General features: G+C 33.8%; 2 protein-coding genes and 2 long non-coding RNA genes across 6 annotated transcripts; all 4 read right to left on the bottom strand.

Moving 5' to 3' along the window:
* Positions 1-237: 237 nt before the first annotated feature.
* LOC141675174 (uncharacterized) lies at positions 238-5,424 on the bottom strand. 3 transcript variants are annotated; one of them, XR_012555928.1, is made up of 5 exons: positions 5,250-5,424; positions 4,776-5,106; positions 4,036-4,663; positions 3,308-3,449; positions 238-421 (listed from the first exon to the last, which is right to left on the bottom strand). It is a non-coding gene; the product is annotated as an uncharacterized LOC141675174 (long non-coding RNA). The 3 variants fall into 3 exon arrangements; XR_012555926.1 differs by having other exon boundaries at positions 4,036-4,676; XR_012555927.1 differs by having other exon boundaries at positions 4,036-4,676; positions 5,238-5,424.
* Positions 5,425-38,537: 33,113 nt separating this feature from the next.
* LOC141673379 (uncharacterized) lies at positions 38,538-39,901 on the bottom strand. Its single transcript, XM_074480125.1, has 3 exons — positions 39,172-39,901; positions 38,715-39,084; positions 38,538-38,574 (listed from the first exon to the last, which is right to left on the bottom strand). Exons 1-3 carry the CDS (start codon positions 39,899-39,901, stop codon positions 38,538-38,540), a joined length of 1,137 nt encoding a protein of 378 aa, XP_074336226.1.
* Positions 39,902-55,994: 16,093 nt separating this feature from the next.
* Positions 55,995-57,676, bottom strand: LOC141670490 (uncharacterized). The gene is made up of 3 exons (XR_012554570.1): positions 57,173-57,676; positions 56,699-57,029; positions 55,995-56,599 (listed from the first exon to the last, which is right to left on the bottom strand). It is a non-coding gene; the product is annotated as an uncharacterized LOC141670490 (long non-coding RNA).
* A 2,052-nt stretch (positions 57,677-59,728) lies between these two features.
* Positions 59,729-60,391, bottom strand: LOC141673380 (secreted RxLR effector protein 161-like). The gene has a single exon (XM_074480126.1). It carries the CDS (start codon positions 60,389-60,391, stop codon positions 59,729-59,731), a length of 663 nt encoding a protein of 220 aa, XP_074336227.1.
* Positions 60,392-70,975: the final 10,584 nt, after the last annotated feature.

Raw genomic sequence — 70,975 nt, forward strand, 5'->3', positions numbered from 1 at the left:
ACCATGTCTTGTATACTTAGACCGCATACAAACAATTATTTAAAACAAAACAAATAGAAAATAAATAATTATGTTAGATTATTAATCCAACAAATGATGTGTAGTGTTTGGTTGTATTATTGTTAGGAATGTTGCTCCAGGTCAAAGCAGAAGCAGTGGTTAGTACAGTGTCAGTGAATATCTGTTTAATAGGTTCTGAATGTTGAACTGAATCAAATTATCCAGGTTTGTGTAATTTAGTAAATTGCCTAATTCTTGTGTTACTCTTGTTCAAAGAGATCTGCTAAAATTTACCTGCATCCAGGCTTGCAAGTTCCTGGATAAGAACTGGTTCCCCAAGTTTGTTGTTATACTAGCACAAAAGAATCATCATACAAAATTTTCCAGCCAGCATCTCCTGACAATCTTCCCAATCTTCCCCCTGGTAAGATGTTCAATGCAGTTAGACGTTTCAATATGTTTTAGTACAAAAGGTTTGGCATGACATTCTAAATTTTTTTTGTACAGGAACTGTTATTAACAATAGAATCTGTCATTCAGGTAACAATGATTTTTATCTTTGTGCACAAGCAGGAAGTATTTTACTTGTTAAACAAATGTCTGATTGACAGTGTTTTGGGCATAATCTTTGAAACTTTTGGATAATTATGTAAATTATTTTGGTGTTTTTTAAATTATTTGATTTTGGTATTTTTGCTTATATTGTGGATATATTGGTCTAACAGGTTTTTTTTTGCGCAATGGTATGTTAAATTTGACCGAAATTAGTCGCTTTTTATAAATTTGACAGAGTTAAATGGCCTCTTATTTACTAATTTGACTAGATACTAAACCGGTGAAGTTTATAAAAATGACTGAAAATATGTTGGTCAAATTTATAAATTTGACCGTTGACGGTTGTATTTATTTATAAGAAGCGGGAAATTCAAATTTTATAAAAAATTGAAGTCAAGAGTCAAAAATTTTAAATGACCGCTTTCAGTCAAATTTAGTCGGTCAAATTTATTTGGTAAAAAATAAATGGTCAAATTTAGTCGGTCACATTTAACTAAATATGACTGATTTTGCTAATTTTGACCAGTCTAAAAAAGACCGATGTAATTCGGTCATATTTGGCTAAATATGACTGGCTAAATATGACTGCCAGCGGTCATATTTGGCTAAATATGACTGGAATTTTTCGGTCATATTTACCGGTTTTTTTTGTAGTGTTGGTATCAGTAGCACTACTCATTTTTTTATTATAATGATATATGTTGCATTTAACTCCTTTTTAAATAGAATATTTTTTTCAAATATTACTTTTATTCAATATTTTAAATATATTTTATAGTAAAATCTTTATATTTTTCTTAGTTTAGAAATAGAAAATGCCTTATGATTATTGTTATGGTGAACACTCTTATTTTTAAACATGGATCTACTAATATATAGATTGTGATGAAGGTGAGCGTTCAATTCCTCTGGAACTTTTGGAACCGTCTGATTGTGTGTATCTTCTCATCTTAAGAATACGAATGGTGCTGGTAAGCTGACTATCTGTGCTCCAGTTTTGGGAATATTCTTCTTTAGTTGCTTATTATTTACGATAGTGTTATACGTTAATAGATGATACGAACAACGGTTAGGGCTTTGAATGACACCCCTTCAAGCCGTCAAATAGTTGCTGGCTACGTCGAAAGGTTGCTGGTTACATGGAGACCGAGTTCCATGTGCCAAAAACACCCCTTCATGAATTCGAGTTGACTAACAATCTTAGACAGATGAAGAGTTTTGGACCACCGGTTTTAGCCAGACATTCGTCTACATGGTGGAGGATCTCAAGAAAGGCAAGCTTGGTGATGAGGAAATCAGCCACCTCTTCCAGAAATTAAGAGATATAGAAAAGGAACATAGTGAGGATGAATTGAAGAAGGAGAATAGGGAGAAGGCCTTGTCAGCATTACCATCTGAGCAAGCTGCCGTCGCTAAGAAAGATTCGAGGTTGGTTATATGATAAATCTGTTCATGGCCAAATCACAAGATTTAGTATAATAACTATTCTTTTATTAATCATTCAAAGATTTTGTACCTCCCTGACTATCATTTTTTTATATTTATTTTGTATAATAAGGATTCTTTTAAAAATGGCACAGTTATGGTAAATGCAAATGTTCGTATTTTGTATGTGATTTGATATTTTAAGTATTATGTGTTCCCCACTCTTATGTAAAAACCATAATTCACATAAATAAATAATACTAATTATATATTTTATCAAAGTGAACAAGATATCATGTTAGCATTGTTATCCCATTCACCAGAGAAAATAAGGCAAAAAATGACTAGACCACATCGGTCGTTTTTAGTACCGACTAAATATGGTTGGTTTTAATTAAATAAGACCGCAAAAATAGTAGTTTTTCCGAAGTTAATCATTTTAAAAAAATCATCGTATTTAGAAAAATATGACCCGCTAAATATAATGATATAATTATGACAGGATTTAAACGATCACTCTATTTCGATGCCGTCGTATTTAGTATATTTTAAATTTGAAATTTCAGCAAAATAATTAAATTTTTCGCTCAGAAAAATAAACATGACTCTCTTTGGTCATAAATCAAATACCATCGAGTTCTGTTGTAATTTAAATATGACCATTTTTCATTGGTACGTAAATATAATTGATGGTCGTTTGACGTTTAAAAATGACAGATTTCGGTTGAAATATAGTTAAAATATAGTTAAAACAGTTCTTGGTTGTAACTTTCAGTTTTTTTATATAAATATGACTCTATTTCATTAAATATGATGAATGCAGGATTTTTGTTCAATTTAATATGACCCTATTTTGTTGAAAACGAAGGGCACCCGGGTTCTGGTTAATAAAAAAATTACCTAATTTTGTTGGAAAGCAGCGCACTTATTTTTTGTGTAATCTAATTACGGCCAAATTTATTGTTATTTATGGTGCATATTAAAATCGACAGGCTTAGTTGATTGTTTTGAGCTTATTATTTAACTCGATTATGTTATTTTAATATAAGTCGAAATAATAAAAAAATTGATTGCTTCTTGCCATAAAAGTCTCCTAACATTGCAAACAAAATATGCTAAAATAAATGAACTACATTGCATAATAAGTCAGGCAATATATACACCTATCACCGAATAGTTATCCCAAAGTCACAAAAATGGCAAACATGATACTCATAGATAAAATAGTTAAATAGTACCAAAAGATTTCTAAACACGCACAACATTGCCCAAAGTTCACAAAAGAGCATTTAAAATCTTCACAGTACCAAAGCAGTTCATAACTAACCACGATTAAACAACGGGAAGTGGTCTGGACAAGGGTTGATGTCTTCACCTTATTGATCGTTGATGGTGCCGTCCATCATAGTCACAGTCTGATGAGCCTCCTGTAGTAATATCAGGTAGAAGTCGGCTAGAAGAAAGTTCAACTGTCAAAAAGAAAGTGAAGTAATCCTCACATTGATTTACATAACAAGAACAAATCATTACACTGGAGATAGAAAATGGGCAAAAATCTAACAAAAAGTACTTAAATAAAAATAGTACATTCAAGAAAAAACAATAAATAAATAAAGTAGTACATCCACTCTTGAAAGTACAAATACCTTATTTGAAATTTTCTACGTGAAATTAAACTTTAGTTTGTTGATTTCGAAGCTCATAAAATCTTCAATCTTAAACACGTACTAAAAGCAAGAACATTACAAAAATAAATCATGATAACACAAACAAATGTTCCCCAACCTAAATCTAAACTAATCTATCATTATAAACACACCAACATATCAAGGTCGCCTTCTGTTACTAAAAGCATGTACATTGCAAAAACAATTAAACACTAAATTACCAAAATCAGCGAGGAGTGTCACACTTGGACACGTGTCTATCAAAACTTTTGTTATTTGCACTTAACAATTTATCAAATTACTTATTAGTGTCCAAGTGTTCATGTTGAGTGTTTTAGTGTAAATTTATAGATGCATTAAATGATATTAAAATAATAATAAAAATTACCTACAAGATAATCTTGTCATTTTCCTTCATGATAAGGCCAAGCGCAATAGCAGCTGTACGCATATAAAGGCTATCCCTTGAATCCTGACTTAGGTCTGGAAAAGTAGCAGAGGCTAGCTTAAAGATTTCCTCGTCCAGAACAAAACTTATAACTTCGCATGGGGGTAAAAAAGACCATTTGTTGAACTTCTTCCTGGACCTTTGGCATCTTCAAGAAGATCTCACTAGGAACATCTACTAATTCTGTCAAGTCCTTCTCTTTCCTTCTCTTGATCATCTTCTTTGCATCCCCGGATCCCATAAACTCCGCAAAGGTGTCTCGGGGAACAAGTTCAAACTCCCTATCCCTAGATCCCATCATTTCTTCGTTCAAGTTCCATTTGCGTGTATTGGGGGGGGGGTAATACCGGTTACTCAACAGGGGTGTCAACTCATCAACTAAATTGACTAGCGCCTTCGTTGAAGTGTTATTAGTAATAAGACTTTCACTTTCAATAAATTTAAACGTGGGCATTAAAGAAAAACATAATACATACATGCAGCTCTATCACAACAGGTTCACTGGAGTCGTAAATATAACTCGTAAATTCCTCAATAGAAATATGTATCTCGCCCTTTGCCCCTCTTCCTTCAACAATTTTCTGTCAATGCAAAGTAAATAATCAAATATTATCTTCACGTAAAGCTTAGGCCAAAGAGCAGACTTATTAAACAATTTACAAGTTAGTTGTACCTCTCACCTGTTTCATATGGTTTCGCCCCAGTGCGGGGTGTAGACTCAACCTTTTTTCGTGCATTCTGGCAAGAACATGACAGTGTCTTGAATTCTGGACTTCCCCAATGGTCGAAGATCGAAACTCATACCCACGGGTGGAAGTACTGAGGCCTAAATGTATCTCCCTTAATATTAAGCTCTAGTTGTGCATATTGCCATTCCAAGAAATGATGCAATTTCTCTAAAAGTCACTCCCTCTCACCACTAAGATAGTACTTGAAGTTCCGAGAAAGATGCGCTCTCACCACCAAGTCCTGTTATTCTTTAAGAACTCCCTTTGGATACACATAGTACTCCTGCCACAACAAATGCATAGTATTATAACACGTTATTAAAAATTTATCAGTCGGGGCGTGACACCTGTATTTAAAGTTATTCAACTTTCTACCAATACTATATCTTTAAAAATCTATTAAAATTTACTTACAAGTGTACTTACTTTAAAATTATCGATACACTTGTCTTAAAAGACTTTGTGTTCTGCTCCCTTTCGCCACACCATGCGTTCATCCCATTTCATGCGAGCAACATATCCCAAAGTCTTCTTGTGTGTATTTTACATAAAACTCCAAAAAATAATAAGAATATAATTGAAAATGCGTGGACTAACTACTAATTTTAAAATACTTGTGGAATAAAAAAAAATTTACGCTTTTTTATTCTTCAAAAAAATAAGTGTTACCCATGGAAGGTTTCCTCTCAAAATGAATAGTTTTGCTGCTTTCTCATGCCTCATACCCTTTCACGCGACTTTCCTCATCATTCAGTTTATGTGCACCATTTCTTCCACTGGTAATAACTTTCTTCTTCTTACTCTTGGATGAAGGACCAGCCCAACAACCTAAAATTATACATTAAACAATTAATCAGTAATAAGCACACACCTTCTACTTCATGTAAGAATCGAATAACAGTAATCAAGCAGAATGCGATAGGTAAAAGCATATTAACATCAAATAATCTTTCGATTTATGACATTACAAAGACAAAGTTTTTGCGTGTAGTGCTTTTAATTTAGCACCTATTTTCTTATAAGGCCCGGAAAATAGCTTTACAAAAATTACTAAATGTTAATGGTGCAACCTTATAAGAACCCTTCAGAATTATCTAAATACATATCTAGAGATTAAACTTGACATACCAAAATACCTATTAAAAGCATAAACATGGCAAATAGTTTTACTTTTGGATACTTTTGGATAAAAAATAGATATGTCGAGAGCAATGCAGTTTTTTGATGTTTTCTATGAAGTTTACAAGTCCTCCTACATTCATAACATACTACAAAAATTGACTTCTATGTTTCGAAAACAAACCTGCTTAAAATACAACTACAATAAAAAAACATATAAAACAAACACAATTATATAAATATGAATATGATACATAAGGTTTGTTACTAACAAGTGATATATAGTTAAACAATAAGCTTTAATGTAATTGTTAAGAAACAACATTAACAAGTGTTGAAGAGTACCTGAAACGAGTAAAGTCATAATATTTATGAGGAATGTGTAGTTAGACACAAACACACATGACACATACACAAACCTTAATTTCGAACACGGACACACATGATGGTTTTACACACTTTCATCAATTTCCCGCCTCTTAGTTGTTAAAACCGTGTATCATGTTGATCTCGCGTTCGAAATATTTGGTGCATAGTATACTTGATGAGCTTGGCTAACAAACACAAATATGTGTTCGACATTTAGTTTTAATTTCACATCCACAGCAGTTATACGGTGCGTAACAACTTTCACATGTGTCGTGTGATCAAACTAACAACATTTGAATACAATCACATGATGTCCACTATGAAAGAAGAGTTTGAAATTTTTTTTACTCTTCTGTAATAGCTACTATCACTACCCCATAAGTGCTCAAATGCTATGCCTTTTTTGAGTGTTGCAAGAAAAGCGTTATGTTAGGTATGATTTTGCTTAATCTTCTCCAACACTAGTCAAAAAGCATTGCATTAAATATAAATGTACTATTTTAGTAAAATTGTTAGTATTGTGACATGCAACACCACGTTTAAGCGTTGCATTATATTAAATTATTTTTGAGATTATAAAAATAGATATATTATCAAAGAAAATACAATGACTTTAATATTTTAGTAATTTATTTCTTTAAAATATAAAATGTAATATTTTGTTAAATTTAACAGATTTTGACATACATTTTATATAATTTTAAATCGTATTTTGAATTTTTGTAAAATTATAAATTTTGAAAATTAAAAAAATCTAAAAAAAAATTTTTAATCAAAATATAGGTTTTTCGTTTAAGCGTTTCATTATATTAAATTATTTTTGAGATTATAAAAATAAATACAATAACCTTAAAATTTTAATCATTTATTTAAAATATAAAATATAGTATATTGTTTTATTAAACATATTCAGACATATATTTTACATATGTTGAAATCGTATTTTTAATTTTTGTAAAATTACAGATTTTGAAAATAAAATAAAAATCTAAAAAATAATAAAAGGAGGGGAAGAGAAGGGCCTGCTATGCAATGAAGCCCAATAATTTTTGGGTTGGGGGGAGCCTAATTGAAATCCATGACCCATAGAGACATTAAAATATAAATTAGGGCTCCTAAAGTTCACCAATCTTCTACTTCCATTCACCTCTTTCTTCTTCCTCTTTCAAGCACACACACACTCATTTCTATTAAAAGTGAATATGCAGATAACTCAAGAAATCAGCTAACTTGGATATTACTAATGAAGGCTGGCTGATTACACTTAATAGAAAAGAAATACATGAACATTGTTTTAAAAAACTAACAGACTAAGTGCTAGCTAGAAACCAGGAACACTCTCCTGTTTAAACCACACGACTCTCCTATCAATACTCAACAATAAAGACTTATTCTCATTCAACTACATACAGGTGCAGCTGACTTATTCAAATGAACGTACAATAATATGTTAATCCGTGATTTCTGATGATGCATTGAAGAAGTCTACAACAAATCAGATTGTTAGTTAGTTAGATAAGTATTAGAGTTTTGTTTAATATTAATTTAGTTAACTGGATAACCTTTGACTTATCTTTTCAAAACAAACTCTATCTTAGATAAACCTAACATATTTCAAATTCCTTATCTCTCTCAGGTTTATCTCTTTCAAGAAACAATTCTAACGGATTACTTGTTTTACACATTCAAATATTTCAAACCTAATCTTATCTTTTATTATCTTTAAAAGAGTTTGAAATCCATTATATCCGTTACACGTTTTCTATATAAACCGACTTGATGTTTTTCAGAAACACAACTCTCTGCACTTTCCATCTTATATCTTTCTGAGAAAAACATCCTCTTAATTACATTCATTGATTATCCAGTTAATTAAGAGTTTATAGTCGAGTTGTAATCTTTCGCATTATTATCTTTGTATTTGAAAGGAAGGTGTATTGTATCACTTGTCCCGGGTTGTGGGAATATTGATTACAATATCAAGGCCAAGTAGCTGTGTGCTAGGTAGCTGTGTGCTAGGGAAAGGGTTCTTTCATTCAGGGCCAAGATTGTAATCAAGGAAAGTTTGTAAGTACTTTATTTAAGTGGATATAATACTTTCTCTATGCTAGTTGGCATGGGGACTTGGATGTAGGCCATAGACTAGGTATAGGGGCCGAACCAAGTGAAAAGATTTGGTGTTCTTGCATTAACATATTTCCAGCATTGCATGTTTATATTTCTGCAACTTACATTCTGCTGAATATATAGTATCTGTCTCATTTGCTAAGACAAAAGAGACTGTCTCATTTGTGAACAGTTGCACTTTAACTAATTCTGTTGAGCCTTCGAATTTCATTTGGTATCAGAGCAGGTGCATTTAATTCTCTTTTTAGTGTTTATTTTGCTAGCGATCCATGGCTCAACCAGATAGGTATTCAAACAATTATCCACCACTGCTTCATGGTGCTGAAAACTACAATGACTGGAAGTTTCGGATGAAAATCTTTCTCCAGCGTGATGCATTTGAATGGGATGCTGTAGAAAATGGTTTCACAATTCCTATGAAAGAAGGGAAGCCAAAATCTCTTAAGGATCTCTCTCCCGAAGAAGTGAACGCAATGAATTCCAATGCTAAAGCTATGAACTCACTTCTCAATGGCATGGTAGCTACAGAATTAAGAAAAGTTTCAGCATGTACTACTGCCAAACAGATTTGGGATATGATCAAAGTCAGCCACGAAGGCACGTCTAAGGTACGTGAAGTAAAATTAAGTATGCTAATGAGTGACTATGAAGGTTTCAGGTTGGAAAGAGATGAAAGTGTTCGAGATGCTCAAGGGAGGTTTCTGACATTAATGAATTCCATCTCACTTCTGGAAAGGATCATTCCTCAATCTGAGATAAATAGGAAAATCCTCAGAGCAATGCCAAAGAAGTTTGCTCCAAAGGTTACCATTCTGCAGGATTCAACACTGCTTTCAACTATGGATACTCTAATACTTTTCAGTGAATTGGAAGAATTCGAGAACCAACTACGCAGATATGATGAAGAAGATGAAGCTCCTTGCAAGAAAACTCTGGCTCTTAATGCAGATGCAGGTGATTCTTCTGAAGATTCTGATGAAGAGATTGCACTTCTCACTAAGAAGTTCCACAAATTTCTGGCCAAAAAGAATACATCTAAACGACCCATGAAATCTTCATTTCCAAAGAAAGAATTCAGACCTAGTTCAAACAAGGAAGGCAAAAATAATCAAAACAAGGATGCATGCTTTGAGTGTGGAAAGAAAGGTCACTTCAAGAAGGACTGCTACAAGCTCAAAGCCAAAAAGAAAGCTTTACTCACATGGAGTGATGATGATTCTGAAGTGGAAATTGACTCAGACGATGAATTAGCTCAACTATGCTTTGCCGGATTTGAATCTGACTCTAGTGACAATGATGAGGTACATACTGTTCAAGTTAATAGAAATTCATATATATCTCAGGATGTACTAACCTTGCAGGCTCAAAATAAAAAATTAAAAGAAAAGAATGCTTATCTTAAACAAGCATTGAGTGAGGTTCTTAATGAGGTTGATGATTCCATCAAAGATGAATTCTTAGTAGAAGAAAATAAGCTACTATCTGAGAAGGTCTCTAAGCTGAAAGAAGAAGTCAACTACCTCAAAAATGAGATCGAAATGAAAGATGCATGTCTTGATGCATTAAAGAAGGAAACTTTTTCTGCTGAAGCAAATGCATCCTCTGATTCTATAGTTCCTGAACTCAAGCAAAAGGTTGCCCAGCTGGAAACTGATCTAGCCAAATGCTTTCATGGAGAAGGAACCTTGAATGCTTTACTTGCCCAACAGAAATCTTCTCTTGACAAAGAAGGTTTGGGGTATGGATCAGCCAACAAAAAGAAGGTTTTTCAAAGTGGATACAAAAGAACTCCTATGAAATACAAGATGCCTTATGAAAAATGTCAAGACTGTGGCAAATCTGGTCACACCAATTCTGCATCTCGGTTATGTGGTATTAAGGGCCACGATACTAACTCAGCAACTAGATCTAAATCTGTACATAAATCTGTTAATATTGTTCAAATGTGGATTAAGAAATCTGACAGGCATTTGTATAAGATTTATGATACTAACATTCAAGGACCCAAAGTCACATGGGTACCTAAGAGATAAAGGATCTTTTGCAGGTCTGTTTTAAAGTCCATGTTCCTCGAAAGAAGTGGATTATTGATAGCGGTTGCTCTCGTCACATGACTGGAGATAAATCAAAGTTTCTCTCATTAATCGCTAAAGAGGGAGGCTTAGTTACTCTTGGAGATTCCACTACCGTACGTATTGTAGGTAAAGGTACCATAGGTAACGACAAGTTTGCTATTAACAATGTTCGTTTAGTTGATGGTCTTAAATATAATCTTATTAGCGTAAGTCAGTTAACTGATGCTGGTCATAGTGTTAAGTTTGATAAAGATGTTTGCTATATCGGTAATAAAGCTAACGAGTTTGCTTTAGTAGCCAAAAGAAAGGGAAACATCTTTGTGTTAGATTTTGATGAACATCAAGAAGAAATCTGTCTAGCTACCATTCAAGAACAACATAATCTTTGGCATAGGCGTCTTGGTCATGTTCACATGGATCTACTTCGAAAGATATCTTCACATGAGTTAGTTCGAGGTTTACCAAAGCTGAAATTCAAGAAGTTGGAACCATGTTCAGCTTGCCAGCTTGGAAAACAGGTGAAAACTTCCTTTACTGCGAAGAATAAAGTATCAACTTCTGTTCCTCTGCAATTGTTACATCTAGATCTTTTTGGTCCAGAAAGATATGTAAGTTTGGGAGGTAAGAATTATGCTTTTGTTATAGTAGATGATTACTCTCGTTTTACTTGGGTGTTATTCTTGCGTACTAAAGATGAAGCTTTTAGTGAATTCAAAGATCTTATTACTAACCTTGAGACTAAGTATTCCTTAAAGCTCAAGACTATTCGTAGTGACCATGGAGGAGAATTTGAGAAAGATTTCGTGACTTTCTGCAAATCTAGAGGCATTACTCATGAATTCTCTGCCCCACGTACACCTCAACAAAACGGAGTTGTTGAACGCAAGAACAGAACTCTACAGGAAACTGCTCGTACTCTTCTTCATGAAAGTAATCTGCCGCGTAAATTCTGGGCAGAAGCGGTAAACACTTCCTGTTATGTATTAAATAGAGTGCTTATTCGTCCTATTCTGCTTAAAACTCCTTATGAATTGCTTAAGAATAAAACGCCTAACATTAGTTATTTTCGAGTATTTGGTTCCAAGTGTTTTATTTTAGATACTCAAAATAATCGAGGCAAGTTCGATGCGAAATCTACGGAAGGAATCTTCTTGGGATATTCTACTACAAGCAAAGCTTATCGTGTTTATAATTCTGTCAAGAACAAAGTAGAAGAATCCATCAATATAACATTCAATGAATCCTCAAGGAATATATCTCAAATTGATGAAGACACTGCGGATCTATCGTCTCATTCCCAAATGAGACAGTCTCTTTCTGAAAAGAGTCAGTCTCATTCTGACAAATCAAACAGTCAAGACTCTCCAGGTCCATCTCAGTCTTCTGATAATTCTACAGGTTCTACTCAAGCTTCAGATGAATCTTCTGGCTCTCCAAAGACTCCCGATAGTGTTTCAAATGTGAATTCTGTTACTCCTCTGGATAAATCTTCACAAGCGGAAATGAGGCAGTCTCTCTTGAATGAGACAACTCCTATTCATTTCCAGGCAGATAATTCTAATGAGGAAGAAATGAGTAATATTCAACTTCCTAAGTCTTCTAGGACTGTGAAGAATCATCCACCAGATAATCTTCTTACTGATTTAGATCAAGCGATTTCTACTCGAAGCAGGCTTCATAACTTATGTGCATTCTGTGCTTTTGTTGCTGAATTTGAACCGAAAAATGCTCAAGAAGCTGTTGCAAATGAATGTTGGTCGGTTGCCATGCAAGAAGAATTGAACCAGTTTGAACGATGTCAAGTCTGGGAACTTGTCTCTCCTCCTTCTAATGCAAAAGTCATCGGTACTCGTTGGGTTTTCAAGAACAAGAAAGATGAAGATGGTAACATTATTCGGAATAAAGCTCGCTTGGTGGCTCAGGGATACAATCAACAGGAAGGAATTGATTTCGACGAGACATATGCCCCTGTAGCACGTCTCGAAGCTATTCGGATTCTAATGGCATTTGCAGCTCACAAAGGATTCAAGCTTTATCAAATGGATGTTAAAAGCGCATTTTTAAATGGTCATCTTAAGGAAGAAGTTTATTTGAAGCAGCCTCCAGGTTTCATTCATGAAAAATATCCACACTATGTCTACAAGCTCAAAAAGTCTGTTTATGGATTGAGACAGTCCCCTCGATGTTGGTATGAGCGTCTCAGTCAGTTTTTGCTAAAGAATGGTTTCACTCGTGGTACACTCGATCCAACTCTTTTTATTTTTCATAAACGCCATCATTTTCTATTAGTACAGGTTTATGTAGATGATATTGTGTTTGGATCAACTGATGAATCTTTGTGTAAGTGGTTTTCTAACTGCATGCATAAAGAATTTGATATGAGTTTAATGGGTGAATTGCAATATTTTCTAGGCTTGCAAATTAACCAATCTGCTGCAGGCATTTTCATACATCAAAGTAAGTATGTGAATGATTTGCTTAAGAGATTTGCATTAGAAAATATTTCTGCTAAAGCTACTCCGATGAGTACATCTGTCAAGCTCACTAAAGATGAACAAGGTACGCCTGTAGACATTACTAAATATCGAGGTATGATCGGCTCGTTATTATATTTAACTGCTTCTCGTCCTGATATTATGTATAGTGTTTGTCTTTGTGCTCGTTTTCAATCTCAACCGAAAGAATCTCATCTGAATGCAGTTAAACGGATTTTTAAGTATCTTAAGGGAACTAGAGATCTTGGAATATTTTATCCTAGTTCTACTTCTTTTAACTTAATTGGTTTTTCAGATGCTGACTATGCAGGGTCACAGGTTGATAGAAAAAGTACAAGTGGTGCGTGTGAATATTTAGGTGATTGTTTGGTTGCATGGCACAGTAAAAAACAAACATCTGTAGCTCTTTCTACTGCTGAAGGAGAATACATTGCAGCTGGTAGTTGCTGTGCTCAAATTTTGTGGATGCAACAAACATTGCAGGATTTTGGTATTTCTTATACAAATATTCCTATTTATTGTGATAATACCTCTGCAATTAATATCTCTAAAAATCCTGTTATGCATTCTCGTACTAAACATATTGATGTTCGTCACCATTTTCTGCGAGATAATGTCTCAAAAGGTAATATTGAGTTAATTTATATCTCAACTGATAAGCAAAGAGCAGATATTTTCACCAAACCTTTAGGTGAAGACCGGTTTTGTCTTATGAGACGTGAACTTGGTATGTGCACTATTTCTCATTAATTCATTTTTACATCCCTGCATGCATTCTATTTAGCTTATGTGTGTCAATTATTTGCATAATTCATCTTTATGACTGAAATTGTATAATCGAGTGTTTAATTAATTGATTAATTTAATGCTGATTTATCTATGGAATTTATTGATGAATTTTTGTGAATTAATTACCGTGTTTGGTTTAATTAGTTTGCGTGTTTCAGTCTTAATTATATATTTTATATGTAATTATTTGATGGGACTCTTGAACTTTGGAACTGAACCGAGTTGCATGCATTTTCCTTCAAGTCTTTAACTTTGATTTGACTACTCCATCTGTTTCTTCTCAATCTCTGTGTGTCTTCTCGTTTTTCGAGATACACTCCACCTTTCTACTTCTATCTCACTTCTAACTCGTCATATTCTTCTCCTGTCTTATTTAATCTCAACTTCTTTTTCTTTTCCTCTTTCCAAACGTTTCTCTTATTCTTCAACAATGTCGACCCCTCATACTCGATCTAAATCTAAACCCGCTAAAACCCCTAACCCATCATCTTCTTCTCTTAAACGTCAAAGAACTAATCCTGATACCTCTACTCCAATGTCACCCGAAAAATCTTCTCAGCCTAAAATCGTGTCAAAACCCATTCTTAAAGAACGAATTTGTGATCTTTCTCTGCTTCAGCGAGTGGGTGTTGTTGATTTATTCTCCGCTCTCGGTTGTGAACCTCTTTTATCCCCACCAGATGTTATTTACCCTTCTTTGGTTCGGGAATTTTATTCTAATTTCTCAATGATGAAGGAGGATATGGTTTATTCTGAGGTTCAAGGTGTTCCGATTGTGTTCAATGCTAATCTGTTGTCTCGAGTTTGTGGTATCTCGTGCTCCGGTGTATGTCCGTATACCACGCATGCAGCATTCATGGAGTTTCCAGGATTACAGTATGAAGAACAACTGAAAGTGATTCTTGGTGAGAACTTTATCGGTACCTCTCTTAAGCCCATGGTACATGATCTTACTCCACTTGCTTTATTGCTTTTTAAATTGTTTCATACAAATCTTTTGCCTCGTAAGAGCGGTCGTGACCGTGTTACTTATCAAGATGTTGTTTTAATTTCGATTTTCATGACTAAAACTCCTTGTGATATTGCTTCGTTGATTATCAAATACATGAGTCATTGTGCGTCTCATGAGTCTATGAACTTGTCTTTTCCTGCTTTGTGGACAAAGATCTTTAGACATTTTTCTATTATTTCTGATGATGATAGAACTGAGCCAGTGTCTACTATATTTGATCTGTCTGTCCTGTCTGCCAATAATATGGAGATTATTGAGTCTGGTGTTCTTATTTTTGGTGAGGGTCATAAGTCGTTTGGTTCGTTTCCTGAGTCTCCTCATTATATGTCTGATCCTGATCAAGAGGATTCTGTTTTGTTGAATTCGTTGTTGTCAAAAGTTTCTGAAAACAACAAACTTTTAGAGTCTCTTAAAACCCAGTTTGCTTCTATTAAGTCCCTGGCATCCTTGACTTCTCAAGTAAGTATGATGCGTGCCTCCTATGAGATGTTTAATAAATCTGTTACTGCTTCTCTTGAATCAATAAATGCTAAGTTGGAGATTTTACATGTCCATGATAAGAAGGTGAGTAGGGATATAGATTTTGAATTTGGTGTGCTTCATGAGGGGATGGTTACCACTGCCAAGGCGTGGGAGGAAGAATTTGTCAAGCTCTTCTATAAACTTGGTACAGAAACCAAGTATATATCTCAGCAGGTCTCTACCCGTAGCATGCCATGGCACCAGAAGAAGGACTGGCTTGGTGATATGACTCTAGCCGAGATTACTTCCCCTTTGCCCCTGCCTGCAGTTCCTCCACCTGAAGCTTTTGGGATGACTCGTGCTGAATATCGTTCGTATATTCTGGAATGGCTTCGCAAGAGAGATGGGAAAGCTCCAGATGAAGGCAAGTTAGACAAACTGTTCTCCGAGTATGGTGCGTCTCCAGTTTACCACAACAAGGGAAAGCGAAAGACTCGAGAATCTGCTCCTGTTGATGTTGATGATTCTGACTAGTTCCTTTACCCGCCTTTTATGATGTTGAGGGGGAGAATTTTTAATGTGTTGGTTTGATTTAAGACGATTGTGTGTTTGTTTAATGTGTTGGTTTGTTTTAAGACGATTGCTTCTTGATACTTGGTTTAATTATCTGTTGATCGGTTGGATAGGTTGGATAGCACTGGTTTATGTGCTGGATTAAATATTTAAGGTTTTATAACTTTAAGTACTGTTGAGTGCTTGGTTTTTAATCTTGGTTTTTAATCTTATTTGCTGTTCCATTTGTTTACCTGTCTCATTTGATTAGTCATATGTTTCATTTGCATATTCTCATGTTTATCAACTGATTGTTGCATATATACACTGTTACTATCTAACATATTGCAACAGGAGATTAAAGTGTTTTTGATAGGGGGAGCATAACACTTCTTTACCCTTGGCATCATCATAAAAGGGGGAGAATGTTAATCCGTGATTTCTGATGATGCATTGAAGAAGTCTACAACAAATCAGATTGTTAGTTAGTTAGATAAGTATTAGAGTTTTGTTTAATGTTAATTTAGTTAACTGGATAACCTTTGACTTATCTTTTCAAAACAAACTCTATCTTAGATAAACCTAACATATTTCAAATTCCTTATCTCTCTCAGGTTTATCTCTTTCAAGAAACAATTCTAACGGATTACTTGTTTTACACATTCAAATATTTCAAACCTAATCTTATCTTTTATTATCTTTAAAAGAGTTTGAAATCCATTATATCCGTTACACGTTTTCTATATAAACCGACTTGATGTTTTTCAGAAACACAACTCTCTGCACTTTCCATCTTATATCTTTCTGAGAAAAACATCCTCTTAATTACATTCATTGATTATCCAGTTAATTAAGAGTTTATAGTCGAGTTGTAATCTTTCACATTATTATCTTTGTATTTGAAAGGAAGGTGTATTGTATCACTTGTCCCGGGTTGTGGGAATATTGATTACAATATCAAGGCCAAGTAGCTGTGTGCTAGGTAGCTGTGTGCTAGGGAAAGGGTTCTTTCATTCAGGGCCAAGATTGTAATCAAGGAAAGTTTGTAAGTACTTTATTTAAGTGGATATAATACTTTCTCTATGCTAGTTGGCATGGGGACTTGGATGTAGGCCATAGACTAGGTATAGGGGCCGAACCAAGTGAAAAGATTTGGTGTTCTTGCATTAACATATTTCCAGCATTGCATGTTTATATTTCTGCAACTTACATTCTGCTGAATATATAGTATCTGTCTCATTTGCTAAGACAAAAGAGACTGTCGCATTTGTGAACAGTTGCACTTTAACTAATTCTGTTGAGCCTTCGAATTTCATAATAAAAATAACATGTTTAGAGTAATAAATAATCCAACATATTCTCCCTTAATCTAAACATGTTTGAGATCCTTAACTCCCAGCAGTTCATGCATCTTCTGGAACTTGGTAACAGACATAGACTTTATCAGAATATCTGCTCGCAGCTCATTTGTACCGATATGCTTGATAATGATTGATCTTTTCTCCACACACTCCCTGATGAAATGATAACGCACATCTATGTGCTTGCTACGACCATGGAAGACACGGTTTTTAGCCAAGTCGATGGCTGACCTATTTTCTATATATATTGTTACAGGTCCAACAGGTGTATCTGATATGTGACTGAGCACTCTCTGTAGCCAAATCCCTTGAGAATCTGCTGCTGTGGCAGCCATAAATTCAACCTCGCATGAAGACAAAGCCACACACCGTTGTTTCTGCGACACCCATATGATCAATGACTCATCCAAGTAAAACGCCATGCCCCCTGTGCTTCTCCTATCATCTAAGTTCCCAGCTAAGTCACTGTCTGAGAACCCTGGCAACAAGTAGTTTCCACGAAGCTTCGCATATATTAACCCATACTCTAATGTGCCCTTTACATAACATAGAATTCGTTTGACAGCATTCATATGTAATGTCGTGGGTCTCTTCATATATCTGCTAACCACTTCGACTACGTAGGCTATGTCTGGTCGAGTATGTACCAGATACTTCAACCCTCCTACCATGATCTTGAAATATGTAGAATCACTAATTATAGGATCTGTCAAACAAATCAACCTAAGCTCAAGTTGTTCCAAAAGGCAAACAAATTCCAGAGAGACAAGAACTTGTACCTTATTTATGTCATCTGATAGAATAGTCTCAAACATTCCGAAAGGAATGGTAATGGACACCGAAAGTTTAATCCAACTTGGCAACCTCTCACTTAAAAATCTGATATTGCAAGATTTCGCACCAACCTATATTGGACAAAAATAGTCGGTCATATATAATGTCCATCTCCTAGGCATACATCATAAATATAGAGTGTATCCTAAGTATTGAATCTTCCGATTCACATAAATTGAAAGTTCCACAGATATAACGATCAGGCGTTTACTGAGGCATACATGAGACACCCTACCGAATACACTTTAAATAAATAGAGGAAGATTTATATGACCGATTCCCTTAAAGGCAACCTAAGCATTTCTTGAAAGTTGGACATAATTTAAAAGACAAGGTATCGTTAGAACCCCTAAAAATAAAAAAATGCCAAGAAATTAAAAAATTAAAATCCCTAAAAATTAGAGTTTATAAAAACCGATGATCAGTGATTGTAATTTACCTTTAATTAGGAAAGAGTGCGAAGAGGAGCCAAGCTGTGATAGGAGAATGAACGGAGTGTAACTACATCAAAAGTAAATGAGTTAGAGTGGAAAGAGTGCGGCATGATTGACCGGAGTGGAGCAATTGACCGGAGCTCAGCGATTGATCAGAGCTGCGAGGGAGTTGCGAGAGTTGGAAGAGAGGTGAATGGAGCATTTTTATTATGCGTGTAATAATTGATCTGTGTTTTATAATTTATTTTTATTTTTATTGTGTTTTATTTTGAGAGATTGAACTGAGCGGGCTTTAAATATTTTCTTAGTGTGCTCTTTTTTCCAAGAGCGGCCTTTTCCCCCACTTTTTTGACATTTTTTCAAGTGTATATGGCTACAACAATAAAGGTGTTGGCATAGCTGTACTAAGGCAACATGCACGCCAGAGTTCTAATATGATGTTGCCATATATCTTTTTAAACAAATTTTTGTCACATAAGGCAACATTTTTTGTGCCAACACCATTTTTGGATGTTGGTAAAGACCATTTATGTGGTAGTAATAGGAACATCAACTGACCCCGTCAAGTCATTCTCTTTCCTTCTCTTGATCAGCTTCTTTAAATCCCCGGATCCCGGAAATTCTGCAAAGGTGTGGTTGTAGGTTCTACCACGATGTCGATCGAATAATGGGTTGTTGGGCGCAGGTATGACACTATATGTAAAGTAATTAGATGACCTGAGTTTAATATCAATACCAACAACAAATATTTAAATTAAATATGTGGGGGCTGGAGGACTACAACCCGAATCACTCCATAAATTGAGCTTTAATGCCATGTTAAGGTATCAGTCATTCTGAATCCTCAAGGTGTTAGTAATTGGGCTTATTAGGATCATATTTCATATCTCAACATCCCCCTCACTTGAAAGCCCTTTTATTCGGGTTTGAAGAGTAGATCACTAGATGTGTTATCCCTTTTTGGGCTTAGCATGCGGTCAATTACTAGGTGGGGATATTTTCCTATTTATTGGCCCATCATAGCACACATTTTTCAATTACGGGAGATTTGGTCCCATTTATTTGGGCCCACCAAGGTATAATATCAATATTTTCAATAAATAGTTAGAATATTGAGGGTAACACGGAGTTGAACGTGTGTCCTCCTGATGGAGTTGAACCCGTGTCATCCTCTGGTCATCTAACCAGTTCTTCTAAAACCTGAACAGAGCAGAGGAAAGGCACGAACAAGATCTTGTACTCTTTAAAACTTGTTCTTAAACGTACGATATTTTTTACTACCATTGACAATAAAAGTTAAAACCAATACAAATATAAATATCAACAAAAAAAATTTAAAAATATATGTGGTGGGAGGACTCTAACCCGAGTCCCTCCCTAAACCGAGCTCTGATAACATGTTAAGTTACTGGTTCTCCTAAAATCTCGAGCTGTTATGAACTGGGCTTATCAAGATCATCTCATATCTCAACAGATATAATATATTTGACATAGTTTTAACTAATTAGTCTGCATAAAGAGAATCACACTTTATGTTACCAAAAGATTTATGTGTCATATTAAGGTACCATATATTATATATTACTAGTTTATAAAAGTGCATAATTCTTTTTCTTTTTAAATAAATATTTGCATAGACAGGTATTATAAGTAAAAAAATTAATACTTTAAATTTTAAAAAAAAATCTAAGTTGAAGTATTTAGAGAAAAAATAGAGCTCCAAGAAATTAAATAAATTTATTCGGTTCAAAAGTTCTATCAATCAGTTTTTGACAATTTTACTTACTTGCATAAGAAGGTTGCGAAATAATTTTTAATTTTTTGATGATTTAAAAACTATGATCAAATTGATATAATCCAAAAATTAAAGATAGAATATGATTAACAATTTTACTTTAAAATTTATATTCAATTTATTATAACCATAATTCAATTTATTAAAATATACATGAGTATCAGATTTATAGTCTCTGAATTATTTGTCTATTGTAGGCCATAACGGTTTTTAATAGATTGGTCCCATTGTACTAATTGTGAGCTAAATACAAATTTGAAATAAAAAATGTTTATTAATTTAAAATAGGTAAAGAAAAAGGATTCATACTGAAGCCAAAAGAAATAAAAATATAATTATTTATTAAATTTCAATTGATTTTATTTTTTGCCAACTTTTATTTATATAAATCAGATTTTGACAATTTTATAATTCACTTTAACTTACAAAATTAACCAAGTTTTTAGGCCTAATTTGGATATTTCGGGCCTACATTTGGGCCAATAATTTCACTAATTTGGATGTTTTGTGCCTAAATTTTTTTAACTTAATTTAACTTGTTTAATTTATAAGGGCCCATTAAGAATGAAAGATCTAGAATTTTCGAGAAAGTATAATATTCACAATATATAACTGAACTCGGCTATATCGCCAAAATGAGCCTAAAATTACTATGACATATATGTTTTAGCTTGATTCATACAGGTCAGTTTTCTTCTAGCCTTTTCTCAAAAAAAATTACATCTTCCATCTTATATATGGATCTTGTAGAATCCATTCCATTTTATCAATTTGATACGTGGATCTAATTCATTTTAGATGAAGGATGAACACCTTGTTTGGGAACAAATGTTCGAGAAACATATATGGTAAGTGTAAGACTTCATAGATGAGCATAAGTCCAGGAACCTGAGTTGGATGTGACGCCGCTCGGCGACTGGGCATGGCGAGTCTTAATCGATGATAGATGTGCGCATAGTCGGGTCTGCTAGGTTTGTCAGGGCTATTGGTTCTACTGGGTTTGCTGAGGCTACGGGCGAGAGTCTTAGCAATAACTACTGTTTGAGTAGGAATTCACTTGGTGACAGTTTTTGACGGTTTTGAGGAGTTCTAGCAGTTGGGTAACAAGGGAAACTGGAAAATAATAGGGGCACAAGTGGCAGGTACTCAATTGTGGAGTTGCAAGGCATGAGGGACAGTTTTAAAAACTATCCAACACTTATAAAACTACCTAATAATTCAAATTCGTGGCTGAACAATATGTATGTTAGGCATTCAGTTATAAATATATGTTGTTTGATATCATATTGCTTGTGTTAGGTAAAATATAGGCAATAGTGTGGGAGACACTTGGGTTGGGTGAGATTTAAGTGTAATTGTGGGATGCTTCGTATTTATTATGGTAATAATCTAAAGGTTGGCATTCGCCGTATATATTGTGCACTTTCATATACATATTGTGGTAGATAGTGTACTTATCATATAGGAATTTATGTGGGAAGGCTGTTGTTCTTGTGGTGCTTGAGTAGACGACCAGTGTGTGGGTGACGACATTGCTAGGTGACAGAAGCACGAGAGCAGGCCGCGCGGGCGATTCAAAGAAAAAAAGAATAGGCCTGTGATAACTAGTATCAAATTCGCGTAGCGCGATGGTTAATGAGAATTCCATAAGTGAGAGAATGGCAAGGTTGGAGGAATTTGTCGGTGTTCTGTTATCAAGTGATGAGATATGTTTGGTGAATCAAATTCAAGTTCTTAGAGAATAATTGAATAAATTCAAGGAGATGGTTGCTGGTCATACGGCTACAAATGATGGCAAATTTACTGATCTATTTGCAATAGCGACGACGTCATCGGAAAGCATGAGCGACCAATTACAAAGTATGAGGGAGGAAATTATTGTCTTGAAGAGGGCTGTGGCTGGAACTTCCTTGGGTGGTACTGATGGCCATTCTAAACAAAAAATTCCTGAACCAAAGGCATTTAGTAAGAGTCGTAGTGCCAAGGAGTTGGAGAATTTTCTATGCGATATGGAGCAATATTTCAAGGCTCCTCATATAAGTGTTGAGTAACAAGTCACCATCACAAGTATGTATCTAATGGAGGATGTGAAGGTTTGGTGAAGCACTCGAATGGATGATGTAGGCGTTGGGAGGGTGACTATTGTGATATGGGAAGCACTTAAGCAAGAGTTGAAAGATTATTTTCTACCTCTTAATGTGGCTTGGGTTGCAAGAGAGAATCTGAAGGCGTTGAAATAAAGTGGTTATATTTGGGATTATGTGAAAAAGTTCAGTAGTTTATTGTTGGATATCAAGAACATGTCTGAGGAAGACAAGTTGTTTAACTTCATGTCTGGATTGAAGTCTTGGGACCAAAATAAGTTACATAGGCAGGCTGTCAAGGACTTGGCGACACCACGAATGGGTTAGTAGATTACAAAATTTCATGTTTAGAAGATGGGACAAAAGTCATGACTACTGTTGAGGGCGACAAAGGGGCTGGAAAATACAAAAAGAAAAATGACAAAAAGAAGTGGGGCGATGAGGATGTGAATAATGAAATGCAACAGCCTAGACAAGTGAAACAGGTTTGCTATCTTTGTGGCGGAGCACACTTCACGAGGGAATGTCGTAAGAGGAAAAATATCAATGCCTTGTTGGTTGAAGAACCTGAGGAACAACCACTCGTAAGGGCTGGATCATTGCGTTTTCTTAATGATGTGCAGGTTGTTGAAGATGCTCCAAGTGTGGGGGCATTGTTCGAAACAGAGTAAGCATATGTTGGAGGCTAGGAGGCAAGCCTAAGGTATAACGACTCGCACATTTATGAATTATTTAAATGTGTAAATATTTAATATTCAAATAAATAAAATATGTGTGTGGGTTCTGCCAGCTGGATATTACTTTGTGATGAGTTATAAGTGCTTATTGGTGTTCGAGATTCATTTGAGTAATTATTTGTGAACGGTATTGTTTTGTTTTTATATTTAAAAGGTAATTTTATTAAAGAATTATCTCCATAAATACTTGGGTTATCTCTAAAAAAATATTTTATTGCTTCATAATTTCAATTATTATTTTTAGGAGTTTATAAAATTTAGAAATTAATATTTCATCAATTATTTAGCCCTGTATGATTTTCAGATTACATTTATTCGTAAAATCCGTATTTAATTCCAGAATTATTTAAGTTTGGAATATTCCGAGATTTTTAAAATTATTTTGGGAATTTTTGGGATTAATTTCACCAGCCAGTCGATTCGTTTAGTTGATAAAAGCGGGTATAAAGTGCATTTTAGAAATTGTTTTAAAATTTCTAAATTTATGATTTTATTTACTTCAGGATATTTATAACATTTTAAGACTATTTTTGTGATTTTCTGAATTTGTTTTAAGTGCAACTCGGTTCGTTAATTGTGAAATGCGGGTATAAGTCACATTCAAAATTTATTCAATTTTTTTTTTAATTTATGTTTTATTAGTTTCGGGATATTTACAACATTTTAAAGTTAATTTAGAAATTTTCGGGTTAATCTTTACCCGCATATTTATTCGTTATTTCTGCAAAACCCGGATAAAGATAGGGTTTACAGTCAAAATAGACACGTGGCAGCTTATGAATTGTTAATAAAATGTGTCAGCTTCTCAGATTATCACCTGCTCTGTGAAGAGGTAAGAGAAGAGAAAAAAAAAACAAAACAAAACAAAATAATCCCCACGCAGGCACACACACGGGGATACAGGCCACTTCTCTATTCTTTTTCATCACGATTTCTTATTCTTCCTTCTCTGTGGCCGCCGTTCGTTTCTTTTCTTCCCGGTGGCGCGTGGTATATATATTCACTGTATATATATATTTATTGTGCGTTGCTGTTCTTCTGTATTTTCCGATCGCCGCCGGATTATTTTCCGGCGAGGTGGCCTGAGATGGGTCGCGGGTGTTGCTCTGTGCTTTAATTCTGCTATGTTTTATTCGATTGTTGTTGGTTATTCGGAATAATTACTGAAATTTCGAATGATTTTCTGCTGTGTTTATTCGAAGTAATTCCTGGAAAATCTGTGTGAATTGTATCGTGTTTGCTCAGATTATTTTAGGAATAAAATGAATGAATTCATATGATTATTCAAATTATGTGATTATGAAAAAAAACTTAGTAATTCTTTATCGGTTAAATTTCGTGTGAAAACCCGAAATCGGGTACCGGCGAATTCTTCCGTCGTCGCCGATGAGCCTCGGCGAGCCGACGGTGGACGGTGATGAATATTTCTGAGTCCTACGAATAAAAATAAAATTTTAAAATAAATAACTAAATTCTTTTTAAGTCGTATCATTAATTGAGTTGATTGTGATTGTTGAGTTGTTCTGGTGGTTGGGAATATAAAATTGTGGATTATTGTGGTGAATCGACGTCGAGTTATTCGACGGGTAGGCCGATAAATAGTGGAGGTGCAGCCCGAATTTTTGGAAATTAAATTCAGAAATTCGGGACATACCCTGTAATTATCAGAGCATCGAACGAGTATATATAAGTATATACATATATTTTGGGTGGACCGTGAATGTTGTGGTGAATGTTCTGTTAAAACTCAATAACCCTAATTTCATAAAATGACGAGTATACGTATTTCCTGAAAATGAACAGCGAACCGATTTCTGAGATTATAAGTCCTAATTGTTGCGTGTGTTATTGTATTGTAATAATGAATATAATTACGAGTTGGGTTTGAATATCGTTGGGTAGAATTGGTGTCGAGGATATGTCAAGTATACCTAGACGTCTAACGTAGGTTATTTCGTCTCTGGAGGATCTAGTCGAAGGACTCAAGAGTGATATCGAACTAAGGATAACTTAGAGATCAGTCGACAAGCGTAGCAAGGTTCCCAGCGAAGGACCTGAACGTTGAAATCGAATCCAGGGTAATCTAGTGGTTAGACGTTAAAGCCTGAGCGTCCGTGTCAGCTGAAGGTTAATCAATACTATTTGTAAAGCTCTGTAAGGCAAGTACCACTGACCATTCTTTTATGGTTCAGTATATATGAATAACTAACTGTATTAATCTCGTAATGGAACAGAAATGTTTTAAATTACGTATCCCCCGTGCTTGAAAATGTTGTTAAATATGTGTTTTTGGGGAAAAGTAACTTCTGAAAATACCTATCTCTAAAGTGTGATTAAAAGTAGAAAAGAGGTTTTGAATAGTGTGCTACGATAGAATTGATTTTAATAAGAGATAGGTAAAAGTAATTTTGAAACTGGATAAAACGAATCAGATATTGGATAACGTTGCGTAAGTAGCTAATTTGGCTGCGCGCATTACATAACCGATTAGTCCAGCATAGATAATCAGAGACCTAGCTAGTCTTTGCGGATCTGGTAATTTTATGTGAAAGCCCGATCAGCTTTCCTAGACATTTTATGTGAAAGCCCGACCAACTATCCTAGATAATTGTTTGGAGGCCTGATCAGCCGTCCCTAGATAACATCCAATATATATATGATTGTGATTTAGTGATTCCCCTGACGGAACAGATGATTTGTGGTTCCAATAATGGAACAAGTGATTTGGAGGTTCCCGGAGAGGAACAAGTTTTTATAGGTCCTGTGATGGGACAAATTTTATGGTTCCCGTAACGGAACAAATGGTTTTGGGTCCCCGTAACGGGACAAATGGTTTTATGGTTCCTGAAATGGAACGGAAGGTTTAAAAATGAAAATAGCATGCTAAAATTGAACTTTGGTATTTACGCAAAGCACACGACTGTTGATTTTTGTTTTACAGAGCATGCTAGTTTCGATATCCATTTTATACCTATTTTACTTGTTTCTTGCGAGTTATGAATTCTGTTCCTATAACTGCTTTACTTTAAATCATTTTATTTGTTATTCATATAGTGGTACTGCTGAGCAATTGATTGTTCACCCTTGCAAAATGTTTTATATATGTATTACATATGCTTTGGGGATTCTCCCGTGATAGTCAAGGCGGAGTTCCAGTTCCTTCCGTATCAGGCTCCTCTGAGGTAGTTCTGTTGGACCCAAGCGGGTCTGTTGAGTTGCTGAACAAAAATTGTATTGTTTGGTTTGTCTTTTGTTAGTTGGTTTTGTGGTGATTGTAACCTAAGTCATACTTAAACCTGGAAAAGATCTTGGTAAAAGGGGTTGTGTATATATAATAATGTTGTTATTATTGTTATTATTGACGTCAACTCCTAACCCCGGGTTTGAGGCCGTGATATAAGGAGTCTTCATAATTGGGCAACCAACGCCTAGGTTGCCTTAATTATTTAGGAGATAAGGGATGATTCCTTGGATGATGGGTAACAAAGTCAGGACGGTGGGATGCAAGCGAAAACACTGATTTGGTTTGTTTGCATTTTCCGAGTTGTTGGGGTGACTTCATAAAATGGGCAGCGACATCATAGCCTCTAAGGGGAGCTAGCATTGAGGCACTTGATTGGATTGTTGACATGGTAAAAGCAGAATTGAGGATGGTCATGAGGTTGAGGCAAAACTCAAGTCATTGAGGACATTGACTCAAGTGGTGTGGGAGGGTTTGTAAGACTTCTTGGCTGAGCACGAGTCAAGAAACCTGAGTTGGATGAGACACCACTCAGCTACTGGGCATGGAAACTCTTAGTCGGCGATAGCTACATGCGCAGTCGGGTCTGCTGGGTTTGCCGGGGCTATTGGTTCTGCTGGGTTGGCTGGGGCTAGTGGCAACAATCTTAGAAATAGCTAGTGTTTGAGTAGGAAATCACATGGTGATGGTCATTGATGCTTTTGAGGAGTCCTAGCAGTTAGATGACAAGGGAAACTTTCAAATAATAGGGGCACAAGTGGTAGATACTCAAGGGGGCAATTGCAAGACATGGGGGACAATTTTATAAACTACCCGATAGTTATAAAACTGCCTTATAGTTCAAATTCGTGGTTGAACTATATGCATATTATGCATCCATATGTAAACATATGTTGTATGATATCATATTGCTTGTATTTGGTAGAATATAGACAATAGTGTGGAAGACACTTGGGTTGGGGGATATATAAGTGTGATTGCAGGATACTTTGGATTTATTGTGGTAATAATATAAAGGTTGGCATTCTCTGTATATCTTGTGCACTTTCATATACATATTGTGGTAGATAATGTACTTATCATATATGCGTTTATGTTGGAATGTTGCTGTTCTTATGGTGCTTGAGTAGATGGCAACCGTGTGGGCGACCAGACTGCTAGGTTACAGATACACGAGAGCAGGCCGCGCGGGCGATTGCAAGAATAAAAGAATAGGCCCGTGAGAGTAATTAAGGTGTTTTCCATATATAAATGTGATACCTCGGATGATCCTTTATTTTTTATTTTTCATTCCTAATTATGTATTATAATAATATTATGGGTGTTTTAATGGCTAATTTGTTTAATTTGATTAGATATTTTCGTAAATTTTGAATAATTCCTAATTAGTGGAAAGCAGTACTACAATAATGATAAAGGTTGAACCGAGTTTGGTTGGACAAAACTATTTATGCAATAATGCATATTTATTATTGTTTGCACGAAATAATGAAGAAAATGCTTAACAAAATCATTCACAGATGAAGGTAAGCCAATAATCAAATCTATTGTAAATTCTCATTTTTTAAATTATTAGTTTATTATTTGTGTTATTTGTGTGGTGGTCAATTGAGGAGTGTACGAAACTGTTACTTATTTATTTTTTGTTTATAAATTATTATTATTTTATTAAGTTAATACTAGAGGTACCAAAATGAATCCAAATGATATATGTTATTCGTTACAAATATATCCTTATTTACATTAACTCCACCGATAACAATACTTGAAACCATCACGCCAACAATGCCAAATACCATGTCATTTGTACCAAATGTTCTTATCTAATTTGGTATCCGTAGCACTACTCATTTTTTATTATAATCATATATCTTGAATTTAACTTCTTTTTAAATAGGATGCTTTTTCAAATATTACTTTTTATTCAAAAATTATAAATATATTTTATAGTAAGATCTTTATATTTTTCCTAATTTATTTAAGTTAAGAATATAAAATATTAATAGTAGGAAGAAGGAAATAAGAAGATTTTGACAATCTTATTTGCAGATAGTTGTGCTTACAATTATATTATTAGAAATGGAACATGCCTTAGGATTATTGTTATGGTGAATACTCTTGTTTTTCAACATGGATCTACTAATATATATAATATCATGAAGGTGAGCGTTCAATTCCTCTGGAACTTTTGGAACCTTCTGACCGTGTGTGTCTTCTCATCTTCAGAATACGAATGGTCCTGGTAAGCTGACTATCTGAGCTCCAGTTTTGGGAATATTCTGATTTATTTGCTGATTATTTACGTTACTATTATATGTTGTTAGATGATAAGGACAACTCTGATGGCTTTGAATGACAAGAACCGTTCAAGCCGTCAAAAGGTTGCAACATATTCCAAAGTTTTCTTGTGTGTATTTTACTTAAAACTGCAAAAAAATAATAAGAACATAATTAAAAATGTGAGGACTAACTACTAATTTTAAACTACTTGTGGAAACAAAATTTTACGCTTTTTTATTTTTTAGAAAAATAAGTGTCTGTTGAAATGTAGTTAAAATATAGTTACAACGGTTCTTGGTTGTACCTTTGAGTTTTGTTATATAAATATGACTCTATTTCATTAAAAATGCATGTTTTTGTTAAAATTAATATGACCCTATTTTGTTGAATACGAACGGTACCCGGTTTCCGTTTAATATAAAAATTACCAAATATTGTTGGAAAGAAGTGCACCTATTTTTTGTGTAATCTAATTACGTCGAAATTTGTTGTTATTTATGGTGCATATTAAATTCGACAGGCTTAGTTGATTGTTTTGAGCTTATAGTTTGACTTGATTATGTTATTTTAATATCAATTGAAATAAAAAAAATTGTTGCTTCTTGACATAAAAGTCTCCTTACATTACAACCAAAATATGCTAAAATAAATGAACTACATTGCATAATAAGTCAGGCAATACATACCCCTTTCACGGAATAGTTATCAGAAACTCACAAAAATGGCAACCATGTTACTGATAGTTGAAATAGTTAAACAGTACTAAAAGATTTGTAAATAGGAACAAGATTGCCTAAAGTTCACAAAATAGCATTTAAAATCTTCACAATATCAAAAGCAGTTCATAACCGACGATGATTAAACAACGGGAAAGTGGTGTGGACTAGGGTCGATGTCTTCACCTTATTCATCGTTGATCGTCTCGTCCATCATAGTCACAGTCTGAGGAGCCTCCTGTAGAATAATCAGGTAGAAGTCAGCTAGAAGAAAGTTCAACTTTCATAGAAGAAAGTATTGTATTCCTCACATTGAATTACATTTCAATAACAAATCTTTATAGTGAAGATAGAAAATGGGAAAAAACCTAACAAAAAGTACTAAAATCAAAATAGTACATTCAAAAAAAATAATAAATAGAAAAAGTTGTACTTGCACTCTTGAAAGTACAAAAAACTAATTTGAAATTTTCTACCTGAAACTGAACTTTAGTTTGTTGATCTCAAAGCTCATAAAATCATGAATAATAAAACAGGTACTAAAAGCAAGTACATTACAAAAATAAATCATGATAACACACACAAATGACACCCAACCTATATGTAAACTAATCTATCATTATAAACACATGAACATATTATAGTATCCTTATATCATCCAAAGTCAATTACACACTAAATTACCAAAGTAAGCGAGGAGTGTAACACGGGGTCACGTGTCTATCAAAACTTCTATTATTTGCACTCAATAATTTATCAAACTATAGATAAGTGTCCAAGTGTTCATGTTGAGTGTTTAAGTTTAAATTTATAGATGCATTTAATGACGTTAAAATTTAAAAAAAAAATACGTCTAAGATAATCTTGTCATATTCTTTCTTGATAAGGCGAAACGGAGTTGCAGCAGTCCGCAAATAAAAGTTATCCCTTGAATGCTGACTTAGGTCTGGAAAAGTTGTAGAGGCTAGCTTGTTGATTTCCTCATCCAGAAAAAACTTTATAACTTCGCGTGCGGGTAAAAAAAGACCATATGCTGAAATTCCGCCTGGATCTTTGGCATCATCAAGAAGATCTCACTAGGAACATTAACTGACCCCGTCAAGTCATTCTATTTCCTTCTCTTGATCAGCTTCTTTGAATCCCCGGATCCCAGCAGCTCTGTGAATGTGTATTTGTAGGTTCGACCAGTATGTCGATCGAATAATGGGTAGTTAGGTGCGGGTATGACACTATGTAAAGAAATTGGACGACCCGACTTTAATATCAATACCAACAACAAATATTTAAATTAAATATATGGGGGTTGGAGGACTCGAACATGAGTCCCTCCCTAAATCGAGCTCTAATGTCAAGTTAAGGTACCAGTCATCTTGAATCCTCAAGGTGTTGGGAATTGGGCTTATCATGATCATATCTCATATCTCAAGGTCCCCCTCACTCGAAAGCCCGTTTATTCACGTTTGAAGAGTGGATCACTAGATGTGTTGTCCCTTTCTGGGCCTAGCATGCGGTCAATTACTTGGTGGGGATCTTTTCCTATTTATGGGCCCAACATAGTACACATTTTCAATTATTGGATGGGGATCTGGTCCCATTTATTTGGGCCCACCAAGGTATAATATCAATATTTTCAATAATTAATTAGAATATTGAGGGTAGCATGGAGTTGAACCTGTGTCCTTCTCTGGCCACCCTGAGCTCTAATATCATGTTAAGTATTCAGTTCTTCTAAAAATTTAAGATCGTAGAGGAAAGGCACGAACAAGATCTTATACACTTTAAAACTCGTTCTTAAACGTACAATATTTTTCACTACGATTGACAATAATAGTTAAAACCAATACCAATATCAATATCAACAACAAATATTTTAATTAAATATATGGGGTGATAGGACTCTAACCTGAGGCCCTCCCTAAACCGAGCTTTGATAACATGTTAAGTTACCGGTTCTCCTAAAATCTCGAGGCGTTATGAAGTGGGCTTATCAAGATCATCTGATATATAATATACTTGACTTAATTTTAAATAATTTGTTTGCATAAAGAGAATCACACTTTATGTTACCAAAAGATTTATGTGTCAAATGAAGGTACCATACATTATATATTACTAGTTTATAAACGTGCGAGATTTTTTTTTCTTTTTAAATAAATATTTGCATAAACAATTATTATAAGTAAAAAAATTTATACTTTTCAAAAGTATAAATGGAGCTCGTAGAAAAAAATGGAGCTCCAAGAAAAAAAAATTATTCTGTTTCAAAAGTTCTATAAATTAGTTTTTCACAATTTTACTTACTGGCATAAGAAGGTGGCGAAATAATTTTTAATTTTTTGATGATTTAAAAACTATTATTAAATTTATATAATCCAAAAATTACAAATAAAAGATGATTATCAATTTCACTTTATAATTTCTATTCAATTTATTATAACCATTTATTCTTTATTTTGACTTGTGAAATATTTTACAATATCTACTAAGACTCAATTTAGATTATTCGAAAATAAAATATACATTTGTATCAGATTTAAAGTATTATTTGTTTATTGTAGGTCATAACGACTTTTAATAGATTTGTCCTCTTGTACTCATTTCGAGCTAAATACAAATTTCAAATAAAACATGTTTGTTAATTAAATAGGTAAAGTAGAAGGATTCAAACTGTAGCAAAAAGAAATAAAAATATAATCATTTATTAAATTTCATTTAATTTTATTTTATGTACCTTAATTTCTATAAATCAGATTTTGACAATTTTATAATTGAGTTATAACTTACAAAATAAACGGAGTTATTGGGCCTAATTTGGATATTTTGGATATTTTGGGCCTACATTTTGGGCCAATAATTTCACTAATTTGGATGTTTTGTGCCTATGTTTCTTTTTATCTTAAATTAACTTGTTTAATTTGCAAGGGCCCATTAAGAATGAAAGATCTTGAATTCTCCACTAAGTCTAATATTCACAATATATAACAGAACTCAGCTATATGGCCACGGTGAGCGTAAAAGTACAACTACATATATGTTTTTGCTTGATTCATGGAGGTCAGTTTTCTTCTAGTTTTTTCTCAATAAAATTACATCTTCCATCTTATATATGCATCAAGTACAATCCATTCCATTTTATTAATTTGATACATGAATCTAATTCATTTTAGATGAGGGATGCTTGTTTGGAAGCAATTGTTCCAGCAACATATATGGTAAGTAAGGTGGTTGCCATATATAAATGTGATACCTCACATGATCTTTCATTTTTTGTTTTTGGTTCCTAATTATGTATCAGAAGAATATTATAGGTGTTTTAATGGCTAATTGGTTTAATTTGATTAGATCTTTTAGTAAATTTTGAATAATTCTAAATTAGTCAAAAGTACTATTACAATGGTTGAACAAAAATATTTGCACAACAATCCATATTTATTATTGTTTGCAGGAAATAATGAAGAAAATGCTCCATGAAATCAACCACATATTGAGGTAAGCCAACCAATCAAATCTATTATAAATTGTGGTTTCTTAAATTTTTAGTTCATTATTTGTGTTATTTGTGTGGTAGTTAATTGACACGTGTACTAAACCGTTACTTATTTTTTTTGTTTATAAATTATTAATATTTTATTAGGATAATACTAAGGGTACCAATATGAATCCAAATGATATATGTTATTTGTTACAAATAAACCCTTATTTACATTAACTCCACCTATAACAATATTTGAAATCATCACGTGAACAATGCCAAATACCATGTCATTTGTGCCAATTTTTCTTATCTAATTTGCAAATCTAATGCCAAATAGCCATTAAAGCCAATTTTTCTTATCTAATTTTTCTTATCTAATGCCAAATACCCTTACCTCTGGAAGGGTTGAAGCTTTGATTTATAAGCTGAATTAGGGCTTTGATTTAGGTCAAGCTCCAGTTTGCCGATCTAGATTCAAGCTTCTAGTTGCAATTACGGTTTAAGGTGTTGTTCTCCTCTGACTTCGATATGTTTTTAGGGGTTTTGTTGGTGTTTTGGTTGAACAATATTTTTGTATGTTATTTATTGTATATGTTTATATATGTATATCTCACTTCACTAGTTGTTTTTGTGTGAAAGGATTCTTTTGATTATTGTTTTAATGTATCTCCAATAAATGAGTTCTTAGCAAATCCAATTGGACTCTGCAGTTGTTGGTGGCCGAGTTCATGACTCATGACACACTGGCTAAACACCTATTCCATTTTGAATTGTTCAAGAATTCAAGAGTATCAGGAAGACATCAACCATGGTATATGTTAATTTTATGATTTTGAATTGATTCATTGTGTGAGTCTGTACATGTGCGCCTGTGTGTTTAACTCTGATTTGTAGTTATTTGAGCCTGTTTTAGTAATATGTGATGAAGATTACTTTGTTTATTATGTTAAGTTAAAATCGAGATCATAGGACCTTTACAACCATGTATTGATCTATGTGATTGTAGCTTTGAGTGTACCTTTGTTATGCTTACCAAACGGTCAAGTCATTCATTATTGTAAGCTGTTGGTTTATGTCAGCTAATACGGTTATGAACAGGAAATTGCAGTTTTTTGAAAGATATGAATTTAGTGGAATATCATTTGAGCAGACTTACAGCCCGCATCCTTTATTGACAAGGTTGGAATGATTTACTTGCCATGGCCTAGCACAGTAGTTGATATTAATAAATTACGTAGTAGATTTTACACTGTGTTAAGTAAGTGTTATTTTTATGATCCTAATACTACTACTCATTTTTTTGCAGGAACCACAAATATAAAATGGTTATAAAAGTGAGTCATCCATCTATGTCTTCTATTTTTTTCTCATGATTTATGTACCAGACTGATTATGTTTACTTTCCGTTTCAGTTTGAGTGCCTCCTTTAGCTCTTGATTTCTTCGGTTAGTTTATTAATTCTATATATTATTTGATTTGGTTTGAGTCCTCTCTGATTTCTATTTTTTCTGGGTTAACAAGCGACTTACAACTATCTGGTTATTTTATTGATGAGATTCTTAGCCTATATATTAGACACCTGTGATAATTCCTTTCTAACTAATTACTAATTTGCTTAACTTATCAGAAAAATGATCTATACAATAAAATAAGTGATCCATGTTTTACTAGCCATTTTAACTATTAAAATGATTAGAAACTGGAAATTAGTTTAAAGCTTTTCATTTTCACAATCAACCCATTAATATTTAAGATTGTTCAGTCTGTTATTTCCTACTTAATCACTCATTTCTAAGCACCCGTTCTTCAAAAAAAAAAACACTCACACACACACTCACACTAATGATAATGTCAAGGATCTCTCTTCGTCTCTCTTCTATTGCTGGTATATAACACTAGCTAATAATAGAATAATTTTATCTTTATAAATACGTAATGTATTTATAATTGTAATTGGTTTCATGTGTGTATGTATCTGTGCAGGGAGGAAATTGTACAAACATACGCAACAGGCAATAGCATTGGACTAGTTAAATTTAGATCAGCTGACCAACCTCAGAAACAAACAAAGGTACTGTCTCACCTACTGAAGAAGAAGGCGGTTCTACTAACTCGTTGTACCATTTTATCTCTAATGCTCTCCTCAAGAGCTAGCTTGTGGCTCGTGTTGTCAAGCGATGGTATTTTTAACTACCCACAATGATGTGTAGTGTTTGGTTGTATTATTGTTAGGAATGTTGCTCCAGGTCAAAGCAGAAGCAGTGGTTAGTACAGTGTCAGTGAATATCTGTTTAATAGGTTCTGAATGTTGAACTGAATCAAATTATCTCCTGACAATCTTCCCAAGCTTCCCCCTGGTAAGATGTTCAATGCAGTTAGAAGTTTCAATATGTTTTAGTACAAAAGGTTTGGCATGACATTCTAAATTTTTTTTGTACAGGAACTGTTATTGACAATAGAATCCGTCATCCAGGTAACAATGATTTTTATCTATGTGCACAAGCAGGAAGTATTTTATGTTGGAAGCGTAGATTGGCCTTGAACAAATATATAAAAGCTTTGTATAACACAAACACACACCTGTATATATTAATAACAATAATAAACTACAGCTTATATACTCTTGACACAAACACACAAACACAAGGCTCCTACCTTTTTCTTTAACAAAGAGCTTCGGCTCTGATTTTTTTTCTCAACTACAACTCTTCTTTTTCTTTTCTTTTTGTACATATTACAATACCTATTTACAGCCTTTTTATAGGCTTGAACAAACATAAGGTTACATCATTGCTTACAGCATCATATTTATTATAACAACTAAACCGTGTATTGAGAACATATGCAGCCTACCTTTATTTGCTCCACAATTTTCTCCACACTGTGTATGCATGCATGTGCTTTGGATTTTCCTGCCTACCATATTTTCAGGAAGCTGTATGTGTCTCTCATCTTATTCACACTTGTATTTTATTTATTATGTTTATGGAGAGTTTGACTTCTAACACTCCCCCTCAAACTCGACTTTCCATTCCAAGCTTCTTTTTCATTTTTTGAAATACGTCCCGCTTCAACGGCTTTGTAAAAATATCTGCTAAATTTTCTTCAGTCCTACAATGTACCAACTCCACAATTTTTCCGTTCACCTGCTCTCGAATAAAATGATATTTTATGTTGATGTGCTTGCTGCGACTGTGTGACACCGGATTTTTCGCGAGTGAAATAGCAGATTTATTATCCACATAAATAGTAATTGGATCTTCTTTGGCAAGATTTAATTCGCCCAATATATAGCCTAGCCACATAGCTTGACATGCGCATGCTGCTGCTGCGATGTACTCTGCCTCACATGTTGAGAGGGCAACTGTCTGTTGTTTCTTTGATGACCAAGAAAATATTGCTGAACCGATATGAAAAACATATCCTGATGTGCTTTTCCCGTCATCCAAATCTCCACCATAATCACTATCTGAGTAGCCAACTAATTTTGAATTTTGAGAATGCGTGTAAAACAGACCATGATCAAGTGTACCTTTTATATACCGCAAAATTCTTTTAGCTGCCATGAAGTGATCTTGCTTCGGCTTCTCCATGTACCTACTAACCAATCCAACTGCATACATAATATCTGGACGAGTGAAAGTTAGGTACCTCAAACTTCCAACCAAACTTTTGAATAATGTCGGATTTACCGACTCCCTTGTTGAGTCAATTCTGAGCTTTATGCTTGACTCTGCTGGCGTACTCACTGGCTTGCATTTCTCCATTCTGAATTTCTTTAAAATCTCCTCGGCATATTTTTTCTGCGACATAAAAATTCCATCTTTGCTTTGCTTCACCTCGACTCCAAGAAAGTAAGACATTTGACCAATATCTGTCATCTCAAATTCGTTAGTCATAACTTTCTTAAAATCATCGAACATACCAGGGTTGTTTCCAGTGAAGATCATGTCATCTACGTATAAGCAAACGATCATAATATCTCCCCCTGAATTTGTTTTTGTGTAGAGAGCATGCTCGTATGGACTCTTCACAAAACCATTTCTCTGAAAGTATTCATCAACCCTTGTATTCCATGCTCGTGGGGCTTGTTTCAATCCGTACAATGCTTTCTTCAGTCTGTAGACTTTATTTTCTTGGCCTTTTCGAACATATCCTAGAGGCTGCTCAATATAGACTTCTTCTTCGAGGTAACCATTCAATAATGCTGACTTGACATCCATCTGAAAAATCTTCCACTGATTCTGAGCTGCAATTGCTGTAAGAAGTCTTATAGTATCAACTCTTGCAACTGGAGCGAACACCTCATCATAGTCAATGCCATATCTCTGTTTGTAGCCTTTAGCCACCAACCTTGCCTTGTACTTTTCAACTTCACCATCTTGATTGGTCTTTGTCTTGTAGACCCATTTGACACCAATGGCTTTGTGTCCTTCTGGAAGATCTGTGAGCTCCCAGGTATCATTCTTCTTGATTGCACCAATTTCGTCATCCATGGCTTTGTTCCATTTGCTTTCTTCAGAAGCTTCCTCAAATGTAACTGGATCACATTCAGCCATTAAACAAAATAAAGAATAATCAAATGTTGTTTGTACCGGACTTGTTGCTTCATAGATATTATCCAGACTCCGCATCTTCCTTGGTGCTCCCCCAGAACTGTTGCTTCCTCCTGTTGATGGTGTTGATGCGGGAGTTTGTTGATTTGGACTTTGTGGAGGTGTTGGATCATCATCTCCGTCATCTTCAATATTGGGGTCATCATCGTCATCATCGTCATCATCATCATCATTAAAGAACAAACCTCTAACTTTTCTTTCTTCATCACTCCATCTCCAGTAATCTGATTCATCAAATTCAACATCTCAAGAAATGATTAAATTCTTCGTTAGTGGATTATACAGTCTGTATGACTTGCTTCTTTTGTCATATCCGGTAAAGATGCATTTCTCGCCTTTATCATCCAGTTTCTTCCTTTTCTGATCTGGAACATGTGCATATGCAATGCACCCAAAGATTTTGAGATGTCCAACTGATGGTTTGCTACCACTCCATGCTTCATTTGGAGTTTTGTTTCTAACACTTTTTGTTGGACAACGATTCAACAGATAAACAGCACATAACACGGCTTCAGCCCAAAAAGTTCTTGGCATATGCTTTGCTTTCACCATGCTCCTTGCCATGTCAAGAATAGTGCGATTTTTTCTTTCTGCAACGCCATTTTGTTGAGGAGTATACGCCGTTGTCAACTGATGATTGATGCCATGTGCTCTACAGAAACTTCTGAATAAGTTTGAAGTATACTCGCCTCCTCTGTCTGATCTGAGTGTCTTCAAATAATGTCCACTTTGTTTTTCAGCCAGTGCTTTGAACTCCTTGAATTTATCAAGAGCCTCTGCTTTTTCTTTAATGATATATACCCAACTTTTCCTGCTAAAATCATCAATAAATGTTAGGTAATATCTGTTACCTCCGAGTGATGGGATATCAAACGGACCAGCAATATCAGTGTGGACAATCTCCAATGGCCTTCTGGCTCTCCATGATTTTCCAACAGGAAAACTTTGTCTGTGTTGCTTTCCTTTGACACATGCTTCACACAAATTTTCTGGTTCATTAATTTCTGGCAAGCCATCCACCATCTTTGTCTTTGACAATAATTTTAAGCCAGAAAATCCAAGATGACCATATCTTAAATGCCATAACCATGAGTCATTTTTAATGACCGACTTCAAGCACTTCTGCATTTTCGTCTGCATATCAAGTGTGAACAGACGATTCTTTGACATCTCCACATCTGCAATTAATTCTCGAACATGATTTCTGATGATGAGAGAATTATCCTGCATCTGAATATTATATCCTTTCTCCACAAGTTGGCCAAGACTGATGATATTACTTTTCAAAGCAGGTATATAATAAACATCATTTATATACCTTTTCTCTCCATTCTTTGATACAATCGTAATTGTACCTTTCCCTTTAACAGGAATTTTTGAAGAATCGCCAAATGTAACTTCCCCGCTGACGGTTTCATCTATCTCCATAAATAAATCTTTGTGGTCAGTCATGTGATTGCTGGCCCCTGAGTCAAGATACCAAACATTCTTCTTGCTTTCCTCGTCTCCTTTATAAGTGAGGAACATAGCAGTACCAACATCTTTATCTTCTTTTGCTGCTGCAAAATGACTAGTTTCTTCCACCTTCGGGGATCTACACTCATAACTGAAATGGCCAAATTTATTACAGTTATAACACTGAAATTGAGATTTATCACCTCGTTGTTGAAATCCACCTCTTCCTCGGCCTATAAAATTTTGAACACGACCAGATGATTGATAACTTCCTGAATTCTGGCCTCTATTGAAGGACTGCCTTCCTCGTCCTCATCCACCTCGGTAGCCACCTCTAAAACCACCTATTCCACGACCAGAACTGCTACTGCTTGAACTTTCACCAATGGACACCTTACTTTGCAATGCCTTTTCTAAATGGCTTGTATCATCATACTGGTTCATCCGCTGATCATGGGCTTGAAGTGAACCAACTAGCTCATCAATAGAAATTGTGGACAAATCTTTTGACTCCTCGATAGAAGTAACGACATAGTCAAATTTTCTTGTCAATGAGCGGAGTAATTTTTCCATGACCCGAACATCATCGAGACTTTCTCCGTTTCTCTTCATCTCATTTGTCATCGTTTTCAAACGCGTAACATATTCACCAATATTTTCTGAGGTCTTCATTTTTATATTTTCGAACTCCCCGCGTAGAACTTGGAGCCGCACCTTTTTTACTTTCTCCACGCCTTGGAATGATTTCTGCAAAATCTCCCACGCATCTTTTGCTGTTTTTGCTTCTGAAATTTTTTCAAAGGTAGATTCATCAACACCTTGAAAAATTGTGTACAACGCCTTTTTGTCCTTTTTACGGGACTCCTTTAACGCCATCTTCTCGGCATTTTGAAGTGCTGCTTCAGCGGTTGCATCTGTGGGCTCGTTAAACCCACTTTCGACAATATCCCAATTGTCGTAGGAACCGAGTAACACCTTCATTTGGATACTCCAATTCCCGTAATTTGTGGACGTCAATTTTGGAATATTTGGTTGCACCATATTCGCCATTTTCTTGAACAGAACGCTGGCTCGGATACCACTTGTTGGAAGCGTAGATTGGCCTTGAACAAATATATAAAAGCTTTGTATAACACAAACACACACCTGTATATATTAATAACAATAATAAACTACAGCTTATATACTCTTGACACAAACACAAGGCTCCTGCCTTTTTCTTTAACAAAGAGCTTCGGCTCTGATTTTTTTTCTCAACTACAACTCTTCTTTTTCTTTTCTTTTTGTACATATTACAATACCTATTTGCAGCCTTTTTATAGGCTTGAACAAACATAAGGTTACATCATTGCTTACAGCATCATATTTATTATAACAACTAAACCGTGTATTGAGAACATATGCAGCCTACCTTTATTTGCTCCACAATTTTCTCCACACTGTGTATGCATGCATGTGCTTTGGATTTTCCTGCCTACCATATTTTCAGGAAGCTGTATGTGTCTCTCATCTTATTCACACTTGTATTTTATTTATTATGTTTATGGAGAGTTTGACTTCTAACATTTTACTTGTTAAACAAATGTCTGATTGACAGTGTTTTGGGCATAATCTTTGAAATTTTTGGATAATTATGTAAATTATTTTGGTGTTTTTTAAATTATTTGATTTTGGTATTTTTGCTTATATTGTGGATATATTGGTCTAAGAGGTTTTTTTTGCGCAATGGTATGTTAAATTTGACCAAAATTAATCGCTTTTTATAAATTTGACAGACTTAAATGACCTCTTATTTACTAATTTGACTAGATACTAAACGGGTCAAATTTAAAAAAATGACTGAAAATATGTTGGTCAAATTTATAAATTTGACCGTTGACGGTTGTATTTATTTATAAGAAGCGGAAAATTCAAATTTTATAAAAATTTGAAGTCAAGAGTCAAAAATTTTAAATGACTGCTTTCGGTCAAATTTACTCGGTCAAATTTATTTGGTCAAAAATAAATGGTGAAATTTAGTCGGTCACATTTAACTAAATATGACTGATTTTGATAATTTTGACCAGTCTAAAAAAGACCGATGTAATTCGGTCATATTTGGCTAAATATGACTGCCAACGGTCATATTTGGCTAAATATGACTGGAATTTTTCGGTCATATTTACCTGTTTTTTTTGTAGTGTTGGTATCAGTAGCACTACTCATTTTTTATTATAATGATATATGTTGCATTTAACTCCTTTTCAATAGGATATTTTTTTTAAATATTACTTTTATTCAATAATTTTAAATATATCTTATAGTAAAATCTTTATAATTTTCTTAGTTTAGAAATAGAACATGCCTTATGATTATTGTTATGGTGAACACTCTTGTTTTTAAACATGGATCTACTAATATATAGATTGTCATGAAGGTGAGCGTTCAATTCCTCTGGAAGTTTTGGAACCGTCTGACTGTGCGTATCTTCTCATCTTAAAAATACGAATGGTGCTGGTAAGCTGACTATCTGAGCTCCAGTTTTGGGAATATTCTGCTTTAGTTGCTTATTATTTACGTTAGTGTTTTACGTTAATAGATGGTATGGACAGCTGTCAGGGCTTTGAATGAAACCCCTTCAAGCCGTCAAATAGTTGCTCGCTACGTCGAAAGGTTGCTAGTTACATGGAGACCGAGTTCCATGTGCCAAAAACACCCCTTCATGAATTCGAGTTAATTCGAGTTGACTAACAATCTTAGACAGATGAAGAGTTTTGGACGACCGGTTTTAGCCAGACATTCGTCTACATGGTGGAGGATCTCAAGAAAGGCAAGCTTGGTGTCGAGGAAATCAGCCAACTCTTCCAGAAATTAAGAGATATTGAAAAGGAACATAGTGAGGATGAATTGAAGAAGGAGAATAGGGAGAAGGCCTTGTCAGCATTCCCATCTGAGCAAGCTGCCGTCGCCCAGAAAGATTCAGGGTTGGTTATATGATAAATGTGTTCATGGCCAAATCACAAGATTTAGTATAATAACTATTCTTTTATTAATCATTCAAAGATTTTGTACCTCCCTCGCTATCATTTTTTTATATTTATTTTGTATAATAAGTATTCTTTTAAAAATGGCACTATTATGGTAAATGCAAATGTTCGTATTTTGTATGTGATTTGATATTTAAAGTATCATGTGTTCCCCACTCTTAAGTAGAAACCATAATTCAGATAAATAAATAATATTAATTATATACATTATCAAAGTGAACAAGATATCATGTTAGCATTGTTATCCCATTCACCAGAGAAAACAAGGCAAAAAATGACTAGACCACATCGGTCGTTTTTAGTACCGACCAAATATGGTTGGTTTTAAATAAATAAGACCACAAAAATAGTAGTTTTTCCAAAGTTAGTCATTTTAAAAAAATTATCATATTTAGCAAAATATGACCCGCTAAATATGATGATATAATTATGACTGGATTTAAACGACCGCTCTATTTCGATGCCGTCGTATTTAGTATATTTTAAATTTGAAATTTCAACACAAAAATTGATTTTTTCGCTCAGAAAAATAAACATGACTCTCTTTGGTCATAAATCAAATACCATCGAGTTCTGTTGTAATTTAAATATGACCATTTTTCATTGGTACGTATATATAATTGATGGTCGTTTGACGTTTAAAAATGACAGATTTCGGTTGAAATATAGTTAAAATATAGTTGAAACAGTTCTTGGTTGTAACTTTCAGTTTTGTTATATAAATATGACTCTATTTCATTAAATATGATGAATGCAGGGTTTTTGTTAAATTTAATATGACCCTATTTTTTTGAAAATGAAGGGCACCCGGGTTCTATTTAATATAAAAATTACCCAATTTTGTTGAAAAGAAGCACTTATTTTTTGTGTAAACTAATTACGGCCAAATTTATTGTTATTTATGGTGCATATTAAAATCGAGAGGCTTAGTTGATTGTTTTGAGCTTATTGTTTAACTCGATTATGTTATTTTAATATAAGTCGAAATAATAAAAAAATTGGTTGCTTCTTGCCATAAAAGTCTCCTAACATTGCAAACAAAATATGCTAAAATAAATTAACTACATTGCATAATAAGTCAGGCAATATATAAACCAATCACCGAATAGTTATCCTAAAGTCACCAAAATGGCAAACATGATACTGATAGATAAAATAGTTAAGTAGTACCAAAAGATTTCTAAACACGCACAAGATTGTCCAAAGTTCACAAAAGAGCATTTAAAATCTTCATAGTACCAAAGAAGTTCATAACTAACCAGGATTAAACAACGGGAAAGTGGTCTGGACAAGGGTCGATGTCTTCACCTTATTGATCGTTGATGGTTCCGTCCATCATAGTCACAGTATGAGGAGCCTCCTGTAGTAAAATCAGGTAGAAATCGGCTAGAAGAAAGTTCAACTGACAAAAGGAAAGTTAAGTAATCCTCACATTGATTTACATAGCAAGAACAAATCTTTACAGTGAAGATAGAAAATGGGCAAAAATCTAACAAAAAGTACTTAAATAAAAATAGTACATTCAAGAAAAAACAATAAATAAATAAAGTAGTACTTCCACTCTTGAAAGTACAAATACCTTATTTGAAATTTTCTACCTGAAATTAAACTTTAGTTTGTTGATTTCGAAGCTCATAAAATCTTGAATCTTAAACAGGTACTAAAAGCAAGAACATTGCAAAAATAAATCATGATAACACAAACAAATGTTCCCCAACCTAAATCTAAACTAATATATCATTATAAACAAACCAACATATCATGGTCGCCTTCTGTTACTAAAAGCATGTACATTGCAAAAATAATTGCATACTAAATTACCAAAATCAGCCAGGAGTGTCACACTTGGACACGTGTCTATTAAAATTTTTGTTATTTGCACTCAACAATTTATCAAATTACTTATTAGTGTCCAAGTATTTATCAAATTATTAATTTTTTTATCAAATTTCAATTTACTTTGAAATAGGCATCTCGCCCTTTGCCCCTCTTTCTTCAACAATTTTCTGTCAATGCAAAATAAATAATCAAATGTTATCTTCACGTAAAACTTAGGCCAAAGAGCAGACTTATTAAACAATTTACAAGTTAGTTGTACCTCTCACCTCTTTCATATGGTTTTGCCCCAGTGCAGGGTGTAGACTCAACCTTTTTTCGTGCATTCTGGCAATGTGTTTTTCTGATTTTAGGCTTTTCTTGAAAGTTAATTGTTGAAAAAAGTAAATTAAATCTTGTATAGAATAGTGTTCATGTAGAATCTAAACATGCAGAAAATAAAGAACACAAATCTTCAAAACTCACTTAATTTTTATATTAAAAATTAAGAATGTTTTGATACAAAATTACTAAGCTCTTTGATGTTAAAGAGTTCAGCTTCTTCTTGTTACATCTAACTAGAGGACCAGTGTTAACTTTTGTAACTCAGTTAACTGCTAGTTTACACAGTGGATAATAGACTTGCTATTAAGTTTTCTAAACTGTCACTTGTCATTTCTATTTTTAGAAAAGTAAATCTTCCATTTTTGGCTTAGCATATCTTTAACATCCCGTATTTACTTTAATCTCGCTCTGTCAGTTAATCTTTGCCATTGACCTTGCACACTCTTCAATCTGCTTTTTATAGACCTGTCATTCCTTCTGTTGGATTGTTTGTTGATTGTTTATCTAGCATATTTAACTGATCTGTAATCCTGTACTTTGAGACTGTACCATAAGATCTCCAGTTTGAATTAATAGAACACTTGACATCTCGATAAGTACATAGGTTTATCGAGATCTCTAGCAATACATATTGACTTTGGCTATTAGAGGTCTTCAGCCTTTCGAGATCTCTACTCTTCACATCTTCACTTTAACTTATCGATAACTCAGAGTTCTCTACTGAATGTAGACTTGTCGATAACTCTAAATTTTCTAGTGAAGGAATGACTTGTCGATATCTTCAATCTTTATTTCCTCAATTTTTCTTGTCGATATCTTCCTGAGTTCTCCATTAGCTTTCCTGACTTCTCCATTTTGAATTCATTCATTTCTTCTATCCCGGTGGATATTGCTCATCCGTCGAGTATTGATTGTAACCCAACAGATATGCCTAACAACAGTCATCCTTCGACTATCCAAACTACTATTCTGACGGAGAATGGAGAGGGATAACCCAACTAATACTACTATTCTGTTGCTGTTTTATAAAATCTGGTTACTAAATTCTACCAAATTTGTTCGAATTTACCATACATATTTCGACCAGATTTGGTCGAATTTAGCGTAGTAATTTCGACCAGTTTTGGTCGAATTTAATATTTGTGGGCGGGATTTTTCAATTTTTTACGGATATTTAAAATTGTTCCAAAAACATTTGGGTATGTGTTTTTGCAACCAATTTCGGTCGAATTTATTTGGTCGAATTTAGTTGGTCATATTTCTTCGGTCGAATTTAGTATGGTCAAATTTAGCTAAATTCGGCTACACCCCTTATTTTCGACTAGCCTTTGTTCGACCAACGACTGGTTGGTCGAAAATGACTATTTCAGATGAAAATCGGTCGAATTTAGCTAAATTTGACCAAAACCATTTGGTCGAATTTAGCCGAATTTCTTGTAGTTGTAATTGACAATAGTACTAAACCGTTACTAGTTTATTTTTTCTTTATAAATTATTAATATTTTATTAGAATAATACTGGATGTATGAAAATGAATCCAAATGATACGTGTTATTTGTTACAAATAAACCCTTATTTACAATAACTCCACCGATAGCAGTATTTAAAATCATCATGTCAACAATACCAAATACCATGTCATTTGTACCAAATTATCTTATCTAATTTGGTATCCGTTGCACTACTCTTTTTTTTTATTATAATTATATTTGTTGCATTTAACTTCTTTTTGAATAGGATACTTTTTCAAATATTACTTTGATTCAATAATTTTAAATATAGTTTATATTAAAATCCTTATATTTTTCTTAATTTATTTAAGTTAGGAATATAAAATATTTATAGTAGGAAGAAGGAAAACAGTAAGATTCTGACAATCTTGTATGGAGATAGTTGTGCTTACAGTTATACTATTAAAAATGGAACATGCATTATTATTATTGTTATGGTGAACACTATTGTTTTTAAACATGGATCTACTATTATATAGAATATCATGAAGGTGAGCGTTCATTTCCTCTGGAACTTTCGGAACCTTCTGACTGTGTGTATCTTCTCATCTTCAGAATACGAATGATTCTGGTAAGCTGACTATCTGAGCTCCAGTTTTGGGAATATTCTGATTTAGTTGCTTATTATTTACGTTACTGTTATACATTGTTAGATGATAACGACAGCTGTGAGGGCTTTGAATGACAAGAACCTTTTTAGCTGTCAAATAGTTGTTGGCTATGTCGAAAGGTTGCTGGTTACATGGAGACCGAGTTCCATGTGCCAAAAATAGCCCTTCATGAATTTGAGTTGACTCAAAATCTTAGACAAATGAAGAGTTTTGGACAACCCGTTTTATCCAAACATTCGTATACATGGTGGAGGATCTCAAGAAAGACTACAAGAAAAGGGGAAGGAAAACTTGGTGATGAGGAAATCATCCAACTACCCCAGAAATTAAGAGATATTGAAAAGGAACATAGTGAGGATGAATTGAAGAAGGAGAATAGGGAGAAGGCCTTGTCCGCATTACTATATGAGTAAGCTGCGATTCCCGAGAAGATTCAGGGTCGGTTTTATGTTAAATCTGTTCATGGCCAAATCACAGGTTTATTATAATAATTATTCTTTTAATAACCATTCAAAGTTTTTGAACCTCCTTGATTATCATATTTTATATTTATTTTGTACAATAACGATTCTTTTAAAAATGGCACAGAGTTATGGTAAATGGATATGTTTGTATTTTTTGTGGGATTAATTAATATTTCAAGTTTCATGTGTTCCCCACTCTTAAGTAAAAACCATAACTCAGATAAATAAATAATACTCATTATATACATTATCATACTGAACAAGATATCATGTTACCAATATTTTCCCATTCACTACAAAAAACAAGGCAAAAATGACTAAACGACATGGGTCATTTTTAGTACCGACCTAATAGAGTTGGTTTTAATTAAATACGACAGCTAAAATAGTAGTTTTTTCCGAAGCTAGTCATTTTAAAAAAAACGTCGTATTTAGCGAAATATGACCTTCTAAATATGATGATATAAATATGACAAGCTTAATACGACCGCTCTATTTCGATGCGATCGTATTTAGTATATTTGGATTTTAAATTTTCATCAAAAATTAAATTTTTGGCACATAAAAAAAACATGAGTTTCTTTAGTCATAAATCAAATACGACTGAGTTTTGTTGTAATTTAAATAAGACCATTTTTCATTGGTACGTAAATATAATTGATGGTTGTTTGATGTTTAAAAATGACAGATTTTGGTTGATATATAGTTAAATGTAGTTACAACTATTATTGGTTGTAACTTTGAGTTTTGTTATATAAATATTACTCTATTTCATTAAAAATGATGAATGTATGTTTTTGTTAAATCTAATATGACCCTATTTTGTTGAAAATGAAACGCACCCGGTTTTCGTTTAATTTAAAAATTACCAAATTTTGTTAGAATGAAGCGCACCTATTTTTTGTGTAATCTAATTATGGCCAAATTTATTGTTATTCATGGTGCATATTAAATTCAACAGGCTTAGTTGATTGTTTTGGACTTACTAATTTGACTGGATTATTTTATTTTAATATAAGTCGAAATAAAAAAAAATTGTTTGATTCTTGCAATAAAAGTCTCCTAACATTGCAACCAAAATATGCAAAAATAAATGAACTACATTGCATAATAAGTCATGCAATACATACACCTGTCACAGAATAGTAATCTGAAAGTCACAAAAATGGCAAACATGATACTGATAGTTAAAATAGTTAAATAGTACCAAAATATTTCTAATCAGGCACAAGATGGCCGAAATTTCACAAAATAGCATTTAAAATCTTCACAGTACTAAAAGCAGTTCACAACTTACGAGGATTAAACAACGGGAAGGTGTTCTGGACTAGGGTCGATGTCTTCACCTTATTCAAAGTGATAGTCTGAGGAGCCTCCTCTAGAATAATTAGGTAGAAGTAAGATAGAAGAAAGTTCATATGTCATAAAAGAACAAATCTTTATAGTGAAGATAGAAAATGGGAAAAAAAGTAACAAAAAGTACTAAAATTAAAATAGTACATTAAAGAAAAAACATTAAATAAACAAAGTAGTACTTACCCTCTTGAAAGTACAAAAACCTAATTAGAAATTTTCTGTGAAACTGAACTTTAGTTTGTTAATTTCAAAGCTTATACAATCTTGAATAATAAAACAGGTACTAAAAGAAAGTACATTGCAAAAATAAATAATGATGACACACACAAATGATACCCAACCTAAATCTAAACTAATCTATCATTATAAACCCAAGAACATATTATGGTAGCCTTATCTGATCCAAAGTAAATTGGACACTAAATTACCAAAGTGAGCTAGGACTGTAACACGTAGACACGTGTTTATTAAAACTTCTATTATCTGCACTCAATAATTTATCAAACTATAGATAAATGTCCAAGTGTTCATGTTGAGTGTCAAAGTTTAAATTTATAGATGCATTTATTGACGTTCCATTTTTTTTTAAAAATACCTCTAAGATAATCTTTTCATTTTCCTTCATGATAAGGCCTAGCGGAGTTGCAACAATACGCAAATAAAGGCTATCCCTTGAATGCTGACTTAGGTCTGGAGAAGTTGCAGAGGCAAGCTTGTTGATTTCCTCATCTAGAAAAAACTTTATAACTTCGCGTGCGGGTAAAAAAAAACCAATTGCTGAACTTCTGCCAGGACCTCTTGCATCATCAAGAAGATCTAACTAGGAACATCAGCTGACCCCGTCAGGTCGTTCTCTTTCCTTCTCTTGTTCAGCTTCTTTGAATCCCCGGATCCCAGCAGCCCTGCGAAGGTGTGTCTGTAGGTTCGACCAGGTTGTCGATCGAATAATGGGTTATTGGGCACGAATATGATACAATGTAAAGCAATTGGATAACCCGAGTTTAATATAAATACCAACAATAAATATTTAAATAAATATACGGGGGCTGGAGGACTCGAACTTGAGTTCCTCCCTTAAATTGAGCTCTTATGCCATGTTCATGTACAAGTCATCCTGAATCCTCAAGTTGTTAGGAAATGGGCTTATCAGGATCATATCGCAATATCGCCTTCACTCCAAAGCCCGTTTATTCGGATTTGAAGAGTGGATCACTAGATGTGTTGTCCCTTTTTGGGCCTAGTATGCGGTCAATTACTAGGTGGGGATCTTTTCCTATTTATGGGCCCATTATAGTACATATTTTTCAATTACCGGATGGGGATCTGGTCCCATTTATTTAGGCCCACCAAGGTACAATGTCAATATTTTCAATAATTAATTAAAATATTGAGGTTAACATGGAGTTGAACCTATGGAGTTGAACCTGTGTCCTCTTCTCGGCATCCTCAGCTCTAATATCATGTTAGGTAACCAGTTCTTCTAAAATCATAAGATGGTACATGAATGGCAAGAACATGATCTTATACTCTTTAAAACTCCTTATTAAACGTACGATATTTTTCACTACGATCGACAATAATAGTTAAAACCAAGACAAGTATCAATACCAACAACAAATATTTAAATTAAATATATGGGGTTAGGAGGACTCTAACTGAGCTCTGATAACATGTTAAGTTACCAGTTCCCCTAAAATCTCGAGGTGTTATGAACTGGGCTTATCAAGATCATTTAATATCTCAACAGATATAATATATTTGACTTAGTATTAAATAATTATTTTGCATAAAGAGAACCATACATAATATCTTACTAGATTATAAACGTGCGAGATTTTTTTTCTCTTTAAATAAATATTTGCATAAATAGGTATTATAGGTAAAAAAATTAATACATTAAATTATAAAAAAAAATCTAAGTTGAAGTATTTGGAGAAAATAATGGAACTCCAAGAAAAAAAAATGAATTTATTCGGTTTCAAAAGTTCTATAAATCAGTTTTTGACAATTTTACTAGGGCATAGAAAGGTGGCGAAATAATTTTCAAATTTTTGATTATTTAGAAACTATTATCAAAATGATATAATCCAAAAATTAACGATAAAAGGTGAATATCAATTTTACTTTAAATTTTCTATTCAATTATTATAACCATTTATTCTTTGTTTTGACTTCTAATATATTTTACAATATCTACTGAGACTCAATTTAGATTATTCAAATATATATTATACATGTGTATCATATTTTAAGTCTCTGAATTATTTGTTTATTGTAGGCCATAACGATTTTTAATAGATTTACCCCCATGTACCAATTTTGAGCTAAATAAAAATTTAAAATAAAAAATATTTGTTAATTTAAAATAGGTAAAGAAAAAGGATTCAAACTGAAGGCAAAAGAAATAAAATTATAATCATTTATTAAATTTCGTTTGATTTTATTTTGAGTCTACCTTTATTTATATAAATCAGATTTTGACAATTTTATAATTCACTTATAACTTACAAAATAAACTGAATTTTTGGGCCTAATTTGGATATGCTGGATATTTTGGGCCTACATTTTGGACCAATAATTTCACAAATTTGGATGTTTTGTGCCTAAATTTTTTAACCTTAATTTAACTTGTTTAATTTCTAAGGATCATTAAGAATGAAAGATCTAGAATTCTCCAGAAAGTCTTATATTCACAATATATAACAGAACTCAGCTATATGATCACGGTGAGCCTAAAAGTACTACCATGTATATGTTTTAACTTGATTCATGGAGGTCAGTTTTCTTCTAGCTTTTTCTCAATAAAATCACATCTTCCATCTTATATATGGATCTAGTAGAATCCATTCCATTTAATCAATTTGATACATGAATCTAATTCATTTTAGATGAGGGATGCTTGTTTGGAAGCAATTGTTCCAGCAACATATATGGTAAGTAAGGTGGTTGCCATATATAAATGTGATACCTCACAGATCTTTCAATTTTTGTTTTTCCGTCCTAATTATGTATCAGAAGAATATTATAGGTGTTTTAATGGCTAATTGATTTAATTTGATTAGATCTTTTAGTAAATTTTGAATAATTCTAAATTAGTCAAAAGTACTATTACAATGGTTGAACAGAAATATTTGCACAACAATGCATATTTATTATTGTTTGCAGGAAATAATGAAGAAAATGCTCCACGAAATCAATCACATATCGAGGTAAGCCAACCAATCAAATCTATTATAAATTCTGGTTTCTTAAATTGTTAGTTCATTATTTGTGTTATTTGTGTGGTAGTTAATTGACACGTGTACTAAACCTTTACTTATTTTTTTTGTTTATAAATTATTAATATTTTATTAGGATAATACTAATGGTACGAAAATGAATCCAAATGATATTTGTTATTTGTTACAAATAAACCCTTATTTACACTAACTCCATGGATAACAATATTTGAAATCATCAGGTGAACAATGCCAAATACTATATCATTTGTGCCAATTTTTCTTATCTAATTTGCAAATCCAATGCCAAATAGCCATTAAAACCAATTTTTCTTATCTAATTTTTCTTATCTAATGACAAATACCCTTACCTCTGGAAGGGTTGAAGCTTTGATTTATAAGCTGAATTAGGGCTTTGATTTAGGTCAAGCTCCAGTTTGCCGATCTAGATTCAAGCTTCTAGTTGCAATTACGGTTTAAGGTGTTGTTCTCCTCTGACTTCTATTTGTTTTTAGGGGTTTTGTTGGTGTTTCGGTTGAACCAAATTTTTGTATGTTATTTATTGTATATGTTTATATATGTCAAGGATCTCTCTTCCATTGCCGGTATATAACACTAGCTAATAATAGAATAATTTTATCTTTATAAATACGTAATGTATTTATAATTGTAATTGGTTTCATGTGTGTATGTATCTGTGCAGGGAGGAAATTGTAGAAACATACGCAACAGGCAATAGCATTGGACTAGTTAAATGCAGATCAGCTGACCAACCTCAGAAACAAACAAAGGTACTGTCTCACCTACTGAAGAAGAAGGCGGTTCTACTAACTCATTGTACCATTTTTTCTCTAATGCTCTCCTCAAGAGCTAGCTTGTGGCTCGTGTTGTCAAGCGATGGTATTTTTAACTACCCACAATGATGTGTAGTGTTTGGTTGTATTATTGTTAGGAATGTTGCTCCAGGTCGAAGCAGAAGCAGTGTTTAGTACAGTGTCAGTGAATATCTGTTTAATAGGTTCTGAATGTTGAACTGAATCAAATTATCGAGGTTTGCCTAATTTAGTAAATTGCCTAATTCTTGTGTTACTCTTGTTCAAAGAGATCTGCTAAAATTTACCTGCATCCAGGCTTGCAAGTTCCTGGATAAGAACTGGTGCCCCAAGTTTGTTGTTATACTAGCACAAAAGAATCATCATACAAAATTTTCCAGCCAGCATCTCCTGACAATCTTCCCAATCTTCCCCCTGGTAAGATGTTCAATGCAGTTAGACGTTTCAATATGTTTTAGTACAAAAGGTTTGGCATGACATTCTAAATTTTTTTTGTACAGGAACTGTTATTGACAATAGAATCTGTCATTCAGGTAACAATGATTTTTATCTATGTGCACAAGGAGGAAGTATTTTACTTGTTAAACAAATGTCTGATTGACAGTGTTTTGGGCATAATCTTTGAAACTTTTGGATAATTATGTAAATTATTTTGGTGTTTTTTAAATTATTTGATTTTGGTATTTTTGCTTATATTGTGGATATATTGGTCTAAGAGGTTTTTTTTTTTGCGCAATGGTATGTTAAATTTGACCGAAATTAGTCGCTTTTTATAAATTTGACAGAGTTAAATGGCCTCTTATTTACTAATTTGACTAGATACTAAACCGGTGAAATTTATAAAAATGACTGAAAATATGTTGGTCAAATTTATAAATTTGACCGTTAACAGTTGTATTTATTTATAAGAAGCGGGAAATTCAAATTTTATAAAAAATTGAAGTCAAGAGTCAAAAATTTTAAATGACCGCTTTCAGTCAAATTTAGTCGGTCAAATTTAAATTTGGTGAAAAATAAACGGTCAAATTTAGTCGGTCACATTTAACTAAATATGACTGATTTTGCTAATTTTGACCAGTCTAAAAAAGACCGATGTAATTCAGTCATATTTGGCTAAATATGACTGGCTAAATATGACTGCCAGCGGTCATATTTGGCTAAATATGACTGGAATTTTTCGGTCATATTTACCGGGTTTTTTTTAGTGTTGGTATCAGTAGCACTACTCATTTTTTTATTATAATGATATATGTTGCATTTAACTCCTTTTTAAATAGAATATTTTTTTCAAATATTACTTTTATTCAATATTTTAAATATATTTTATAGTAAAATCTTTATATTTTTCTTAGTTTAGAAATAGAAAATGCCTTATGATTATTGTTATGGTGAACACTCTTATTTTTAAACATGGATCTACTAATATATAGATTGTGATGAAGGTGAGCGTTCAATTCCTCTGGAACTTTTGGAACCGTCTGATTGTGTGTATCTTCTCATCTTAAGAATACGAATGGTGCTGGTAAGCTGACTATCTGAGCTCCAGTTTTGGGAATATTCTTCTTTAGTTGCTTATTATTTACGATAGTGTTATACGTTAATAGATGATACGAACAGCGGTTAGGGCTTTGAATGACACCCCTTCAAGCCGTCAAATAGTTGCTGGCTACGTCGAAAGGTTGCTGGTTACATGGAGACCGAGTTCCATGTGCCAAAAACACCCCTTCATGAATTCGAGTTGACTAACAATCTTAGACAGATGAAGAGTTTTGGACCACCGGTTTTAGCCACACATTCGTCTACATGGTGGAGGATCTCAAGAAAGGCAAGCTTGGTGATGAGGAAATCAGCCAACTCTTCCAGAAATTAAGAGATATAGAAAAGGAACATAGTGAGGATGAATTGAAGAAGGAGAATAGGGAGAAGGCCTTGTCAGCATTACCATCTGAGCAACTGCCGTCGCCAAGAAAGATTCGAGGTTGGTTATATGATAAATCTGTTCATGGCCAAATCACAAGATTTAGTATAATAACTATTCTTTTATTAATCATTCAAAGATTTTGTACCTCCCTGCCTATCATTTTTTTATATTTATTTTGTATAATAAGGATTCTTTTAAAAATGGCAGAGTTATGGTAAATGCAAATGTTCGTATTTTGTATGTGATTTGATATTTTAAGTATTATGTGTTCCCCACCCTTATGTAAAAACCATAATTCACATAAATAAATAATACTAATTATATATATTATCAAAGTGAACAAGATATCATGTTAGCATTGTTATCCCATTCACCAGAGAAAATAAGGCAAAAAATGACTAGACCACATCGGTCGTTTTTAGTACCGACTAAATATGGTTGGTTTTAATTAAATAAGACCGCAAAAATAGTAGTTTTTCCGAAGTTAATCATTTTAAAAAAATCATCGTATTTAGAAAAATATGACCCGCTAAATATAATGATATAATTATGACAGGATTTAAACGATCGCTCTATTTCGATGCCGTCGTATTTAGTATATTTTAAATTTGAAATTTCAGCAAAATAATTAAATTTTTCGCTCAGAAAAATAAACATGACTCTCTTTGGTCATAAATCAAATACCATCGAGTTCTGTTGTAATTTAAATATGACCATTTTTCATTGGTAAGTAAATATAATTGATGGTCGTTTGACGTTTAAAAATGACAGATTTCGGTTGAAATATAGTTAAAATATAGTTAAAACAGTTCTTGGTTGTAACTTTCAGTTTTTTTATATAAATATGACTCTATTTCATTAAATATGATGAATGCAGGGTTTTTGTTCAGTTTAATATGACCCTATTTTGTTGAAAATGAAGGGCACCCGGGTTCTGTTTAATAAAAAAATTACCTAATTTTGTTGGAAATAAGCGCACTTATTTTTTGTGTAATCTAATTACGGCCAAATTTATTGTTATTTATGGTGCATATTAAAATCGACAGGCTTAGTTGATTGTTTTGAGCTTATTATTTAACTCGATTATGTTATTTTAATATAAGTCGAAATAATAAAAAAATTGATTGCTTCTTGCCATAAAAGTCTCCTAACATTGCAAACAAAATATGCTAAAATAAATGAACTACATTGCATAATAAGTCAGGCAATATATACACCTATCACCGAATAGTTATCCCAAAGTCACAAAAATGGCAAACATGATACTCATAGATAAAATAGTTAAATAGTACCAAAAGATTTCTAAACACGCACAACATTGCCCAAAGTTCACAAAAGAGCATTTAAAATCTTCACAGTAGCAAAGCAGTTCATAACTAACCAGGATTAAACAACGGGAAGTGGTCTAGAAGAAAGTTCAACTGTCAAAATGAAAGTGAAGTAATCCTCACATTGATTTACATATCAAGAACAAATCATTACACTGGAGATAGAAAATGGGCAAAAATCTAACAAAAAGTACTTAAATAAAAATAGTACATTCAAGAAAAAACAATAAATAAATAAAGTAGTACATCCACTCTTGAAAGTACAAATACCTTATTTGAAATTTTCTATGTGAAATTAAACTTTAGTTTGTTGATTTCGAAGCTCATAAAATCTTGAATCTTAAACACGTACTAAAAGCAAGAACATTACAAAAATAAATCATGATAACACAAACAAATGTTCCCCAACCTAAATCTAAACTAATCTATCATTATAAACACACCAACATATCAAGGTCGCCTTCTGTTACTAAAAGCATGTACATTGCAAAAACAATTGAACACTAAATTACCAAAATCAGCGAGGAGTGTCACACTTGGACACGTGTCTATCAAAACTTTTGTAATTTGCACTTAACAATTTATCAAATTACTTATTAGTGTCCAAGTGTTCATGTTGAGTGTCTTAGTGTAAATTTATAGATGCATTAAATGATATTAAAATAATAATAAAAATTACCTACAAGATAATCTTGTCATTTTCCTTCATGATAAGGCCAAGCGCAATAGCAGCTGTACGCATATAAAGGCTATCCCTTGAATCCCGACTTAGGTCTGGAAAAGTAGCAGAGGCTAGCTTAAAGATTTCCTCGTCCAGAACAAAACTTATAACTTCGCATGGGGGTAAAAAAGACCATTTGTTGAACTTTTTCCTGGACCTTTGGCATCTTCAAGAAGATCTCACTAGGAACATCTACTAATTCTGTCAAGTCCTTCTCTTTCCTTCTCTTGATCATCTTCTTTGCATCCCCGGATCCCATAAACTCCGCAAAGGTGTCTCGGGGAACAAGTTCAAACTCCCTATCCCTAGATCCCATCATTTCTTCGTTCAAGTTCCATTTGCGTGTATTGGGGGGGGGGTAATACCGGTTACTCAACAGGGGTGTCAACTCATCAACTAAATTGACTAGCGCCTTCGTTGAAGTGTTATTAGTAATAACACTTTCACTTTCAATAAATTTAAACGTGGGCATTAAAGAAAAACATAATACATACATGCAGCTCTATCACAACAGGTTCACTGGAGTCGTAAATATAACTCGTAAATTCCTCATTAGAAATATGTATCTCGCCCTTTACCCCTCTTCCTTCAACAATTTTCTGTCAATGCAAAGTAAATAATCAAATGTTATCTTCACGTAAAGCTTAGGCCAAAGAGCAGACTTATTAAACAATTTACAAGTTAGTTGTACCTCTCACCTGTTTCATATGGTTTCGCCCCAGTGCGGGGTGTAGACTCAACCTTTTTTCGTGCATTCTGGCAAGAACATGACAGTGTCTTGAATTCTGGACTTCCCCAATGGTCGAAGATCGAAATTCATACCCACGGGTGGAAGTAATGAGGCCTAAATGTATCTCCCTTGATATCAAGCTCTAGTTCTGCATATTGCCATTCCAAGAAATGATGCAATTTCTCTAAAAGTCACTCCCTCTCACCACTAAGATAGTACTTGAAGTTCCGAGAAAGATGCGCTCTCACCACCAAGTCCTGTTATTCTTTAAGAACTCCCTTTGGATACACATAGTACTCCTGCCACAACAAATGCATAGTATTATAACACGTTATTAAAAATTTATCAGTCGGGGCGTGACACCTGTATTTAAAGTTATTCAACTTTCTACCAATACTATATCTTTAAAAATCTATTAAAATTTACTTACAAGTGTACTTACTTTAAAATTATCGATACACTTGTCTTAAAAGACTTTGTGTTCTGCTCCCTTTCGCCACACCATGCGTTCATCCCATTTCATGCGAGCAACATATCCCAAAGTCTTCTTGTGTGTATTTTACATAAAACTCCAAAAAATAATAAGAATATAATTGAAAATGCGTGGACTAACTACTAATTTTAAAATACTTATGGAATAAACAAAATTTTAAGCTTTTTTATTCTTCAAAAAAATAAGTGTTACCCATGGAAGGTTTCCTCTCAAAATGAATAGTTTTGCTGCTTTCTCCTGCCTCATACCCTTTCACGCGACTTTCCTCATCATTCAGTTTATGTGCACCATTTCTTCCACTGGTCATAACTTTCTTCTTCTTACTCTTGGATGAAGGACCAGCCCAACAACCTAAAATTATACATTAAACAATTAATCAGTAATAAGCACACACCTTCTACTTCATGTAAGAATCGAATAACAGTAATCAAGCAGAATGCGATGGGTAAAAGCATATTAACATCAAATAATCTTTCGATTTATGACATTACAAAGACAAAGTTTTTGCGCGTAGTGCTTTTAATTTAGCACCTATTTTTTTATAAGGCCCGGAAAATAGCTTTACAAAAATTATTAAATGTTAATGGTGCAACCTTATAAGAACCCTTCAGAATTATCTAAATACATATCTAGAGATTAAACTTGACATACCAAAATACCTATTAAAAGCATAAACATGGCAAGTAGTTTTACTTTGGATACTTTTAGATAAAAATAGATATGTCGAGAGCAATGCAGTTTTTTGATGTTTTCTATGAAGTTTACAAGTCCTCCTACATTCATAACATACTACAAAAATTGACTTCTATGTTTCGAAAACAAACCTGCTTAAAATACAACTACAATAAAAAAACATATAAAACAAACACAATTATATAAATATGAATATGATACATAAGGTTTGTTACTAACAAGTGATATATAGTTAAACAATAAGCTTTAATGTAATTGTTAAGAAACAACATTAACAAGTGTTGAAGAGTACCTGAAACGAGTAAAATCATAATATTTATGAGGAATGTGTAGTTAGACACAAACACACATGACACATACACAAACCTTAATTTCGAACACGGGACACACATGATGGTTTTACACACTTTCATCAATTTCCCGCCTCTTAGTTGTTTAAACCGTGTATCATGTTGATCTCGCGTTCGAAATATTTGGTGCATAGTATACTTGATGAGCTTGGCTAACAAACACAAATATGTGTTCGACATTTAGTTTTAATTTCACATCCACCGCAGTTATACGGTGCGTAACAACTTTCACATGTGTCGTGTGATCAAACTAACAACATTTGAATACAATCACATGATGTCCACTATGAAAGAAGAGTTTGAAATTTTTTTACTCTTCTGTAATAGCTACTATCACTACCCCATAAGTGCTCAAATGCTATGCCTTTTTTGAGTGTTGCAAGAAAAGCGTTATGTTAGGTATGATTTTGCTTAATCTTCTCCAATACTAGTCAAAAAGCATTGCATTAAACATAAATGTACTATTTTAGTAAAATTGTTAGTATTGTGACATGCAACACCACGTTTAAGCGTTGCATTATATTAAATTATTTTTGAGATTATAAAAATAGATATATTATCAAAGAAAATACAATGACTTTAATATTTTAGTAATTTATTTCTTTAAAATATAAAATGTAATATTTTATTAAATTTAACAGATTTTGACATACATTTTATATAATTTTAAATCGTATTTTGAATTTTTGTAAAACTATAAATTTTGAAAATTAAAAAATCAAAAAAAAAAATTTTTAATCAAAATATAGGTTTTTCGTTTAAGCGTTTCATTATATTAAATTATTTTTGAGATTATAAAAATAAATACAATAAGCTTAAAATTTTAATCATTTATTTAAAATATAAAATATAGTATATTGTTTTATTAAACATATTCAGACATATATTTTACATATGTTGAAATCGTATTTTTAATTTTTGTAAAATTACAGATTTTGAAAATAAAATAAAAATCTAAAAAATAATAAAAGGAGGGGAAGAGAAGGGCCTGCTATGCAATGAAGCCCAATAATTTTTGGGTTGGGGGAGCCTAATTGAAATCCATGACCCATAGAGACATTGAAATATAAATTAGGGCTCCTAAAGTTCACCAATCTTCTACTTCCATTCACTTCTTTCTTCTTCCTCTTTCAAGCGCACACACACTCATTTCTATTAAAAGTGAATATGCAGATAACTCAAGAAATCAGCTAACTTGGATATTACTAATGAAGGCTGGCTGATTACACTTAATAGAAAAGAAATACATGAACATTGTTTTAAAAAACTAACAGACTAAGTGCTAGCTAGAAACCAGGAACACTCTCCTGTTTAAACCACACGACTCTCCTATCAATACTCAACAATAAAGACTTATTCTCATTCAACTACATACAGGTGCAGCTGACTTATTCAAATGAACGTACAATAATAAAAATAACATGTTTAGAGTAATAAATAATCCAACATATTCTCCCTTAATCTAAACATGTTTGAGATCCTTAACTCCCAGCAGTTCATGCATCTTCTGGAACTTGGTAACGGACATAGACTTTATCAGAATATCTGCTCGCTGCTCATTTGTACCGATATGCTTGATAATGATTGATCCTTTCTCCACACGCTCCCTGATGAAATGATAACGCACATCTATGTGCTTGCTACGACCATGGAAGACACGGTTTTTAGCCAAGTCGATGGCTGACCTATTATCTATATATATTGTTACAGGTCCAACAGGTGTATCTGATATGTGACTGAGCACTCTCTGTAGCCAAATCCCTTGAGAATCTGCTGCTGTGGCAGCCATAAATTCAGCCTCGCATGAAGACAAAGCCACACACGGTTGTTTCTGCGACACCCATATGATCAATGACTCATCCAAGTAAAACGCCATGCCCCCTGTGCTTCTCCTATCATCTAAGTTCCCAGCTAAGTCACTGTCTGAGAACCCTGGCAACAAGTAGTTTCCACGAAGCTTCGCATATATTAACCCATACTCTAATGTGCCCTTTACATAACATAGAATTCGTTTGACAGCATTCATATGTAATGTCGTGGGTCTCTTCATATATCTGCTAACCACTTCGACTACGTAGGCTATGTCTGGTCGAGTATGTACCAGATACTTCAACCCTCCTACCATGATCTTGAAATATGTAGAATCACTAATTATAGGATCTGTCAAACAAATCAACCTAAGCTCAAGTTGTTCCAAAAGGCAAACAAATTCCAGAAAGACAAGAACTTGTACCTTATTTATGTCATCTGATAGAATAGTCTCAAACATTCCGAAAGGAATGGTAATGGACACCGAAAGTTTAATCCAACTTGGCAACCTCTCACTTAAAAATCTGATATTGCAAGATTTCGCACCAACCTATATTGGACAAAACTAGTCGGTCATATATAATGTCCATCTCCTAGGCATACATCATAAATATAGAGTGTATCCTAAGTATTGAATCTTCCGATTCACATAAATTGAAAGTTCCACAGATATAACGATCAGGCGTTTACTGAGGCATACATGAGACACCCTACCGAATACACTTTAAATAAATAGAGGAAGATTTATATGACCGATTCCCTTAAAGGCAACCTAAGCATTTCTTGAAAGTTGAACATAATTTAAAAGACAAGGTATCGTTAGAACCCCTAAAAATAAAAAAATGCCAAGAAATTAAAAAATTAAAATCCCTAAAAATTAGAGTTTATAAAAACGGATGATCAGTGATTGTAATTTACCTTTAATTAGGAAACATGGCTTTAATTATATTAATGGAGTTACGAAAAGAGAGCGAAGAGGAGCCAAGCTGTGATAGGAGAATGAACGGAGTGAAACTACATGAAAAGTAAATGAGTTAGAGTGGAAAGAGTGCAGCATGATTGACCGGAGTGGAGCAATTGACCGGAGCTCAGCGATTGATCAGAGCTGCGAGGGAGTTGCGAGAGTTGGAAGAGAGGTGAATGGAGCATTTTTATTATGCGTGTAATAATTGATCTGTGTTTTATAATTTATTTTTATTTTTATTGTGTTTTATTTTGAGAGATTGAACTGAGTGGGCTTTAAATATTTTCTTAGTGTGCTCTTTTTTCCAAGAGCGGCCTTTTCCCCCACTTTTTTGACATTTTTTCAAGTGTATATGGCTACAACAATAATGGTGTTGGCATAGCTGTACTAAGGCAACATGCACGCCAGAGTTCTAATATGATGTTGCCATATATCTTTTTAAACAAATTTTTGTCACATAAGGCAACATTTTTTGTGCCAACACCATTTTTGGATGTTGGTAAAGACCATTTATGTGGTAGTAATAGGAACATCAACTGACCCCGTCAAGTCATTCTCTTTCCTTCTCTTGATCAGCTTCTTTAAATCCACGGATCCCGGAAATTCTGCAAAGGTGTGGTTGTAGGTTCTACCACGATGTCGATCGAATAATGGGTTGTTGGGCGCAGGTATGACACTATATGTAAAGTAATTAGATGACCTGAGTTTAATATCAATGCCAACAACAAATATTTAAATTAAATATATGGGGGTTGGAGGACTAGAACCCGAATCACTCCATAAATTGAGCTTTAATATTTAAATTAAATATATGGGGGTTGGAGGACTAGAACCCGAATCACTCCATAAATTGAGCTTTAATGCCATGTTAAGGTATCAGTCATTCTGAATCCTCAAGGTGTTAGTAATTGGGCTTATTAGGATCATATTTCATATCTCAACATCCCCCTCACTTGAAAGCCCTTTTATTCGGGTTTGAAGAGTAGATCACTAGATGTGTTATCCCTTTTTGGGCTTAGCATGCGGTCAATTACTAGGTGGGGATATTTTCCTATTTATTGGCCCATCATAGTACACATTTTTCAATTACGGGAGATTTGGTCCCATTTATTTGGGCCCACCAAGGTACAATATCAATATTTTCAATAAATAGTTAGAATATTGAGGGTAACACGGAGTTGAACGTGTGTCCTCCTGATGGAGTTGAACCCGTGTCATCCTCTGGTCATCTAACCAGTTCTTCTAAAACCTGAACAGAGCAGAGGAAAGGCACGAACAAGATCTTGTACTCTTTAAAACTCGTTCTTAAACGTAAGATATTTTTCACTACCATTGACAATAAAAGTTAAAACCAATACAAATATAAATATCAACAAAAAAAATTTAAATTAAATATATGTGGTGGGAGGACTCTAACCCGAGTCCCTCCCTAAACCGAGCTCTGATAACATGTTAAGTTACTGGTTCTCCTAAAATCTCGAGGTGTTATGAACTGGGCTTATCAAGATCATCTCATATCTCAACAGATATAATATATTTGACATAGTTTTAACTAATTAGTCTACATAAAGAGAATCACACTTTATGTTACCAAAAGATTTATGTGTCATATTAAGGTACCATATATTATATATTACTAGTTTATAAAAGTGCATAATTCTTTTTCTTTTTAAATAAATATTTGCATAGACAGGTATTATAAGTAAAAAAATTAATACTTTAAATTTTAAAAAAAAAATCTAAGTTGAAGTATTTAGAGAAAAAATAGAGCTCCAAGAAATTAAATAAATTTATTCGGTTCAAAAGTTCTATCAATCAGTTTTTGACAATTTTACTTACTTGCATAAGAAGGCTGTGAAATAATTTTTAATTTTTTGATGATTTAAAAACTATGATCAAATTGATATAATCCAAAAATTAAAGATAAAATATGATTAACAATTTTACTTTAAAATTTATATTCAATTTATTATAACCATTTATTCTTTGTTTTGACTTTTAAAATATACATGAGTATCAGATTTATAGTCTCTGAATTATTTGTCTATTGTAGGCCATAACGGTTTTTAATAGATTGGTCCCATTGTACTAATTGTGAGCTAAATACAAATTTGAAATAAAAAATGTTTATTAATTTAAAATAGGTAAAGAAAAAGGATTCATATTGAAGCCAAAAGAAATAAAAATATAATTATTTATTAAATTTTATTTGATTTTATTTTTTGCCAACTTTTATTTATATAAATCAGATTTTGACAATTTTATAATTCACTTTAACTTACAAAATTAACCAAGTTTTTAGGCCTAATTTGGATATTTCGGGCCTACATTTGGGCCAATAATTTCACTAATTTGGATGTTTTGTGCCTAAATTTTTTTAACTTAATTTAACTTGTTTAATTTATAAGGGCCCATTAAGAATGAAAGATCTAGAATTTTCGAGAAAGTATAATATTCACAATATATAACTGAACTCGGCTATATCGCCAAAATGAGCCTAAAATTACTATGACATATATGTTTTAGCTTGATTCATACAGGTCAGTTTTCTTCTAGCCTTTTCTCAAAAAAAATTACATCTTCCATCTTATATATGGATCTTGTAGAATCCATTCCATTTTATCAATTTGATACGTGGATCTAATTCATTTTAGATGAAGGATGAACACCTTGTTTGGGAACAATTGTTCGAGAAACATATATGGTAAGTGTAAGACTTCATAGATGAGCATGAGTCCAGGAACCTCAGTTGGATGTGACGCCGCTCGACGACTGGGCATGGCGACTCTTAATCGATGATAGATGTGCGCATAGTCGGGTCTGCTAGGTTTGTCAGGGCTATTGGTTCTACTGGGTTTGCTGAGGCTACGGGCGAGAGTCTTAGCAATAGCTACTGTTTGAGTAGGAATTCACTTGGTGACAGTTTTTGACGGTTTTGAGGAGTTCTAGCAGTTGGGTAACAAGGGAAACTGGAAAATAATAGGGGCACAAGTGGCAGGTACTCAATTGTGGAGTTGCAAGGCATGAGGGACAGTTTTAAAAACTATCCAACACTTATAAAACTACCTTATAATTCAAATTCGTGGCTGAACTATGTGTATGTTAGGCATTCAGTTATAAATATATGTTGTTTGATATCATATTGCTTGTGTTAGGTAAAATATAGGCAATAGTGTGGGAGACACTTGGGTTGGGTGAGATTTAAGTGTAATTGTGGGATGCTTCGTATTTATTATGGTAATAATCTAAAGGTTGGCATTCGCCGTATATATTGTGCACTTTAATATACATATTGTGGTAGATAGTGTACTTATCATATAGGAATTTATGTGGGAAGGCTGTTGTTCTTGTGGTGCTTGAGTAGACGACGAGTGTGTGGGCGACGACATTGCTAGGTGACAGAAGCACGAGAGCAGGCCGCGCGGGCGATTCAAAGAAAAAAAGAATAGGCCTGTGATAACTAGTATCAAATTCGCGTAGCGCGATGGTTAATGAGAATTCCATAAGTGAGAGAATGGCAAGGTTGGAGGAATTTGTCGGTGTTCTGTTATCAAGTGATGAGATATGTTTGGCGAATCAAATTCAAGTTCTTAGAGAATAATTGAATAAATTCAAGGAGATGGTTGCTGGTCATACGGCTACAAATGATGGCAAATTTACTGATCTATTTGCAATAGCGACGACGTCATCGGAAAGCATGAGCGACCAATTACAAAGTATGAGGGAGGAAATTATTGTCTTGAAGAGGGCTGTGGCTGGAACTTCCTTGGGTGGTACTGATGGCCATTCTAAACAAAAAATTCCTGAACCAAAGGCATTTAGTAAGAGTCGTAGTGCCAAGGAGTTGGAGAATTTTCTATGGGATATGGAGCAATATTTCAAGGCTCCTCATATAAGTGTTGAGTAACAAGTCACCATCACAAGTATGTATCTAATGGAGGATGTGAAGGTTTGGTGAAGCACTCGAATGGATGATGTAGGCGTTGGGAGGGTGACTATTGTGATATGGGAAGCACTTAAGCAAGAGTTGAAAGATTATTTTCTACCTCTTAATGTGGCTTGGGTTGCAAGAGAGAATCTGAAGGCGTTGAAATAAAGTGGTTATATTTGGGATTATGTGAAAAAGTTCAGTAGTTTATTGTTGGATATCAAGAACATGTCTGAGGAAGACAAGTTATTTAACTTCATGTCTGGATTGAAGTCTTGGGACCAAAATGAGTTACATAGGCAGGCTGTCAAGGACTTGGCGACACCACGGATGGGTTAGTAGATTACAAACTTTCATGTTTAGAAGATGGGACAAAAGTCATGACTACTGTTGAGGGCGACAAAGGGGCTGGAAAATACAAAAAGAAAAATGACAAAAAGAAGTGGGGCGATGAGGATGTGAATAATGAAATGCAACAGCCTAGACAAGTGAAACAGGTTTGCTATCTTTGTGGTGGAGCACACTTCACGAGGGAATGTCGTAAGAGGAAAAATATCAATGCCTTGTTGGTTGAAAAAGCTGAGGAACAACCACTCGTAAGGGCTGGATCATTGCGTTTTCTTAATGATGTGCAGGTTGTTGAAGATGCTCCAAGTGTGGGGGCATTGTTCGAAACAGAGTAAGCATATGTTGGAGGCTAGGAGGCAAGCCTAAGGTATAACGACTCGCACATTTATGAATTATTTAAATGTGTAAATATTTAATATTCAAATAAATAAAATATGTGTGTGGGTTCTGTCAGCTGGATATTACTTTGTGATGAGTTATAAGTGCTTATTGGTGTTCGAGATTCATTTGAGTAATTATTTGTGAACGGTATTATTTTGTTTTTATATTTAAAAGGTAATTTTATTAAAGAATTATCTCCATAAATACTTGGGTTATCTCTAAAAAAATATTTTATTGCTTCATAATTTCAATTATTATTTTTAGGAGTTTATAAAATTTAGAAATTAATATTTCATCAATTATTTAGCCCTGTATGATTTTCAGATTGCATTTATTCGTAAAATCCGTATTTAATTCCAGAATTATCTAAGTTTGGAATATTCCGAGATTTTTAAAATTATTTTGGGAATTTTTGGAATTAATTTCACCCGCCCGTCGATTCGTTTAGTTGATAAAAGCGGGTATAAAGTGCATTTTAGAAATTGTTTTAAAATTTCTAAATTTATGATTTTATTTACTTCAGGATATTTATAACATTTTAAGACTATTTTTGTGATTTTCTGAATTTGTTTTAAGTGCAGCTCGGTTCGTTAATTGTGAAATGCGGGTATAAGTCACATTCAAATTTATTCAATTTTTTTTTAATTTATGTTTTATTAGTTTTGGGATATTTACAACATTTTAAAGTTAATTTAGAAATTTTCGGGTTAATCTTTACCCGCATATTTATTCGTTATTTCTGCAAAACCCGGATAAAGATAGGGTTTACAGTCAAAATAGACATGTGGCAGCTTATGAATTGTTAATAAAACGTGTCAGCTTCTCAGATTATCACCTGCTCTGTGAAGAGGTAAGAGAAGAGAAAAAAAAACAAAACAAAACAAAATAATCCCCACGCAGGCACACACACGGGGATACAGGCCACTTCTCTGTTCTTTTTCATCACGATTTCTTATTCTTCCTTCTCTGTGGCCGCCGTTCGTTTCTTTTCTTCCCGGTGGCGCGTGGTATATATATTCACTGTATATATATACTTATTGTGCGTTGCTGTTGTTCTGTATTTTCCGATCGCCGCCGGATTATTTTCTGGCGAGGTGGCCTGAGATGGGTCGCGGGTGTTGCTCTGTGCTTTAATTCTGCTATGTTTTATTCGATTGTTGTTGGTTATTCGGAATAATTACTGAAATGTCGAATGATTTTCTGCTGTGTTTATTCGAAGTAATTCCTGGAAAATCCGTGTGAATTGTATCGTGTTTGCTCAGATTATTTTAGGAATAAATGAATGAATTCATATGATTATTCAAATTATGTGATTATGAAAAAAAACTTAGTAATTCTTTATCGGTTAAATTTCGTGTGAAAACCCGAAATTTATCAGGTACCCGGCAAATTTTGCCGTCGTCGGCGATGAGCCTCGGCGAGCCGACGGTGGACGGTGATGAATATTTCTGAGTCCTACGAATAAAAATAAAATTTTAAAATAAATAACTAAATTCTTTTAAGTCGTATCATTAATTGAGTTGATTGTGATTGTTGAGTTGTTCTGGTGGTTGGGAATATAAAATTGTGGATTATTGTGGTGAATCGACGTCGAGTTGTTCGACGGGTAGGCCGATAAATAGTGGAGGTGCAGCCCGAATTTTTGGAAATTAAATTCAGAAATTCGGGACATACCCTGTAATTATCAGAGCATCGAACGAGTATATATAAGTATATACATATATTTTGGGTGGACCGTGAATGTTGTGGTGAATGTTCTGTTAAAACTCAATAACCCTAATTTCATAAAATGACGAGTATACGTATTCCTGAAAATGAACACCGAACCGATTTCTGAGATTATAAGTCCTAATGTTGCGTGTGTTATTGTATTGTAATAATGAATATAATTACGAGTTGGGTTTGAATATCGTTGGGTAGAATTGGTGTCGAGGTTATGTCAAGTATACCTAGACGTCTAACGTAGGTTATTTCGGCTTTGGAGGATCTAGTCGAAGGACTCAAGAGTGATATCGAACTAAGGATAACTTAGAGATCAGTCGACAAGCGTAGCAAGGTTCCCAGCGAAGGACCTGAACGTTGAAGTCGAATCCAGGGTAATCTAGTGGTTAGACGTTAAAGCCTGAGCGTCCGTGTCAGCTCAAGGTCAATCAATACTATTTGTAAAGCTCTGTAAGGCAAGTACCACTGACCATTCTTTTATGGTTCAGTATATATGAATAACTAACTGTATTAATCTCGTAATGGAACAAAAATGTTTTAAATTACGTATCCCCCGTGCTTTGAAAATGTTGTTAAATATGTGTTTTTGGGGAAAAGTAACTTCTGAAAATACCTATCTCTAAAGTGTGATTAAAAATAGAAAAGAGGTTTGAATAGTGTGCTGTGATAGAATTGATTTTAATAGAGATAGGTAAAAGTGATTTTGAAACTGGATAAAACGAATCAGATATTGGATAACGTTGCATAAGTAGCTAATTTGGCTGCGCGCATTACATAACCGATTAGTCCAGCATAGATAATCAGAGACCTAGCTAGTCTCTGCGAATCTGGTAATTTTATGTGAAAGCCCGATCAGCTTTCCTAGACATTTTATGTGAAAGCCCGGCCAACTATCCTAGATAATTGTTTGGAGGCCTGATCAGCCGTCCCTAGATAACATCCAATATATATATGATTGTGATTTAGTGATTCCCTTGACGGAACATATGATTTGTGGTTCCAGTAATGGAACAAGTGATTTTGAGGTTCCCAGAGAGGAACAAGTTTTTATAGGTCCTGTGATGGGACAAATTTTATGGTTCCCGTAACGGAACAAATGGTTTTGGGTCCCCGTAACGGGACAAATGGTTTTATGGTTCCTGTAATGGAACGGAAGGTTTAAAAATGAAAATAGCATGCTAAAATTGAACTTTGGTATTTACGCAAAGCACACGACTGTTGATTTTTGTTTTACAGAGCATGCTAGTTTCGATATCCATTTTATACCTATTTTACTTGTTTCTGGCGAGTTATGAATTCTGTTCCTATAACTGCTTTACTTTAAATCATTTTATTTGTTATTCATATAGTGGTACTGCTGAGCAATTGATTGTTCACCCTTGCAAAATGTTTTATATATGTATTGCAGATGCCTTGGGGATTCTCCCGTGATAGTCAAGGCGGAGTTCCAGTTCCTTCCGTATCAGGCTCCTCTGAGGTAGTTCTGTTGGACCCAAGCGGGTCTGTTGAGTTGCTGAACAAAAATTGTATTGTTTGGTTTGTCTTTTGTTAGTTGGTTTGTGGTGATTGTAACCTAAGTCATACTTAACCTGGAAAAGATCTTGTTAAAAGGGGTTGTGTATATATAATAATGTTGTTATTATTATTATTGTTGACGTCAACTCCTAACCCCGGGTTTGAGGCCGTGACATAAGGAGTCTTCATAATTGGGCAACCAACGCCTAGGTTGCCTTAATTATTTAGGAGATAAACGATGATTCCTGGATGATGGGTAACAAAGTCAGGACGGTGGGATGCAAGCGAAACACTGATTTGGTTGTTTGCATTTTCCGAGTTGTTGGGGTGACTTCATAAAATGGGCAGCGACATCATAGCCTCTAAGGGGAGCTAGCATTGAGGCACTTGATTGGATTGTTGACATGGTAAAGGCAGAATTGAGGATGGTCCTGAGGTTGAGGCAAAACTCAAGTCACTGAGGACATTGACTCAAGTGGTGTGGGAGGGTTTGTAAGACTTCTTGGCTGAGCACGAGTCAAGAAACCTGAGTTGGATGAGACACCGCTCAGCTACTGGGCATGGAAACTCTTAGTCGGCGATAGCTACACGCGCAGTCGGGTCTCTGGGGTTTGCCGGGGGGCTATTGGTTCTGCTGGGTTGGCTGGGGCTAGTGGCAACAATCTTAGAAATAGCTAGTGTTTGAGTAGGAAATCACATGGTGATAGTCATTGATGCTTTTGAGGAGTCCCTAGCAGTTAGATGACAAGGGAAACTTTCAAATAATAGGGGCACAAGTGGTAGATACTCAAGGGGGCAATTGCAAGACATGGGGGACAATTTTATAAACTACCCGATAGTTATAAAACTGCCTTATAGTTCAAATTCGTGGCTGAACTATATGCATATTATGCATCCATATGTAAACATATGTTGTATGATATCATATTGCTTGTATTTGGTAGAATATAGACAATAGTGTGGAAGACACTTGGGTTGGGGGATATCTAAGGTGATTGCAGGATACTTTGGATTTATTGTGGTAATAATATAAAGGTTGGCATTCTCTGTATATCTTGTGCACTTTCATATACATATTGTGGTAGATAATGTACTTATCATATAGGGGTTTATATTGGAATGTTGCTGTTCTTATGGTGCTTGAGTAGATGGCAACCGTGTGGGCGACCAGACTGCTAGGTTACAGATACACGAGAGCGGCCGGCGGGCGATTGGAAGAATAAAAGAATAGGACCGTGAGAGTAATTAAGGTGTTTTCCATATATAAATGTGATACCTCGGATGATCCTTCATTTTTTATTTTTCATTCCTAATTATGTATTATAATAATATTATGGGTGTTTTAATGGCTAATTGTTTAATTGATTAGATATTTTCATAAATTTTGAATAATTCCTAATTAGTGGAAAGCAGTACTACAATAATGATAAAGGTTGAACCGAGTTTGGTTGGACAAAACTATTATGCAATAATGCATATTTATTATTGTTTGCACGAAATAATGAAGAAAATGCTTAACGAAATCATTCACAGATGAAGGTAAGCCAATAATCAAATCTATTGTAAATTCTCGTTTTTTAAATTATTAGTTTATTATTTGTGTTATTTGTGTGGTGGTCAATTGAGGAGTGTACGAAACTGTTACTTATTTATTTTTGTTTATAAATTATATTATTTTATTAAGTTAAATACTAGAGGTACCAAATGAATCCAAATGATATATGTTATTTGTTACAAATAAATCCTTATTACATTAACTCCACCGATAACAATACTTGAAACCATCACGCCAACAATGCCAAATACCATGTCATTTGTACCAAATGTTCTTATCTATTTGGTATCCGGTAGCACTACTCATTTTTTATTATAATCATATATCTTGAATTTAACTTTTTTAAATAGGATGCTTTTTCAAATATTACTTTTTATTCAAAAATTAAAATATTTATAGTAAGATCTTTATATTTTTCCTAATTATTTATGTTAAGAATATAAAATATTAATAGTAGGAAGAAGGAAATAAGAAGATTTTGACAATC

The sequence above is a fragment of the Apium graveolens genome, chromosome 7, assembly GCF_009905375.1.
Source record: "Apium graveolens cultivar Ventura chromosome 7, ASM990537v1, whole genome shotgun sequence".
Taxonomy (NCBI): Eukaryota; Viridiplantae; Streptophyta; class Magnoliopsida; order Apiales; family Apiaceae; genus Apium; species Apium graveolens.

Excerpts from the sequence above, each read along its gene's own strand:
- LOC141673379 (XM_074480125.1), bottom strand. The coding sequence starts at position 39,901 with ATGGCGAATATGGTGCAACCAAATATTCCAAAATTGACGTCCACAAAT. Across the intron at positions 39,085-39,171 it reads TTTTAGAGGTGGCTACCGAG|GCCGAGGAAGAGGTGGATTT; the intron begins GTGGATGAGGAC and ends AAAATTTTATAG. Across the intron at positions 38,575-38,714 it reads TCAAAGAATGGAGAGAAAAG|ATGTGGAGATGTCAAAGAAT; the intron begins GTATATAAATGA and ends AATTAATTGCAG.
- LOC141673380 (XM_074480126.1), bottom strand. The coding sequence starts at position 60,391 with ATGGTAGGAGGGTTGAAGTATCTGGTACATACTCGACCAGACATAGCC.